This window comes from Pseudonaja textilis, chromosome 1 (genome assembly GCF_049901715.1).
Source record: "Pseudonaja textilis isolate UNSWEBS1 chromosome 1, rPseTex1.2, whole genome shotgun sequence".
Classification (NCBI taxonomy): domain Eukaryota; kingdom Metazoa; phylum Chordata; class Lepidosauria; order Squamata; family Elapidae; genus Pseudonaja; species Pseudonaja textilis.
Window position 1 is genome coordinate 295,632,391 of NC_141990.1, and position 72,089 is coordinate 295,704,479.

The following is a 72,089-nucleotide window of genomic DNA, read 5'->3' on the forward strand; positions in this document are numbered from 1 at the left end:
AGATTCGTCTGACCATGAAGATTGCTGCAGAAATTTGCACAACATTTGGAGAAAAATCAGTTATTTTTATTTTAGGTTAAATGCCACATAATCAGTTAATTTTGTGAACACTTCCTAATAAAGTTTGTGGGATCAAATTAAGTTCTTGCAGGATGAGAAAATGGACATCAGACTGGTGGGGATAATAAAGATTTCTTGTCAGATTGAACTGAAAATACAACCTAAATGATTTTACTCTAAATTACATTTTTATTCTTACTAGGCTTTCAGACTCCAATTTTAGATTACCTAAGATGTCATATCATGCTATGGGTTATATATTAGATATATTGTATTAGATCATATCGATTGACAAGGATTTTGGGTTTGTTGATTATATACTGTACATACATAGCAATAGCACTTAGACTTATGTACCACTTTATAGTATTTTTACAGCCCTCTCTAAGCGGTTTACAGAGTCAGCCTATTGCCCCCAACAATTTGGGTCCTCATTTTACCCACCTCAGAAGGATGGAAGGCTGAGTCAACCTTGAGCCTGGTGGGATTTGATCTGCCAAATTGCAGTAGGAGTAGCTTGTAGTACTGCATTCTAACCACTGCGCCACTGAAGCATACATACAGTCATAAATAAATCTTCATTAATTAAAGAATATATTTTACATATAGCATTGTATTAAAAATGGAAAAGAGTAAATCTCAAAAATCCTTTTTTTCCCTTAATCAATGGTTTTTTCCCATGGTTGACTTCAAAATACTATCCAATGAAAATCAGAAGTTGGACTTTCCTAGTCACCATTATAAGAAATTGAAGATATCCTTAACTAGCTTTCTCAGCCTGGTGCCACAAAGGAATAACCATATAAAATGTAAAAGAAGAGAAGAGACGAGTGTTGCTTCCATTTTTGTCTTTGATAATTGGTACCTGTGACAAAAAAACAAAAGCAAAGGCTGAAACCCCTAATTAAAGACGACTTTGTGATCTCTGCAAGTATCTTCTCTAACAGAATAACAAAATAATAGAATTGGAAAGGACCTTGAAGGTCTTCTAGTTCAATGTCTTGTTCAAGCAGGAAACCCTACACCATTTCAGAAAAATCGTTGTCCAATCTCTGCTTAAAAACCTTGAGTGTTGGAGCACCCACAATTTCGGGAGGTGAGTCATTCCAATTAATTATTCTCACTGTCAGGAAATTTCTCCTTAGTTCTAGGTTGGTTTTCTCCTTGATTAGTTTCCATCCATTGCTTCTTGTCCTGCCCTCAGGTGCTCTGGAGAATAGGCTGACTTCTTTGTAGCAGCCACTTAGATTTTGTAACACTGCCATTATGTCACCCCTAGACATGAGAGATACATTTTGTATAGTTGATTTTTATTTGTGTTTTTAACTTGGTAGATGCCCAAAATTGAGGGGGCATTTGTATAAATTGAATAAAATAAAATAATTAGTTCATATTCCCAATGAAGAAAATATATTGACTTCCCTTCACTACTCATTTTCATGTTTAACAAATCAACTCCTTATTGCCTCTGTGCAATTTCTATTAGTATAACAAATAATGTACAAAACTACAAGTTATGCATGTCTGTAGTGTGGAGAGAGCCATTTGAAACAAATGTGGCTGGCATGGCATGATTTCAAACAACAACAACCTTGTAAGAGACTGTGTGATACTGGATGAGAATATTGTTTCTAACAAAATGCTAATACTAGCATCTCATAATAATAATAAAAAAACCTAATTGTGTGTGTGATATGGAGGCATGTTCTCTATCTACCATCTCTTTGCCTCTAAGCTACTTCAGTGTTCCCTCACAGGAACAATATAGAAGTCACTATATCAGATGATCCCCTACTACATGTTACTGATACTCATAAATCTTAATCTAGCAAATACAATCTTTCTTGGCACAAGAAAGAATTTTAAATCTTGGTGCTTCAATCTTGGTCCTAAGTTAAAAAAAAAAAAGAAGAATAAAAGTAGTAATGATAGACCTATCAATTCAAATACATTTTAGATGATTTTGCTGGAATGGATTAAAATGTATATCCTTGTAATCAAAAGGAAAGGAATGAAAGCAATACATTTCTCTGAGTCCTCTTATTGCAGTGATTCAGCACACTTGCTCCCCCACCCCATTTACTCATCCCTGTGTGGAAGAATCTTAGCAGTCTATTTGAGGCTGCAGGTAATATTTTCTAAAGTACATGTATTATGTAAATGATCTCATAAAACAACTGGAACATCTGATTGTTTTCAACATGAAAATGAAACAATCAAAACTATAGGCAGCAAGAAGCAAAGCAGTTTCCTGTGATTATGTTTTGAAGCAATGCATTGATTTTACATTCTTAAGGAGCCCCAGATGTCTGATTTTATAATGCAATTTATAGAAGTTAATAAAGAGGCAAATTAATCAGTTGCCCATATATATCACATTTACATGTGTGCACAAAACTTTAAAAAATCATCTAATCATACCAACTAATGATGATTATGATAATGATGAGTTTTTAAAAAGAGATAAATGTGCTTTCCCCTTCCCCTTCCTTAAATTGTATATGTATTTATTTTTATTTATTAAACTTATATGCTGCCCATCTTTCTAAAAGCAAAGAGCCAAGATGAAGTTTGCTGTTTCAAACATGGACCTGCTCCTTATCTCTGGGTTGTTTTTTTTTTAAATGTTTCTCTGTATCCTTCAAGCTTAATTTTGGCCAGTGGCAGCCATGCTTACTTATCCCCTAATAATACAGTAATAAAACAAAACTTTGGAAATTAGTTTACAGCAGTCCATGGTATCATTTCTCCTTATTAGCAAAGTTCTGCTTACAGTATTGCATTGTGTCCTAAATCTACGTTATGTGAAGAACTTAGTCAACTTTTTAAAATAAACTGGGAATCTCACTGTATTTTTTATTTATTTTTTATTTATTTGATTTGTCAATCGCTTACAAGATAATAGGTATAAGTATAAACATAGTTATGAATACATGAAATGGATACATATAAGAAAAATAAAAAGAAACAATTGGATAGGGACGGTAGGCATGTTGGTTCTCTAGGGGAACCATCAAGTCATTGTTAATACTGTCTGGGTGAAAAACGACTGTGTGAATTTAGGTTTTAGATTATTAATACAGAAATGACTTCTAAGTCACAGATTTGAAACCAGATTTTAAAAAAAGGAAAACAAAGATAAGAGAGAATGAAACAGGCAGAGAAAGCCATAAACATGGTTATTGGTCTGCAATAATCTGACCCATTAATTTTTGTTACTTATTCTGCTTGTGAAATTTTGACAAGCAGCTCTGAGTTTCCATGTTTGAATGTTCTTGATATTTCAGAATTAGTCATATCTACATTACAGAGACCTGGATCAATGGCATCCTTTTCTAATTATTTGGCATTCCCCTGAAGGTATTTAGCATAAATAAAGGCTTTTTCTTGCTACATTTTAAATCATATGACATTTGTTCATTGCTTCCCACAATGATGTGAGTGAATAGTTCATCTCTAAATATGGCTTGTAGTAAATATTTTACTATTTGTTCGTATGCAAGACTCATTTTGGAGTTGGATTTTTGTAATAAAACCATATCATTATACAGTAGTATCGATTATTTTCTCTGTTTCAAGATATTTGTGTCTTAATGACACATTTGTTACAAGATAAAAATTATCTGAATGTTCATAAGCAAGCAAAGTCAAAATTTGATACATATATGATGAAATGTTTCGTGATTTTTCCTGAATCATGAATTTTCCTGATTTTGAATACAAATTTGCTTCATAAATAGCTAGACTTTGTAAGATTTGAACATAAGGTGAAAAAAAATCTTTAATACACAAACTTGATTTTTCTGCTCATTCAGAACTATGCTCTCTACTGATCATTCAGATAACTTCTGATGAAATACACCAGAATCATGTTTCAATCTCTTCTATAAGCTTAGCTAATAAGATCATGGATTTGAGTTTTGCTGTTTTCTACTATATGAGCTGTGGTAGCGCAGTGGTTAGAATGCAGTACTGCAGGCTACTTCTGCTGATCGCCGGCTGCCAGCAGTGTGGCAATTCAGGTCTCAACAGCTCAAGGTTGACTCAGCCTTCCACCCTTCCAAGGTCAGTAAAATGAGGACCCAGATTATTGGGGACAATATGCTGACTCTGTAAACCATTTAAAGAGGGCTGAAAGCACTCTGAAATGGTATATAAGTGCTATTGCTATATATTACACCATTTTCCTGCTTGCATTGCTCTGATTTTTTGCATCTATTATCTTCTCATATCTCTAATGTGTCTCTTTACTAAAAGATATTCAGAAGCCTCTTTCACATTCTTTACCCACCAACTATTGCCTTAAAGCCATTATGGGCACATTAAAAGATTGTATGGTTAAAGAATGGTTGAGTTTACCTCAGAGGAATCAATGGGTAGAACCATTGGCATATGCAGCAGTACTTTCCTTCTCATTTTTAAATGATTTTCCAGTGCTTCTTGATAGCTGACATAAATTTCATCAAACTGCCACTGAAGATAAGCAATAACCTATCAGTCAGGGGGTTCCTTATAGAACACCTAAGGGTAACACATACTCCGTATTCTGCCTACAGGATTTGTCCAACATTCATGTTCAGCATGGACACATTTCCCAATTGGAGGAAAAGAAACATATAGTGGAGAAGTAGGAACAGGGGAGACATATGTTTGGTTGCATTATTTTGTATAATGGGGGCCTTGGTGCTGCCTGAGCATGATTTTTTTTTCTTTGCAGTTGTTTCATTACCCAACTAAGAACACCATCAGTGCTAGGAGGTATTCTAGCAGTGATGATGTTACCTGATTAGGTAATGAAATGTCTGCAAGAAAACAATCAAGCACAGAGAGCACCAAGAACCCCACAGCTCAACCCTAAGCTACAAATATTATTTTCTATCAGTACCATTTTTTGTGCATTTGTGTGTGTGTGTGTGTGTGAGAGAGAGAGAGAGAGAGAGAGAGAGAGAGAAGGAAAGAGAATTCAAATTCTACCACTGGCATGCATATCCAATCCATTATCCTGTGCTACCTATGGCCCTCAGGACCAAAAATGGTACCCATCCTTATTCTGAAATGCAGTAGAGGACTATTGTACACTTAAGTTTTATGCAATCATGACTTTCAGAAAAATACAATTTTTCCCTTGTATATTAAAATGCTATTTACACAGTGTTTCATATTGCTAGAGATATAATTTTTAAAAGGCTGTTTTGATACACAGCAGAATAATCCCCATAGATGCTGCCCCAATAATGGCCAAATAGATTTTTCCTGCCCAAGGAGAAAGACAATATGAAGTTTCCCCTCAATATCCATTATATCTTGGAACACCAATAAAAGTATGCATACCTCTATACCCTCATTTCACCACTGTTCCTTTTGCCCTTCAGTAAGGGCCAGCTGAGGTGAATGCTTCACTGTGCTTAATAGGACTGCTGGCCCTTAGTCAAATGACTCCAAATTCATTATATCATCATCAGTCTGAATCTTGGGACAATGGATTTACACCCTTATGAACTGAATATGTAGTATCTAGCAGCATGATGAAACTACATTTTTTGCTATTGGCAGAAAAGTAAAAAGCTTTGTAGGTGCTTTAAGAACTGCCCTTCCAACAGATAAGCTGGCTCCCACGTATGTCGGCATTTGGCAGTCTGCACTGCTGTCCTAGTTAAATACATTTACCTTCCTCTTATTGAAGTGGCTGCCCAAACTGTTGTGAAATCAGTCAGGGAGTAAGCGACGGGTGTGGTTTTTGGAGAAAGAAAAGGACATCTTAATTTCTGAGGTAATCTTCCTCAGGGTTAATTTGTCAATGCAACTTGATTGAAGTTGGTGATGACAATGAGCAGCAGGTACTAAAATGTGCCACCCACACATGGGAAATTGGCAGTGGACACATCTTCAAAATGAATTATTTTTTTTAAATAAAAAAACAAACTCAGCAGAAAGTTCTCTCTAATACTCTCCCCTCCTACAGCAAACTCTTCCTTTATTGCTTTCTATCATTGAGACAACTGGGGGCAGGATAGAAATTGTGGGTTGGGAGATTAGTATTAAATATCAGTCTTAATTCTCAGAAAACAAAACACGGCAAGCATCTTACTCCCTCAAGTAATGTGTGTTGCCTTAGTAGAATTCCTTGATTTCTTTAGATGTGTGTAAGAAAAGTCATGTGGCATTTGATCATTTAGCCTCTTTTCTCCTAGCATCTTGCAGAGGAGCAGAATAAATACTTGCATATTATTTCAGCGGCATAATTGCACATTTTCTGAAAAGTGAAGCAAAGCTATCTTTCATACTACCCCCACAACTAAAGTGACTAAGAAAGGATCCCCTCCCCACCATTTTGAACAAATGCAGCCCTAGCAAGTCAGGCCACCTTGGACAGCAGTGACTTTCAGTCAGAGGACTGCCTGGAAAGCCAGAAAAGCCGCAAACTTAATAAGAACCAGGAGAGAAAGTGAAGGCTAAACCAAGAATCCAAGGGCAGAATTTTCTAGAATGGCTTGGCTGTGGGAGGTCTGACTGAGTCATGCACAGCCAGAGGTTGTCCTGGCACCTTGAAAGCAAAGGATCAGATTGAGGGCTTGGCATAGGAATTGCAGCCTGAGTTTTTAAACTCCTCACACATTTTTTTCATTATGCCAGCAAAAACTGGGATTAATATCAATATATGTCAATTTGTCTGGTTGTCTGGCTATCTATCTGAGTGCTACTCAAAGTTAGCAACTTTAAGACGGGTGGACTTCCATTCCCCAAATTCCCCAGCCAGCCATGGCTGGCTGGGGAATGCTGGGAATGGAAGTCCACCCGTCTTAAAGTTGCCACGGTTGAGAAACACTGATCTATCTATTCTGTGTGTAAGTGAAGTCTCCCATAAATATCATGGGAATTAATTTGTACACATCCCTATTCTGTGCCAAAGCAGTGTTATGCATGATGCATCTCTATGCTTCCCAAGTCTATATAGTGTGTAAATCAGTCACTGTGGACAGATACAGACAATCCTTTGGGGAGTGCTATGAGAAAGAATAGTGGAGGAAAACATGCTTTCAAATGAAGGGAAAGACCCACATATGCCTGCATTAACTTGGGCCTCTGAATAACAGAAGCAACAGAAACAGGTATGGACAGAAGTTTTCCATGTTTGCTGTTTGAGTGAGCTGTTGACAAATATTCAGAATTAAATCCTCTGCCTATTACAGAGAGTCAGGAAAGAAAAACATGCCTAGAAAAGTTGCTGTAATTTATTAGTGCACCAAACAAGAAGCCTTTCACATTTAATCAGCTGCAGCTGTATCACATTTGATCTATTTTTAGCCATGCAATTCATTAGGGATTATATTTTCCCTTTCAGACAATGCTAAACTATGGTGCAGAATACTTGGACCCCCCCAACACCCAATATTTTTGGGATCATTCCTGTTACAGACAATACTCCAAACCATCTGTCTACTAAGGCTAAAATGGAACTGGATATCTATTCTGTAGATAGACATCTTTCAGACATCTAACAATAGGAGCACAGTGCCTGGCAACAGAGTCACAATGTTAAGATACCACACACACCCCAACACATAGATATTGCTTTATTTTGAGAAGCATAGACTGTGTCATAGACAGTAGATTGCAAAACTAATGTTTGCAAAAATCTGGATGATCATATATGGCAACTAATGATATCTTTAGTTCTGAAGTTCAGGTTGATAGCCTTATCTAAAGTTCCATCTCTCATAGCCATGTTCATGATTGTTCATCCCACTAGGTTAGAGGTCTTCAAACTTGGCAACTTTAAGACTTGTGGACTTCAACTCCCAGAATTCTCCAGCCACCTGGAGTTGCCAGGTTTGGAGACCCCTGCACTAGATAGATCACAAAATCAACATCTCAGTAAGGTTGAAAGTACTTTTATTGAGATTAGCTATAACAGAATCCCATGAGTCCAATTATGCTATACTCGTTCTTAAACTTCACTGAGTTAGGGAGGCATCTATCTTCCTGCTTCTGTATTACATTCACTTGTAATACAGTGAATCTCATTGTTCTATATTACATTCACTTTCAGTTCTGGATTGAAAAATATTTCAACCCCTTTTGCCTAGGTAATGGCTTCAAGATCAGATGTCAATAAACCCAATGCAGTCATAAGCTGCATCAACAGAGGGATAGTATCAAGGTAATATGAAATGTTAGTACTACTTTATAATATTTTGGTAAAACCACATTTAGAATACTGCATCCAGTTCTGGTTACCACAATATAAAAAGATGGAAAGGGTTCAGAGAAAAGCAACAAAGATTATTAGAGAGCTGGAGGGTAAAACATGATGAATGGTTGCAGGAATTGGGTATGTATAGTCTAATAAGATAAGGACTAGACGCAGAGATGGTATTCAGCAAGTTCTAACCAGTTCTGGAGAACTGGTAGTAGAAATTCTGAGTAATTCGGAGAACTGGCAAAACCACCTCTGACTGGCCCTACCCCCATCTATTCTCCAACTCCCGAGTCCCAGCCAATTTGCTGGGTCTTCTTTTGTTGCCCTGCACAGGAGAACAGATCTGGAAAGCAGGTTAGTGGGGTGGGGAGGGAATAGGGATTTTGCAGTATCCTTCCCCCTAAAGTGGGGTGGGAATGGAGATTTTACTGTATCCTTCCCCTGCCACCCCACCAAGCCACTCCCACAGAACCGGTAGTAAAAAAAATTGAATCCCACCACTGACAAGAGGTGAGATGATAGCAGTCACAGAGAAGAGGGGTCAACCTAGTCTCCAAAACAACTTAGGGCAACTCATCAAGAACAGATACAACTTGGAACTAACCAAGATTTCCCAACAGTGAGAACAATTAATCAGTGGAATGGTTTGCCTTTAGAAGTTGTGGGTGCTCCATCATTGGAGGTTTTTAAGAAGAAATTGGACAGCCATTTGTCCATAATGGTATAGGATCTTCTGCTCAGGAATAGGATTCTGTCTATTCTGTCTATAAAATCTCTGAGACGATACCATAACTATTATGAGGCAAGCCAAATTTTGTGAGATTAGTGTAAGACAAGGCTGGCCTAAATCAGCTTAATGTGTAATAAAGAAATTGTGTTTAAAAAATAAATTTACACAACCAGCCTTGGCTATACCTTTCATTGTAGTGACTGAATAAGGAGACAATCTTTTTCACACTGGCATATCCTCTACTGAAATACTTTATGAAAGAAAATGGCCAAGTTTTGGTATTATTTGCTCACTTGTATTCTTTTAATAAATGAATATGATCCACATTGAAACTCAAGTAGCATTTCTTAACAAAGATGTGCTGAAAGGTGAGAAATAAGTTTTTTTATTATATAAAATTGTATTCCTTGAAAAAGAACTGAAATGGCCTTGTATTTCTATGCTGAGCCCTACCTGGTCACAAATTCCTAAGAATTCCTTTGTTTTCATCTCTTTCCTTAGCAGCAACTGGATTAAATATGCAATGATATGGAGAATGAGGTGTGCGTGTGTGTGCATGTGTGTGTGTGTGTGTGAAGTCAGTAACCATTTAATCATGCTTGCCATATGGAATGGAGAGTTTATGCTTTCATGGGGTAGGAATAAAACAAACAAAGGGTACTACAGATGTTTTCAATCAACCCATGATAGATAAGATTAAGCACATGGGAATTTCTTGATTTCTTTTCTTCTTTTTTGAGAAAATTAAAACAGGAAACCAATACTATGCCCATCTTTATATTCATTTTCTAAAATGCATTAAAAAGCTAAAAATATCACTTGAATTTATCTTTCATTTTTCATCAAAATTATAACAGGTTAAAATGTGGAAGTAAATTGGGAAATCTGGATTCCTAACATTTTTTGCTCCACTTGCAAAACTATTAAATCATTAAATAGTTAGTTTTACCCAAGAATGTGGTGGTGAAATTAAAGAGTCTTTCTTAAAGGGTTAAATGATTTAGTCAATACAATCATCAGGACTGGAAATCTTAATCCTTTCTCAGTTACCATTTTCTTAAACCTGAGAGAGAGAACTATTAAAAACAAACCTAAAGTCAGTTAAACGATTACATAACAATTGCCAGTTTTAACAATTGCATTTCATTTTTTATTTTTCTCATCACTTCCTTGGACAAATTCCTCTTCACCATCTGAAGCTGCTCAAGGTTGGCAAAAAAATAGAAATCTAAGTTCTTTTCTTAATTACCTGTGACTTAATCACCTTTTCCTAATCATCTGTGATTTTGGGGGTGGGCTTTCTGAATTATGATGCTGTTCTGTACACATAGTTTGGCCTTTTTATATTCTCAGTTTTGCGCTTGGGTACAGGTCAAATCTCCTGCTGACTCACTTGGGACTCTTTTCTGTATAACCAATGATTAAAATGAGTTGTAAGACTTCTTCAGAGACCCAGAAAAATTCAAGAAATGTTAGAGGCAGTGTCATGGTTTTATATTAGTATAAAGAAGTGTCTACTGTGAGAACTGGCAGTGTCTATTTTATGACAGCTAAGACTAGTCTAGAGAAGAGAGCCTGAATACTAATCAAAATTGTATTTGAACTGCTGCAGATACTAGCACAGGTGTGTTAGAACAACTTTAAAAAAATGGAACCAAAGCTTAAATATTACATCTGTCTCCAGAGAGACTTTTTATTTTGTGAAAATGCTGTGAGTGGAATGCCCTTCCATTTTCATAGCATTATCCCCTGACCAAAAACATAGTAAACATTACAGTTTTTAGAGGAATTGAGACTAGATAATAAAAATAATGTCACAGAAGCTGCTTTTATTTTTTTCTTCATTATTTCAGCAGGGTGAAGAAGGAAGTTTCAGGAAGCCATAATGCTGTTCTCTGGTGGAATAAGTGTATTTAAGCAGAGTTCCTCGTTCAATGCTATATAATTTCTTGCTGTTGGTTTAGGAATGAGAGGATTACTATTTTTTTTATTATTCATTTTTTTTATATAAACTAAGCTTTTTGAAACCTTTCCCACTTAACATGAACAAGCCTTTTTTTTTTTCATTTGCAATGAAGTTTTCTACTCTAGAGGAAATTCCATAGTTTTATCAACCATGCCTCTTTGCTTATCTTCCTTAATGCTGTTGTTACTTTTCCATGCATTTCAACCTAATTTTTCTCAGTTGGTCCAAGGTCTCAAATAAAATTACCGTGCAAGTTCTTCACTGAAACTAGAGAGGCTTTTGAACTAAAAAGCCTATTGATCTCTGCCAGATTTCCTTTATTCTCAGATTTTTTCCCCTGTTGCATAATTTTTCTTCTTTATTTCCATGTAATACATTGTAGTCCTCCTCCTCCGAGCTGAGTCCTCCCGAGTCAGATGAACACATTACAGAAGCCTGATGATGGCAGATGAGATTCTGCTGAAAAGTTGCTACAACTTTAAAAGCACAACTATAATGACATGAGAAAATACCCAAATATATATATATTAATTACTTAATATATATATATTAAGGCTATCCACATTTTTATATATATATAAATGTGGATAGCCTTAATATGCAATGTTAGATTCAACTTGCTGCAAAGTGTACTGATTTTATCAGCATGTTTTGTATTTGTTTTCAAACTTTCCTAGCACAATATGACAAATGTCAGCAGATTTTTTGCTATAGCCAACCTCACCACAAGATAGCCACTTTGGTCAATGTGAGTATTTTATCATTGCAAGGATGAGCATTTGGGTATTGGAAATTTGCAGACCTCACCCCCCCAGTCCTCCCTCCCCCACAGTCAGTGCTGCTGTGATTTGGGGGCAGATAAATATAATAATGGGGTGTTCACCTTCTATTAGCTTTACTGCTTTGTTTTACTTTTTAAGATAAATCCAACTTTCCCCAATCCCACAAAAAAGTAGGACAGCAAATTTCAAAAGTTCAGTGTGCCCATACTATCAATATATCTCTTGCACTTCTGAAAGACTGAATGTTCAAATATGAAAGTGTGACCCCTTCCCTCCCTCCCCCCCAGCTATAAAAGCTTGCCTGTCCCTACTTTATTCAATGCCACCTCCCTTCAGGCTAGTGTGAAACAAAGACTGGCATATTATTTCCCTAATTTCCCAACTGGGATACAATTTTGCCAACTGTCACTTTCCTGCTTTGAATTTGGGGGCTTCTTATCCCAATTTTCAATAAGTAAAAAAAAAAGTTATATCACAAATAGTGAATATTAACCTCAAAGTGTCTAACAATAATAGGTAGAAAGGAGATTTCTGAAATATGGTAACAAAATGACAAAATGATTTGAAAACCCAGATGAAAAACAACATGAACTGACTAATGCAGCAAAGGCTGAAAATAGAGCCAAATCTTCATTTACTTATACACAACAGTTTCTGAGAAAGCTCAATGTGGTATAAATCCTATTCTAGCTTCATAAGAAGGCGAACTTGAATGAAAGCATTCCTACAATCTAAGTGAATCTATTCAGAAACGGGCAAATGTTCAGGTAATGTAGTTTTAAGTTAACCAAATGTTTTGAATTTAATTCTTCCTCCCTCCCTTCCATTGCTTGACACACAGTGCTTTGAGACTTTATGGTACCCAACAGCCAAGTGGCACCAATGCAACTATAGCAGTTTTGATGTCTTAACACTTCTCAGAATGTCAGCTGTCATATTTTTGAGGAACTAAAGATTTCATCAAGCCTTCAAGTGTATTACTTTGGGGAGGGGTTATAATGTTACAATGTTCTCAGTGAGATGACAAAGGCAAGCTCACTTTGACCCAACAAGTTTTTATATAATATCTGCCACGCCAAAGCCGGTGGCATCTTCTCTTGACATAGTATCAAGGTATCAAGTGATTGGTCAAATTGCAAAGCTGGGTATTCTGAGTGACAAACTTACTGCTCCTTCAGAGAAAGCAGTCTTGTAAATGTTGGCAGAAGACAGACTGCAGCATAGCTGAGCAATTGTGAAGGGTGGGGGGCTGAGCAGAACATGTTTGTCTCAGCCTGATTCATTGTAGGCTGTTGTCTACTTTGGTCCAGCATTATCTTAATTTACTTTGGGGACATAAAGCAAGGATAAGTTTAGTTGATTTGCAGCATTTTGATCTGGCAACTTAATCCCAGCTAACTGAGAAGAAAAAAGAGGAGCAAGATTGATTATAATTATAGTCTGGCAACTAATGTTTACAGTTAAAGATAGAAGAGCATGTTGGAACATATGAAACAATTGTTCATCCTTTATTTACAAGTTGGTGGATAGGGATGCCTCAGTGTCACGGTCCAAAGAAACATTATTGCCTTTCCTTGCCTATGCTGAGGTTCAATATAAGCACAAGTTGCTCCCTATGTTTGTTGAATCTGCCTGGCCCCGTTGCAAATGTTAGCTGTTTGATTATAGGGAATGCACTGATGAGTTATGGGAAATGTATTTTTGAAGTCACTTTTGAATTGTTCAATGGTATACAGATAATGTTGCGCCAGCTTTAACTAAGATTTTTTTTCCCCTAGCCCCGGATTTAGCTTGTTCAGCAGACATTGATTTTTCATGGTAGAAGAACTCATTAGATTTCTGGCAAAGGCCCAGAAACAAAGCAGCCGATTAGACTGTGGACACACCTGAGTGTGCAACTGAAGACAGCCCCCTGGATACTTTTGAATGTTTTCACAGGTGGATTTTAGCTAAATTAGTAATGGGAGCTCACCTCAGATTCTTTTTCCCTTCTGGCTCAGCCAGAGTGTGCCCACATGCAAGATTTGGAATTTTAAAAGGCTAGTGAAAAAGAACCAGCATAATTGTTTAGTTAAGCTTAAAGGAAAATAAAGCAGCAGCTTTTAAACTGTTGCAGTAAAATCACTAGTTCTATCTAAAAATTATTGGATTAAATCATCACTTCCTAATCTTGAACAAAAGAGAAGGCAGAATCCATATAAATGCAGGTGTTCATCTTGGGCCTCTATTTATTTTTGGCTTTTATATTGCCACTTTCTTTGTGTTATCCCATATCCTTGCTTCTTCCTCTCTTTGCTCTGTATCTAACTGTACAGTTCACATTCTGGACAAATTCTGGACAATTTAAAGCATTGTCTTTTTTTTCTGTACATCTAGATTTGGACCTTTCTGTTGAGCTGGTGAGTGGGACAGATTCTTCCCCCTAGGCATCTTGTTTAGAAAAGTTCAGCTACAGGTTTTTTTTTTTAAAAAAAAGAAAGGACACAATCTTTGCTAATACAATGAAAATGATGCCTACTTACCCATGTGTGAGGTTTTCCTAAACAAGGAAGCTAAGGATGAAGGATTATAGTACAGTATAGCTGCACATACTATAGTAAGAACCTGGAGAGCTTCAAGATACATGTATCTTGCAATTAACAATATACCTTGCAATTCCTGCTGGCATCAAGGAATTATTTTCTTTTTTTCACTTATTTCTTTTAGTTTTCTAATATACACTGATAATACCGTACCCACAACTTCACATGGTGCATTAAGTAAATCTATATAGTGAACTACAGTAAGTGCTACTTTATATTCTTAATCATATGAGTTCTTCCTCAAATGGTACCAATTTATCAAGGGGTGAATATATTTTATTTTTATTTATTCATCACATTTCCATACAGCTCATTTCACTTATGTGCCCTTATATAAATTTTACTGTACAACCACTGTTCAATACTCAAAAATCTACTTTGTTTATTTTGGTACTGATGTTCAATAAATTTATTGAATTCATAATCCAAGGGAAAATCACTATGAATTTTGAATAATTTCTATATTAATTGTAGAAAATGATACATAATTATTTGTAATCTGTACTGCAATATTTTATTAGGTAGTTTAATGTCTGTCAATATTTCTTTATAAGTAACCTATATATGCTCCAAGTAACTGAAAATAATAATTATTATTAGATTGAAAATGGGGCTGTTGACTAACTATCACTATGCTGTGTGCCAGCTAAGACGCCTTATTAATCAATTATCATCAACATATGTTTGAAGTTAGGCTGGTTTTTCTCCAAAGTGACATTGACATTGAATTGCATTGCAGTTATGTTGCCAGTTCAAGTGAGTGGGAAATATACAGATTCCTTCATAATAAATTAGAGAATTGGCCAGGCTAAAACACCAAAGGAACTTTTGTGGAAGGAAGCTAAAAATATAAAAAAGGGTTTTTTAGTTCTGTCAGTAATAAAAATAAGAAAACAAAAGGGACAGCAGAACAATTGACAAAAGGAGGGATTTGTGATTGAAAATAAATAAGGAGATGGAAATAAAGTTCCTGCCAACCCTTCTTTTCTATGTAACAATACCCCTCATTTCCAAGACCTTAGAAAGTTTTTCTTATGTCACAGTGAAGTAACATGAAACATCACCAAAAGATGTGGTTCAAAGGAAGACATCATGCAATGAAGTACATTATCGGAATGTAGCAAGTTCAAAATTCAATCTTAGGAAAAAAAAAAACATTATAGGTAGCAGAACTGGAATATGGACCAAGGATAAGAAAACCTTCAAGAGAAGGTAATATTGGGTTAGGTAACAATTACATTTTTTCGTGAGAACTACTATCTCCCAGTGGGCTTTATTTTACTATAATATATCCATTGTTGTTTGAAGAGTGACTCCATTGTTCAATGGTCAAGCACCTGTTTGCAGACAGAAGGTTTCAGATATTGTCTCCAGATAATATCCCAAGCAGTACTAAATCTTTCATTAAGAAGGCAGCACTAAATCAGAGACAATGAATGTGTCACCGAGCTTAAGGCAAAGTATTGCAATAACAAGCATAGTAATCCAGTGTCTTTCAACTATTAAAGTAACCTTTTTTGCCAAGGCACCACCCTTTGGAATAGTACCCCACCTCTTGAGAATATCCAGATATCCCCCAGATGGGTCCCACACTTAGGATATTTAAGCAGATATTAAAAAATTGACTTTTCTCCCAGGCTTTGGAAGAGGATAAAAGTTGAAGCCCTGTTGGATTGGGAATTGAGATGGTGTTTGTTATCTGTTTTTGTGCTGCTCATGGTCTCTTTTTTCTCTTTTAAAGAATCATTTTAATTGTATAATTGTTGGGGATTGGGTGACTAATACCTTCATGATACCTATGAATTAATTAATTAATCATCTTTTCAATGTTCTACATCCTAGCAATCTATGCTATTTTAATTTAGATATTTTAGATAAAGCACATGTTTCAGAGTTGTTGGGGTGGTTACTAAGGCTGGGAAGACCCAGGTGCAAATCTAATCTGAGCTATGCAAGTCCACTGGTGATTTTGAGGCAGTCGGTGTTTTTCATTCCATTGTATCTCACAGGTTGTGGAGAGGATAACATTGAAGGGAATAAATACTATGTATGTGTTTTATCAAGTCAATCTATATTATAGTCATAGACAAGCTCAGTACACTATCTTAAATACTTAGAAGAACAGTAGAGGTAAATCTTACTGATCGTCTATGTTTAGATGAGGCCTTAATACTGTATATTTCAGTCAGAGAGATATGTTGCAATGTGGAATGTTCTTGTTTATGTCCTTTTCCAGGTTACACGTTGCCATTTAGCAACTACCATCTTTGCCACAGGAATTCAAAATTTTGTACTCAGTCTGCATGCTGAATCCTCATTGCACCTAACCCTCACTGGAACTCAGTGAATTATGGTCTCTAAAAATATGATACTCTCTTGAGTCCAGATGGCTGTTACTTCCTTTTTTGTATACAGACTATGTATATTTTGGCAATACAAGAATTTACACTTGGAAAATGAATCCAGTTTAGTCTTAGGATGTATGTTGTACACTTAACTTCTTTTCAAAGCCTGGTTCCCTCGTCTTTGCTAACCATTCTGAACTACAGCTTCAGACATCTTTCCCTGCTTCTTTTCTCTGCTTGCACCTCTAAACAGGCTGGAGAAATGCCTGATTATATATTTAGTTTCTCTTTATCCCAAAGCAAACACATCTGATTCTATTCCTGTGGCAATATCTTGAGCAATTATTTTGCTTTGTTTTGTTTTAGCATAGAGATGAAATTGCTTCCTATTTGGACCAGTTTCTGCCTTTCCATACTTCATATTGGGAATGGTTAATTTACACTCCTGGCATTGACTAAAGCAGCATGGAATGTTTTTATGAGATTGTTTTAACCACTATTTGTGCTTGATGCAAATAATGTAGCCACTCCAAGCCGTACAGCTGTCTGACCATTTAAGTAAATTTTTTTTAAAAAAAATGCTCTTTTAGAATACTAGAACTTAAGTTTACTCAATAGAATGGATTTGCCTAAAGCCCAGGGGACAAAAGAAATATTTCTTTGGTTTTGAACCACAAGAATCAGAAACACAAGAAGCTGTAATTGTTTAGAAAAAAAGAGCAAAGAAAGAAACAACATTAGCTTTCAATAATATTCAGTATTATAAAGTATAGGAGCTGAAAGGACCTTGAATATTAGCTATCCTAGCCTCATGCTAAATAAAGGATTTTAATATGTCATTGAAGCAACCACAAAATCAGTGTGGTTGTGTTTTCTTAAATTCCTAGCATTGTTTTACTTTTTAAACTGGATGATTGCTTCTTGAGGAAACATCTGCATTGGAAGGCTACTATCAGACTCTTGAAAGAAGGAATAAGGAATGTCTAGTTCTCCTTCCCTCCCTTATTAAGTTCCTATGGCAAAAGAGGGTAATAGCTGAAATAAACTCTGTAACCTGGAAATGGACATGGCATTGGAAAAGGACCTTGGAACAAGACAGAAGCCATTAACATTGGTTTGGACCCATGACTGAGGATAATTTGTCCCATTATATCAGCCCATCCCACTCAATCATGTAGGGGTGATGTTGCAAACCCAATCAATTAAAGAACTCTGACTGGCGGGTTCTAAGAAAAGAGCTGCTGCTGCTCCCATCCTCTAGTATATGTTCCCCCTAGAGGTGAGATAGGTCCCCACTCTCCTGGCCTTCCCCAAAGCATTTAAAATGCTGTTCTTTGGCATTATATGAGGAGCTCAGAGGACACACAGCCCTGAGAGTCTCTTCCTTCACCTTTTTAACTGCTCAACCCCTCCCTGAGAGAGATAGGCAGTTCAAAAATGTGATAAATGATAGACAGACAGACAGACAGACAGACAAACAGAATAATTATTGCCTTCATCATCTAGCTGTAAATTTTTAGATGTATCAGTGTAGAGCAGGGGTGTCAAACTCAAGGCTGGGGGGCTGGATTTGGCCCATGGGGTGCTTAGATCTGGGCCTACCCTGGAAACTGGCTCCACCCCTGGGCCCACCTTGGAAACAGTGAAGGACAGCCCTGCAATGCCTCTGCCAGCAAAAACAGAGCTCACGAGGACCACGCGTGGCCCTCCCAAGCTCCATTTTCACTGGCAGAGGGTTGGAGGAGGCCATCCTAGCCAAAAATGGAGCTTGCGAGGGCCGCATGCATCACCCCAAGCTCTATTTTGTTGGCAGAGGGTTACAGGAGGCCATCCCAGCTCAGGAGCCTATTTTTGCTGGCAGAGTGCTCAGGTCCCCACAGGCACCCACCAACACGAGGGATGTCATGCTGGCCATGCCCACCCTGGCCCTGCCCACTCTGGCCATGAGATGAAACATAACTCTGTTGTGGCCCTCAATTAAATCGAATTTGACACCTCTGGTGTAGAGTTGTATAAAACTATCAGTTCCAGCATGGAAGTTCTGTTGTTCCTAAATCCGGTTCATTGTGGCTTAATGAAACTAGTAACTGATTTTCCAATGGTTGATAATTAAACCAGTTGTTATATTTTGGTTCCAAACTGCAAGAAATAGATTTAGCAATTCTAAAATTGCTTTGATGGTTATACTTTGCAATTATTGAAGTTTATGCCAGTTAGTATAGCTTTGCCAGCTTCATACTGGAATAAATGTCATTTAACAGCTAAATAACCCCAAATTTCAGGATAGTATTCTTAATTTTCACCAGGGATTTTGGTAATAAACTGATCACCTCCCCATTCCCCTGCCCCCAGGTTTCCTTTTAAACCAGTGAACTGTGTCAGAATTATTTTGCAACTTAGTAACTCTTCAAATTATTCTTATTTCCGTTCTTGTGTCTTCCTCCCCCCCACCATTTAACTGGTGTTCAGTATAAGATACTTTTGTAAAGTAAGCTGTGTGTAGTCACACACACAAAAAAAATAGATTAATGCACATGGGTAATTTCTAGCATTAGTTAAATGCCTGTAGTGCTGAAATTCATGAAAGTAGGATTGATGAGTTCAGCCATTAGGTGCTGAAGTATAGAACTGTGAGAGATGACTTGTTTCTTGTTTAAATTGAAATCATTTCAATTCATTTCCTTCTTCGTTGGACAGAAGCGTGTTTTTCAATAGAGAAGAAATCTTGAGGGAATCCATTGACCTAGCCAGTCATATAATGCAAAAAGTTAATGGGCAAAAATGATATTCATCTGCAGTTTATAATAGCATTTTTCTTTTCCCCCCACCTCACCAACTCTCTGAACCTTACAAAAGCAAGCGTATTATAAGAGCAGCCATGGGGCTGTTAGACACCCAACCTTTTAATGATTATCAGCTCTGTGGCAAAATAAAATTAAATTTAAAAAAAGGACAGAAATTTTGATGCTGAGATAATAAATTATAAATTATGGAAGTCAGAGGCACCAAGCAACTTGTAAGCAAGTGTCCTGTCTCTTAGCAACAGCCAGGGAAAAGCTGCTTGTTGATATGACGAGAGCAGACAGGATTGTTTTGCAGTGATTACCACCAAGGAACCAGGAACAATATTTTAACACCTGCCGCAGGGCACTTCTGCACCAAGCCATGCATCTCTCCAGTGGCCCATAAAGTTTGGGCTAGATGCCAGAAGGCTTGTGAGGCCTACCTTTCCACCACAGCAGGCCAAAGGAAACAAAAAGGACTCCAGAGGAAAGATTAAAGAGACAAAGTTCAGCTGTGATATCCACTTTTGCTGAGGTTCTGTACCTTCCATAAACTGAAGGGGTCTCTGATTGCATGGTCCCTATTTTCTTTAAGACAGCTATGATATTTTGGCAACAGAAAGATCTCTGTCCTGATGTAGCGGATTCAAATATCTGCAGTACTTGTCTTTTAATATAATGAATGGCAAAATATAATGAAGGTCCAAACGGAAACTATGCTAACTTGGCTGCCTTGGTACTATTTCTCCGTGTTATGCAATGTGATACTGACACTGGGACCCTTAAAATTAATCATAGATCCATAATAGTAGACCTTCTGTTGACCAGGCTTTCTACACCATTACAATTCTTAAATTTGACCTGCTAACATGTAGGTTGTGATGAACTTATTTCTGCTAAGAATTAAAAAGCAAGTTAATATAAGAAAGAATGAAATGAAAGAAATGAAAGAAATGTTCCTGTGGAATTAACAAAGTTTTGAGTTGGATTATTGTCTTGAGAGGGATAGTGAAATGGAATTTAAAATCCTTCTGCACTATTATCAGAATATTATTGCCATATCTTTGTTTTGGTGTTAAATGGAAGTACAGTTTATATGACTAGTAGAATGATGTTTTTGTCATCAAAAATATTTTTCCTATCTATAGGTAAGTGGATATGTAGGTAGATAAATAGCAAAAAATATTTGGAATGGATAAAATAAACAATTTTTTGTTTCATATTCTTATTTTCATTCAGAAACACAAGATGACATACACAGATCTCCCTTCTCCAACTCCTCAAAGTGAGCGCTTGTTGAAAGTAATTGGCCCAAAGTCAGCCAACAAGTTTCTGTAGCTGAATATGGATTTGAAGCTGGTCACAAGAGGAAGCTGGTCAACCTATGCTCCAAAGCATGTGAAGGCAGAACAAGAAGTAATGGATGGAAACTAATCAGAGAGAGAACCAACCTAAAAATAGGGAGAAATTTCCTTACAATGGAATGGCTTATCTTCAGAAGCTGTGGGTGGTTCATCACTGGTGGTTTTTAAGAAGAGTTTGGATAGCCATTTGTCTGAAGTGGTATAGGGTCTCCTGCTTAAGCAGGGGGTTGAATTAGAAGACCTCCAAGGTCCAAGGTAATTCAATAAGTTAGGATGTGGAATAGGCCATTTTTTGTGGCATTTCCGTCATAAGCAAATTCCTTCCCTCCAAATTTTGTGAAAGCAGAGAGAGAGAGAGAGAGGAGGGAGGGAGGGGGAGGGAGAGAGAGAGAGAAAGAGAGAGAGAGAGAGAGAGAGAGAGAGAAAATGAATATCTCCAGGAACAGGTTTAGCCCCATATTTCATGATGCACGTCTCTGTTTTCTTCTTACTTAGTGTTATAGGGAAAGAAAAATAGTATTGTTATGGGCAGTTGTTATGGGTGGAAAATGCTTTTTTTTTTTCTACCACAGACTAGGGATACAAGTAAAAGCACAGCATCCACACATTTTCTTCTAGCCTTACAACATTACAACCGACTGGAAATATTCCACTTTATGTTCTGAGAGATCGAACCCAATCCAACCGAAAGGTTCAATGTGGATTCATAACAAGCCTCTTCTTCCCTGTTTTTTATCCCAGGTAATCAATAACATTTACTGAATGCCATCAACCAGCCAAACTACAGAAATATCATCCAAGTGTATGGTTTTTTTTAAAAAAAGTTAGAATACCAGGTTCCAATGCTCAAGACAGCAACATGGTATAGAGATAATCATAGTGGTTGGCAGATCAGGTTGATTCATTAGGATTCCAGCTTGAGGAAAGAAAAGTGGTTTGAAACAAATGCTTCTAACCAAATACCTTGAATTCAACTGCTGTTATTTCAAGACCCATGCACGTGTCCTTTCCTTATTGCAGCTGGTGGTTGCTAAGGTACAGGCAGCTATCTTACCTAAATGCTCTTTGTTCAGCATTGTTCTTTTATTCTGTAATAGTACTGTGTGAGATTCACAGGTCAGAGTTCAGCTTTGGGAAACCGAGCTCTGCATCCTCCACCTTGAACTTGAGGGCTTCATAGTATTTATGTTTTCACTCTGAAATTTCTCCTGCAAAGTGGAGGAGTATCTATATGATCCTGACCATGAAGCTTTCCTGCATAGATGCAAAACTCGGCCTAGCAGAAAAGCAACAGCAATGTGTTTACCATAGCCCATAATCAACAATAAAAACTATCAACAATTTACTTCTCTGACTCGATATTTTTTTTCTTAATGCATACTTTTTGCATTTGAAAATCTGCCTGCTAAGCTCAACAATCAAATCAAGATCTAAGTATAGTACATAAAATTATATATTGCAATGTCCTACCTGTTGGTGAATATTTCAGCTTCAACCATCACAATACAAGAGCACACAATAGATACAAACTCAAGGTAAACCTCACCAAACTTGATTGCAGGAAATACGACGTCAGCAACAGAGTGGTCAATGTCTGGAATACTCTACCTGATTCTGTGGTTTCTTGCCCAAACCCCAAAAACTTTAACCTTAGACTGTCTACTATTGACCTCACCCCTTTCCTAAGACGTCTGTAGGGGGCGTGCATAAGCGCACCAACATGCCTACCATCCCTGTCCTATTGTTTCTTTTTTTCTTATTTCATGTATTCATAACTATGTTTATACTTATACCTGTTATCTTATAATTGCTTGACAAATAAATAAATAAATAAAAAATAAAAGATAGTTTTCATATTTTATAAACTGTAAAGTCAATAAAGTAAATCATACGTTGCATATACTTTTAAATATTCTTAGATCAAAGAGTTTAAGGACAACAGTAAATTTCCCTGTTAGACAGGGAGCAAGTATATATTAAACTGCCTCTTTCATACTACCATTCCTATTCCTCCTCCCCTTAATTAGCCACAGCCAATGGCAGTTGGAATCTAATACTGTCTTCATGTTTCCCTGACTTGGAAGAATTCAAAACAAATAAACAACTTTTTCTTGCAAGTTGGACACTGAACATTCTGAAACTCAATACCATTCATCCAGCATGGTTTAGTTCAGTGCTCAGTGGTTGTTTAGTTCAGTGCTCAGAATATTTTACACTCTTGTACTGCAAATATATATAAACTTTTCTGCAAACTGCGCTTTCCTTCCTTTAAAAACTGGAACATACTGAGAAATCTAGAACCTATTGAGGCAGACTTGCCATTCAACAAGAGAGATATTTGTTTTACGTGGTGCACAAAATATTAGAGTGCATTAAATGAAAAACTTTTAAGGTCATGGAAATCTTTTGAAATGTATTTCTTTCTCAGAAGGAGCAGTAAAGATTGACTCAGCCTTCCATCCAGATTGTTGGGACAATATGCTGTAAACTGCTTAAAGACAGCTGTAAAGCACTGTGAAGTACAATATAAGTCTATTGCTACTGCTAGTCTTATATATTACTCCATAGTGCTTTAGAACACTCTCTGGATGGTTTACAATGTCAGCATATTGCCCCCAACAATCTGGCTCCTCATTTTACCAACCTCAGAAAGATGGAAGGCTGAGTCAACTTCAAGTCCATCAGGTTCAAATTCAGAGTGGGCAGGGTCAGCCTGCAAAGCTGCATTCTAATTACTGTGCCACCAGGAGGGGACCATTTGGATACCAGACTGGGTTATAAATTATCAGGACTAGTACTACCCTCATATATTGCATTCATGAAATGAGCATTGCGTTCTCTAATTTCCTCTGGATGTTATTGGTTCCATTGGCCATGTTGCTTGGGAATTCTGAAAGCTCTAATCCTTATTTATCTGGAAATTTGTACATCTCCATTTTTTTTCTTTCAAAACAATTTAGTCCACAATTATATCCTTTGAAACCAATGAACAATTATCTTGTTTGAAATTTTACAGAGAAGATCTGTTCCCAAATGATAGAAATGATATCCCCCAATCAGAATAATAGCTTAGTGCACTGAGTGCAGTCACTGGACGGCAGCTTGTGAAAATTCAGCAAATAATTCTGGGGTTTTTTTTTCTCTTTGGAAAGTTCCTATGGTACAACAAGGCAAAAGTGGATTTTACTTGTGGTGGAGTAAAGACCTGCATGCTTTACATTCTCCTTCTGAGAGAGTTTTAATATAGTACCTCCAGGCTTTGTTGTCCCAGAATGCAGAGCAACACCCTGGCAGTAGTTCAGCTGAAGACTAAACATTTGGCTCACTGACAGCAGAGCTGCCAAGAGTTGGCAACAGGAGACTCACAGGGAAGCAGCAGGCTGCTAAACCCTTTCACATTTTTAATTAGATCCACACACCCATGTCTTTGAGCTATCATAAATATACAGATGACATGGAAAGCATTATTTAGGGGGTAAAAAACACAAGTGTGTGTATGTGCACATGCACACACACATACACACAAAAGAATGAATGAAAACACCATGTGGTATCTCTTACCTCTATAAAATAATTTACCTACAGTGAGGTGGAGAAAAAGGCATTGCCAATGACATTTTGTACTGATCAGCCTCTGTGACTGTAGTACATTTATCCTACATGCTCTGTATGTAGGTCTTGGAAATATTTGACACTTAGACTTAGTTGCAACAGCATCACCAGGAGAGGGCATTATCAGCACCAAGACTTATATGCAATTTCTAGCAGAATGATAGATCCTAGGTTTAAGTATTCTTGATTGTTTGTCTTTCAATATGATATTGGGGGAAATGTTATTTCACAAATATTTAACAGATAACAGATAATCAGAGTTGGGAGGAACCTTGTAGTCATCTAGCCCAACCTCCCACCCAAGCGGGAGACCCTACACCATTTCTGACAAATGGCAGTCCAATCTCTTCTTGAAAGTCTCAAGTGATGGCGCTCCCACAATTTCCAAGGGTAAGCTGTTCCATTGGTTGATTGTTCTCACTGTCAGAAAGTTTCTCCTTATTTCCAGGTTAAATCTCTCCTTGTTCAGTTTCTATCCATTACTCCTTGTCTGGCCTATAGGAGCTTTAGAAAATAGCTTGACCCCCTCCTCCCTGTGGCAGCCCCTCAAATATTGGCAGACTGCTATCCTATCTCCCCTGGTCCTTCTCTTTACTACACTAGCCAAGCCCAGTTCCTGTAACTGTTCTTCATATGTTTTAGTCTCCACTCCCTTAATCATCCTGGTTGCTCTTCTCTGTACTTTTTCTAGAGTCTTAACATCTTTTTTATAATGTGGTGAACAAAACAGGATGCAGTACTCTAGGTATGGTCTCGCTGTTAATCCTTCTTATTTCCTTTCCAGTTTTCTCCCATATGGCCCAATATACTGATAGGAATGCAAGAAATAATATTTTTTCTTTGCATTTAGAATTGGTACTTATACTCTTCCTCCTTCTCTCCCTCCCTTCCTCCCTCTCTTCCTCCCTCCCTCCCTCTCTTCTTTCCTTCCTTCCTCCCTTCCTTCCTGGACTAGATATTAGTTGTAAATTATAAAACTAAAATTTCTAAACAAGTAAGATTTGAATTTGTGTTTTTTCTCTATGTGATAATTCACTGTAAGTGCAATGAGCTTTGTGCAAACTGAACTATGAAAACAAGAATACCTGCTCTCCCTTTGAAAGAGATGGATGGTCTAGAAATGCAAAATATAAACAAATAAAATAAATAAAAGCATCTCTGTTATATCTCAAAGAAAGTTTAAAATGTGTCAAAAAGATCTACAAAACTTCTTCAAACTCCCATATTTTGAAGCAAATTTGAGAATGAATATCTCAAAAAAAAATTCAAAGATTGCCAAATATATTTGATTAGTCTCAATAAGAAGAACAACAATGATGACAATAACCTTGCAAATTTATACCTTTCCTAGTGCTCACTAAGGCTTACCTTCTAAATAAACATTCATGGAATTAACTGAAGGTGGGTTTTATTGGGATAGGAGGAAAATTAACACACATTGAGGTAAGCGATCATTTAAAAACCCCTAGGTATAAGAAATAATATTAAAGCATCTTGTATATATCAATATATTGCATATACCTCCTGGGTGAAGGTGAAAAGTGGGCCACATTATAATGGTTTGCAAAGTAGCTTCTAGAATAGAGATCCAAGTTTACACAGAATATATGAATATGCTTGAGGTGAAATTTCTGTATGTGTGGCAACTGGGTCAAAGATGCCAAAACTGACCAGTGTTATTCTTATTGCTTATTTTTAATGGGGATTGCTGCACGTGCCACAGGTAGATTAAGACATCTAACTAGTAGATTAATCTAACTAAAAAGTATTATTTGGAAGCTTTGATTATTTAAAAACACAATGGGCGGCAAATGTTAATGTCTGTGGGCTTTCCTGATGATAACTGTACCATATAGATGATTATGGTTTGGCCGTAATATGACATTAATTGGTTGGGAAGAACAATATAGAAAGTGTGGGAAAAGTGATTCAGCTATTTGGAGATCTAGAAATAAAAGAAAACGCTGACCTTGGTAAATAAAATCAACTTTATTTTAAATATAATGTTTAAGCATAAGTCTATTGTATATACACATGGGAAAGAAATTAATATCAATATAAAAGCATCAATAACTTAATTCTTTACTATAAATGACCCAAACAAGGGAATTAAAGGGATCTCATCAAATCTGCTGATGATACCAAGCTTAGGGAGAGGGAGACTTGCTACCACTTTAGAAGATAAAGTCAAGATTCAGAAGGATCTTGACAGACTTCAGCATTGGGCCCTAGTGAACAAGATGCAGTTCAGTGGTAAGAAAAATAAGGCTTTACACAAAAAAAAACAATGCACGGGTACAAACTAGATGGTACATGGCTCAACAGTAATAACTGTGAGAGAGATCTAATGGACCATACTTAAGTATGAGCCAGCAATGTGCTGCAGCTGCCAAAAAAAAAAAAAAAGCCAATGCAGTCCTGGGCTGTATCAACAGAGGAAAAAATCAAGATCACAAGAAGTGATAATGCCACTTTATACCGAACTAGCGAGGCAACATTAGTGACTTCTGGTCACCACAATACAAAAACAAAAACAAAACACTGAGACCTCAGAAAGAGTACAATAAAGAGCAACAAAGAGAGAAATCATACGAAGAACAGTTGGGGGAGTTGGCCAGGGGTGTGATTGAACAAACAAGAAAGTAAAATGACAATAAAAGGAAAAGTAACACTCCTATATTAAAATGTATTAGGACACAGTTTAGTTTCCTATTTCAGAATAAATAGAAAACAAACATAAGGAAAGAAATTGCATAAGTTGCTAAAAACAGAATGATAAAATTATGTTACATAATGAGCGTTGCAAAAATGAGATAAGTAAATTGTGTAATGTATATAGAGATGTAACTAGAATTGACAATGAAGATAACAAATTGGACAGGATCAACCCTCAACAGAAAAAGAACAAGCAGTCAAGATAAATGCTGCAGACAAAAATTTGGTAGAACATATAGGTAGGTCTTGGAAAAGATATTCAAATGCCAAGATGTGTCTATACCTACAAAGATCAAAACAGTACAAGTATTGCTTGTGATACTCAATGGATTTGAAAGTTTGAAGAAACAACATGGGAAGATTATTGACAAATTTGAACTTTGGTGTTGGAGAAGATTCCTGAGAATTATAGTAGCTATGCAAAAATACAAGCAAATGAATCATTAAGAAAATAAGTCTAGAGACACAAATGACCACAAATTATCCTACTTGGATGTATTATGAGAAGGATGTAATGCTGTGAAAGGTGGAATGAAAAAAGAGAGAGGACAACCAGCAGCAAGGTGGATAGGCTCAATTACAGAGGTGATGAATGAACCCTTGTAAGCCCTGAAAGATCTAATAGATCACATTAGAGAAACTCTATGTGATCATTAGGAATTGAAAATTATTTGATGGCAGATTAGAGATAAAAGTCATTTGCAGAGGATGGAGACAGCAAAGAACAAATAAGATTAAAAGAAAAAAATGAAAAATGTTTTGGAAGTAGGTGAACCAATGCCTCCAGCATAATGAATGAAATACTGGGGATGAACTGATAAAATTATTGAACATAAGTGAGAAAAGCTAGAAAGATTATTTCAAAGATTTTTATGAGAATGGTAATGGTTTTAAACAGAATTAAAAGTAAAAGTAAAATTAGAATCAAATATTTCATTTTGTGAAGAACATTTGCAGGAATTGGGTATGGTCTAGTTTAATGAAAAGAAGGATTTGGAGTGATAGGATAGCAGGGCTTCAATATATCAGGGGATGACACAAAGAAGAGAGGGGTAACCTATTTTCCAAACCACTTGAAGGCAGGACAAGAAGCAATGGATTGAAAGTAATTAAGGAAAGAACCAACAGAGAACAAAGGAGAAATTTCCTGAAAAAACAATTAATCAGTGGAATGACTTGCCTCCAGAAGCTGTGGGTGCTGTGGAAGGTTTTAAGAAGAGAATGGACAACCATTTGTCTGAAATGGTGTAAGGTCTCCTGCTTGATCAGTGGGTTGGACTAGAAGACCTCCAAGGTCCCTTCCAATCTGTTATTTTGATATAATTGTTAGAAAAGATTGGTGGAAGGCCATACATACTGTTACAAAATAAAACAGATTGAATAGATGATATGTATAACTGAAGGAATGTTGAAATATTGATCAAATGTGTTTATAGAATAGATTTATCTTCCATATGTGCATAACAATTTGAACAATACTGTTATTTTTCTCCTATACAAAGCAAAATGCAAATAGCAATTATGAATGCAAAAACTACTGGAAGATCATTTTCTTAATTCTACCTAGGGAGATATTTGACAGAATATCAATTTTCAATTTGATTGAAAGGATATAAGGAATAACAATGTACAACATTTGGGAGTATGGTATGGTTTTATTCAGACCAGATTTTTTGCTATTCATCAAGGTCTTGAGAAATATATGGAAGCAAGGAAAACAAGTTATTATTTATTTAACCAAAAAAATAACCAAAATGATTATTGATTTAAATAAAGTATATCTTTTTATTGTTTTTTCCAACCTATGAAATTCCTACCTATGTCTGTCTGTCTGTCTGTCTATATATATGTATGTATTATGTTTGTCTGTCTCATTTACCAGATTTTGTCATCTCGGAAGGAATTCAGGTGATTGGCAATGATTGGAAACAGAGGCAGCCAAGGCCCTGTAAAGATTAGCTATAGAAAATGTGAATTTCACATTAGTTTAGTTTCCTTCTGATTCAAGGATGAGAGAATAACACTTGAATTGAGTGTCTATGGATATTTTCAGTCATTCAGGTCATGGTTATCTCAAAGGTGCTTCTTCCAAAGGCAACTGCACTTTCTTGGCTTTTCCCTGAAGACATTTTGCTTCTCATCCAAGAGGGTTCTTCAGTTATTAACTGAGTAGCCCATAGGAGAAGCCAAAGCCAAAGCAAGCAAAGAGAAAAAAATAATGTAGTGAAAAGAAACAATAATTATTTAGTTAATTGTTTAGCCATCAGCTAAATATGAAAAGGTACAACAGAGGCATGAAGAGGAAGAAAACGACAGAGAAATTCCATTACCTGAACAAAAGGATACTCATGTAACAATGTTGTTTTTGTTATTGATGCTGTTGTCATGAAGTTGTGGCTCTGCTATGGTACTGGGAGTCCAGCAATGATGGGTAGCTCTTAAAATGGCTGTACTGAGCTGATGTAGAATGAATTCTGTTGCTGACTGTGATTTTTTATATCACAAGGTTTTATCTTTTCTATTGTAATAGTTTTATATGTCTAAATATTGGTTTTAACTTGTTTCACTGAATTATCTTATCTTTTGTGAGCCACCCAGAGTCACTTAGATGAGATTGACAATCATATAAATCAATTAATTAACAATAATTCTTCTTCATCATCATCATTTGTTAGCTGAAGGAATGCTTGAGCAAATTCCTGAAGTAACACTTTAGTTTGAATTTACTCACAAACCATTTAACAAGGCCATACCAACATCAGTTCAGTCCCCAGAAACCCAAACATCAACTGAATTTGAGATCATAAAATGCCAGATACTACTTTGCAAAGTCTTCCATAACATCCATATCAAAGAACAAATTTCAGAAATCATAAGTTATTAGACAAGACCATTAGGTAGCATAGGTGTAGACTGTCAGATCTGTGTATCTGCCATTCTTCAATGGAAGAAGAAGTGGGGGGGGGAGTTGGTACAAGTAATCCTTTTTTATGTAACTTGAATATATTAAATCTTATATTGAATCTGTATAACTGCACATGATATACAACCTGAGGACTGGAGCCAAATGGCTAGAAACTTGTCACCTCTTGGAGTGATAGCAAGAGGAAAAGGGACCATAAAAATTCCAGCTCTGGAAGATACTCCCTGGGAAAATCCTCTACGAGACATTCCCAGGAAAGGGGAGGCAGAAATTAACATTTTGATTCTTTTGTTAGTGATTGGGGACAAACCCCCAAACAGAATGTGCAGCAGCAGTCAAGCCAGGCAGCCAAATGAGAGAGGAAGGGCCCTAGAGTTTACACACACTGATGACAAACACTGTTTTTGTAGTTTAAATAGTTGTTTAATCCAATTAGAGTTTAAACATTGTCAATTAGTCCATATGTCATTCACAAATATATCCATTCAGTAACTTAGTCCATTCACTAGTCAGTTCTATATCCTTATCTGCTTGTAAAGATATCTTCTCCTCTGATACCTTTCCTTTTGAAGACAGCGCTGAGTATTCACAGGATATCAGCACATCAATGAAATAGTCCTTTCGTTGAGGTATTCAAACAGTTATAGCAAACAGTAGCAAACTAAACAGTAGCAAGCAGACAAAACAAGCAGTTTGGTGCTTAAAGCTACAAGTTACAAACACCCAAACCTTGGTTTTATATATTTATTCACCCAAACTTAGTTGGTGTATCAATGTTATACCCAACATCTTTGTTTGACTAAATCCACATCTAAATAAGGGGAGGGATTCTAACTCCCTTTATCTATTACTGTATGCCTGGAAGCACCTTAGATTCTGCTTTCACTAGTACTGGATTCACTTCCTTTCAATAAAGGATTCCTTTTGAAATACCTAGTTTTCAGAAGTTCATTCTTTTTGGTTGAAGGGGGAAAGTCCATTGCTTACATAAGACTGTAATTTGCAAGCATCCCCATGGTCATGTGATTAAAATTCAGATGCTTGGCAACTGGTATGTTTATGTTTTGAAACTTTCTGAAAACAACATAACTGCAGTGATTCATTTAACAACTCTGACAAGAAAGGTCATAGAATGGGGCAAAATGTGTGTGTCTTGCTTAGCAATGGAAATGTTGGGCTCAATTGTAGTTGTAAGTCAAGGACTACATATACTACTAATAATATCAGTAATATCACCACATCTATCTATGGGATTTTATGTACAACATAAAAACATGCCTTTTGCAGGCATTCCTGCATTTAGAAACATGTGCTACCATTTGGTTTTGGCACTAAAGTGCCATCCAGAAGACTTTCAAAGTATATAAAAAATAAAATCCATCAGTTGCAGATATCATAAAGAAGGTGAAGACATCCCTATCTTTTAAAGAAATAAACTCTTGCACTGTATTTTCTAACTTTTCAGTTCTGCTTGTTGCAATTCTGATCTGACACTGTCAACAATAATATGTAGAAAATATTTCCTATGAGATCAACTTGCTTGCAATCCCTTGTGTGTCAACAACCAAATCATGACCCACAGGACAGCTCATGATATAGGGTCAGATATAGAATGTAAATGTTATTTGATATTGTTTGTTTGGAAATTAATATACAGAATAAATTGTATCACCCTTATAATTAGATTCTTTTTTTTTTATATATAAATTTTTATTATTTTTTTAACATAAAAAACACAACAACAAAACATAAAAGTATCAGCTCCCCCATATTTTTGTACACACCGTAAGTCGGTTGGTCCATCGGTTTTGTGCATTCACCTCATAGTCACAATTACAATTACTTTATATAATACTCTTATCAATACAAATTTATAAATCCTAGTATCTCTATTAAAGAAAAAAAAAAAAAATTTGACTAAACTTTTATTCGGTCATGCCTTTATGAGATAACTATATTTTAAATATTTTATTCTAAAACAAATCTTATAATCATACCAATTCTATCCCAAATATGAAAAAGAAAGAAACAAAGAAAACTATTATATAAATATAGTATCAAAAACCAATAAAAGGAAAGGGAAAATAAAGTCATTATTATTCCTTATTATCTAACTTTTATATTTTAATATTTCATCATTCAACCATTGATAGAAAAGATCCCAAACTAAATAAAATTGTTTATCTTCTTGCTCTCTAATTTCAAAAGTCAATCTACTCATCTCAGCACATTCCAAAATTTTCTTTACAACTTCTTCTTGCAATGGAATTTTCTCATTTTTCCAATTTTTGCAAATACAATCCTAGCAGCAGTCAATACATTTACAATCAAATATTTCAACTCTTTACTATAAGTATCTGGTAGTATTCCCAATAGAAAAAACTCCGGTTTCAAGTCTATATGCTTCTTTGTCATTTTTTCCAGCCACATGTGGATTTTAGTCCAATATTTTCTAGCATCCTCACAAGTCCACCACATGTGATAGTATGAACCAGGTTTCTGATGACATTTCCAGCATTTTTCGGATTTGTTCTTAAACATTCTTGCTATCCTTGTCGGGGAAAATGCCACCTGTAAAACATCTTATACAAGTTTTCTTTATAGGCTGTAGACATTGTCATTTTATAATTTTGCGACCATAATTTCTGCCATTTCTCTAAATCAATCCCATATCCAAAATTCCTCCCCCACGCAATCATAGTTTCTTTAACTTGTTCTTCCTCAAGCTTAATTTGCAATAAATAACCATACAATTTTTTTAATCACCTTTTCATCAGTACCCATCAAAATCTTATCCAAGTCAGTTTGCTTATCATAAAATCCCTCTGCTTTGGAATCCTCATAGTACTTTGAATATATTTGCAAATATGAAAACCAATTCATCCGTATACCTTGTTCTTCCAATTTTTGCATCGATTTAAGTTCACCCTTTTCATCTAATAATTCCCCATAGTTAACTGTTTGTTCCTTTTTATAGATTATAGGGTAAGAAAACGCTTCTATCGTCGATAACCAAACTGGAATTTTCAAATAACACTGTTTTTTTATCTTCTCCCAATTCAACCACAGAGACTCCCGTATATAATGCCTTCTAAAATACCCTGTGTTTTAGTTCCCTTGTACCATAAAAAAGCATGCCAGCCCAACAACAAATCATGACCTTCTAATGTCAACAATCTGGTTTTCCTTAATGTTATCCATTCTTTAACCCACGTCAAGTTTGCAGCTTGGTAGTACAACTCCCAATTAGGCAGTCCAAACCCTCCTCTAAATCTAGCATCCTGTAAAAGCTTTAACTTTATTCTTGCTTTCTTACCTTGCCATATATACTTCAAAACAATTTTATTTAAATCCTCAAAATATTCTTTTCCAAGCCTAATTGGTATTGTTTGAAACAAAAATAAGACTCTGGGTAAAATATTCATCTTAATTGTTGAAATCCTTCCTATTAATGACAATTGTAAGTTCTCCCATTTTTTCAAGTCTTGAGCTATCTGTTGTTTAAGTTTAATATAATTATTCTCCTTCAATGTACTACATCTTGATGTCAAATATATCCCCAGATACTTAACCTTGTTTGTAACTTGAATTTTTAACAGTTCTGCCAACTCTTCCCTTTGTTTCAGCAACATATTCTTTGACAAAATCTTTGTTTTATCTCTATTTATTTTCAAACCAGCCACCTCCCCATAGACCTCTATCTTTTCCAACAGTTTCGAGGCTGTTTCTATAGGGTCTTCCAAGATAAAGACTAGGTCATCTGCAAAGGCTTGTAGTTTAAATTCTTCCTTTTTAATTTTCATTCCTTTTATAGTTTTATCTTCTCTGATATTTCTATTCAACACTTCCAAAGTCAATACAAATATCAAGGGAGAAAGAGGACAACCTTGTCTTGTGCCTTTTCTTATATTAATAGGATCTGTAAATTCTCCTCCATCATTACCTTAGCTGTTTGTTCATTATAAATTGCTTCTATTGCCTGAATAAATCTTCTAGCAAAGCCCATCTGTTCCATTAAAAGTAACATAAATCTCCAATTCACGTTATCAAATGCCTTTTGAGCATCTAAAAATATCAAAGCCATTTGCTTTTCAGGATGTGCCTCATAGTATTCCAGGGTGTCCAGAATTACTCTCATATTGTCTCTGATTTGTCGCTTTGGCAAAAACCCATTTTGGTCTGGGTGGATAAAGTTATTCAAGTACTTTTTAAGTCTTTCTGCTAATATTGAAGCAAAAATTTTATAATCTGCATTTAGTAAAGAAATCGGTCTATAATTCTTGATTTGCAGTAGGTCCGCCTCCTCTTTTGGAATAAGTGTAATGTAAGCCTCTGACCATGTTTTAGGTATCATCTTTTTTAACATAACTTCATTCATAACTTCTAACAGTGGAATACACAGTGATTCTTGAAAGATTTTATAAAATTCTACAGGAAACCCGTCTGGACCTGGTGCCTTTCCATTATTTTGTTTCTTAAGTGCTTGACTTAACTCCATCATTGTTATATTACTTTCTAGCATTTCTTCAATCTCTTTAGGTATCTTAGGTAGATTTGCATTCTGTAGGTATTGTTTAACTTTCTCCTCGTCAATGTCTTCTTTCTTATACAAATGCTTATAAAAATCATAAATAATCTCTTTTTTTCTTTGCTGCCATAACAAATTTTACCTTGGTCGTCTATTAACTGCGGTATTTTCCTCGACTCTTTCTCCTTTCTCAATTTGTATGCTAGCCATCTACCTGGCTTATTTGCATCCTCAAAATAATTCTGTTTAGCATTCCTAATTTTCTGTGCCAGTTCTTCTTTCTCTATTAAATCCATTTTATGTTTAGTTATATCCAGTTTCATTTTAACATCTTTTCTGTGTGGCATTTTCTGTAATTCTTTTTCAAGTCCCTTATATTCATCATCCAAGGCTTTAAGAGTTCGCCTTTTCCTGTTGTTCTTTTTCTTGTATAGTCTATTATCAAGCCTCTAACATAGGCCTTCATTGTGTCCCAAACATTCTGTATTGAGGTGTCTTCTTTTCTGTTCTCTTTAAAGAAGAAGGCCAATTCTTTCTCCATCCATTGTATAAATTCCTTATCCTTTAAAATAGAATTATTTAATGTCCATCTCGATCTTTTCCTTTGTCCCTTCCATTCAATTGTCAATGGGTTATGGTCAGCCCAAGTACTTGTTTCAATATTTACTTCTTGAATACTAGACATTAAATCTGTTGAGATCCAAATCATATCCAGTCTGGACCATGATAGATGCCTATTTGAATAGAACGTAAATTGCTTAGATTTATCATTTCTTTCCCTCCATATGTCTTTTAAAGTTAATTCATCTATCATTTTAAAAAGGATTTAGGAAGAGTTTTCCTGTTATGCTTTACTGTTGTTGCAATATAGTCAAGTCTATTATCCACAATTCCATTAAAGTCTCCCATCATAATTACATTAGCATAGTCAAGTTCGGCAGTCTTAGTATGTAATTTTCTATAGAATTCTTCCTGTTTATCATTCGGTGCATAAATTGCAATCAAAAGTATCTTTCTATTATTGTCCATTATTTCTACCATTAATATTCTCCCATCATCATCTGTATAAATCATTTTTGCTGGAATGGCCTCTTTAATATATAAAACCACCCCTCTTTTCTTGGATTGTGTCAAAGAGGTAAACAATTTCCTAATTTTGGTTGTAATAACAATTGTTCATGTTGCTTTTTAATATGAACTTCTTGTAAACAAATTATGTCGAACCTTAATTTCATTAATTTATGGAAAATCTTCCTTCTCTTAGCAGCTGAATTCAGTCCATTTATATTCATTGTAATCAATTTTTTTTCTTCCATAATTATGTTTTATATTTAGATTTAACCACTCGTGGGTCTTGCCTCACGTTGATCTTTAATATCCACTTGTCCACCTACTGCACCTTCTTCTTTTCCAACCTCCATTTGTTCCTCTTGAGATTCAATTGATGGGACCTCCTTTCCTGCTCCTCCTTCTCTGCCTCCAAAAACCTCTGCGCAAAACAGTTCTGCTTTCTCAATTGAATCAATTCTATGTCTCTGTTCCTGCCACGTAAACATCAATCCTTCTGGAATCAACCACCTGTAAGACACCTCTTTTCCAATAACCTTTTAGTCAGGAATCGGTATTCTCTTCTCATCTCTCTCACTCTTCTAGGTATTTGTTTTAAAACCAAAATTTCTTTACTTTTGTATTTCAGTGGCTTCTCTCTTGCTACTTGCAATATTTGTGTCTTCAAGGATTTTTTAATAAATCTAATATGAACTTCTCTGGGTAGGTTATTTCTCATCGCATATCTTGTAAAAACTCGATATATCTCATCAATTCCATCCATCATCTTCTCTTCTGTTATCTCGAGCGCCTCCGCCAAGATTCCTACCATTATCGCAACCAAATCTTGTCCTTTTTCTTCTTCTATATTTTGGAATCTAAGAAAAATTCTAATCTATCCAACTCCCACTTCAACATCTCACTTTTTTCTTGTTCAATCGCTGTTAATCTATTGTCGATATTTCCAATTTTCTCCTCTCTTTGTTTGCCTCCCTCTTCAACATTTTGGAGTCTCTCTTCATATTTTTCCATCATCTGTTCCATCCTACCTGTTCTTTGTTCAATAGTATCCATTTTTACCTTAAGATCTTGAATTCCTTGCATAATCATCTGAAGGATACTCTTTCTTGTTCTTTTTCTTTCTCTTTATCTTGCTTTAACAATGTCTGAATTGAACGCTGTCCAGATGGTGGGAGGCAGAAGCAGACATAGAGGCACCCGAAGATATAAATTTCTTACTCATTTTAAGTGGTTCCAACTCTTCAAGTTTTTTCAAATTTTAATCCACAAAAAAGAAAAAAATATGAAATTTTAATCCAAGGTAAAAAGGCCAACAATAAAAAAGCCAAAAGTGAGAGAAAAAGAAAAAAAGAAAAAAAAAATTCTTCAAATTCTTCCTGACCTTAGTCCAATAAAAAAAAAAAACCATAAAAAAAAGTAACAGTAAAAATAAAAACCCAATAATAATAATAAACAAGACAAAGCCAAAAAGGAAGAAGGGAAGAAGAAAAAGAGAAAAAACAAAAAACAAAACAAAAACCAAGAAAAATAAGTTTCTTCAGATTCCACACCTTAGTCCAGTCAGAAAAAAAAAAAAAAAAAGAAAAAGAAAAACCTCAATTAAAAAAAGGAAAAAGAAATAGTCCGCTAATGTACATTAAAAAAAAAAAAAGGAAAAAGAGAAAACAGGATCCAAATAGGCAAAAGAAAAAATAAAATCAGTTAAATCAAAATAAAATATAAGTAGAAAAAAGAAATTCAGAGGCTTCCCTTTGCAAATAAATCAAGCTTAAAAGTCAGGACCTTGATGTTAGTGAAGGGGTTGGCAGAACTCAAAAAAACAACAACACTGCACTCTATTTAATTATCCAAGGCTCTAATTATAACTCCCTTCTCTTTCCCACAAGCTTCAAAGCTGAGCCATGTATATCCAGAAAGACACCTGTAATAATATTCCACAAAGTGCTTTCCTCTATCTTATCAGGGGATGTCCTTGAGAAGAAGAGTCTATTTTTCTTTTTTTAAATATTTCCGAGCCTCTAGGTGGCAGTGTTACAAAGTATCATAGTTCTCACTTTCCCCCTCCTCTCTTAAGGGAAAGCCGGCTTGCAATACACAAAACAAAAACCGAAAAATCAAACAAAATCAAGAGAAGCCTCTAGCCCAGAAAAATAAAAATAAAAAGTCCAGAAGAAGAATAAAACATATGAATATATAGAAAAAGAAAACAGTCCAGTTATCCAATAAGTAACAATAGAGTCCGGAAGCAAAGAAAAGAAAAAATGGATTCTCTCTTTGACGTTTCCCTAAAAAACGCTAAATCAATTTTGTCAAAAACAAAACAAAAATCACACAGGTTTCTTCAGATAATTAGAGTAAACTTTCCAAATTCAAAAATTAAATAAAAAAAAGAAGTTCTCACCCAACCGACAAACTCTTTCTCAAACTCTTTCCGTCTGGAGTCGCCCGGCCTCAGCAGCATGGGGCTGCCTCTCCGCCGCTGGCAAGAAGAGCTTCACCCGGGCTCTCCAGGGATTTTTGCGGTATCCCCGGAATCCTCAGGATATGCTCTTCACGATGGCTGTCCCTACGGGACAGCGTAGGTCCGTTGGACCGGCCAGTGGCGGGATATCGGCTGCAATCGAAGAGCTCGATTGCAAACCGTATCGCCACGGCGCAAGCTCCTCCCATCTCCTTATAATTAGATTCTTGTGGTTCTTCCATCCACAAAAAAATCAGCAGATTTATCATCAACCTTCAACAAAAAGAGAAGAGTTTTGTACTAGGTTCCTTGGCTGAAGTTTTCTTCTTGCATTTTTTTTCTAATTTTAAAGAAAACCAATTTTAAAGAAAATTCAAAGGAAATGCAATACTTGAAAAGCTGGGGGAAAATAAAGGATCACATGCAATCCTGCCTGTGAACACAAATTTTATAAATAGGCACTCTGGCAAACATCAAAGAAATTGCTGCCGAGAGAAACTAACTGATCATGTATATTTTACATTGCCCATTTATTCGGAACAGAGCTAGCCACATATTGCCAGTTAACTCTGAAAGAGCAAGTAAATGCTGCCCATTGGGGAGGTTAGATGATTCTTTTCTTTTATCCATATGTTTTTCTATCTCAGTGCATTAACTAAACATGGACACATTTTCTATTATGAGTTTAGATAATCTGGAAAGAAAAACACCCCTGGTCACCTAATCCAATGGAACTGGTGAAATGGTGTTAAAACAACATCTGGAGGCCCAGAAATCATTAATGTTAGTGAAGAAATATAAGACAATAGCTGTTATTGATCTCTGTTCTGTTTCCTAGGGATATACTAAGTTTCAAACTTTATGGATACCTTTTCTTTCTAAAAAAAAAAAAAAAGCTCTGAGAAGTTGACAGTTGATACCCTTTTGCCAAGAGAAGCATGTCTAATAAAATTCCCTTTATCTATGTAGGGTTCTGTTTCTTTTCATAATCTCTAGAACTATTACAGCTCTTCTAAATTATAGAGGGTGTTTTTATTTGGGGGGGGGGAGTCATTCTTTCCTCAAACAATGCCCTAGGAGTCAGAAGGCATTGTAGCCATGTAATCTTACATAATCTGCTTTTATAATAAAGGTGGTGTCATCAAACAATGAAACATTATGCTTTCGGAGCAATGCAGTCAATGGCATTACTGTGAGCAGACTCACTGTTAAATGTTTTCAAGTTCGAGAATTATAAAGCTTTAAAGCTAATTATAAGATTAAAGAGATTGGGTTCTTAAAAGTTTATAGATTTTTGTAAGAAGTTTTAATTATGAATTATTTGGTAGTCTTTTCTGGGCTGAAAGAGGACATTGAGTTAATTAAGAAATAAATAAATATATCTTAAGGAGAGTTGGAACAAGACAAACTTTGCATTTTAAATAAGAGGAGTCATTGATTTACATCTAGTCTCTGCCCAGTTCACTGGATGGCTTTGGGACAGCCACAATTCTCTCAGATAACCACTCATTGTTCTACTGCCCATCTTAAAACTCCTCAAGGCAAAAACTGTACCAATGTGGCATAGGTCTGTGGGTTCTGTCAAAGACCTCCTTACTTGAACAGAATAAAGTGTACTTTTTAAAAATGGTCTTAGGAGCATATCTGCAAGAGCAGTGAGAGCTGTAACAGGCATCCACTCCATAGTCTAACAATGATCAAAGTATTTACTTATTAGTGGAAGACAATCTCAATGGAACCTGACAGTTTACCCTCACTGTGCCTGATGGGCTCATTTTAACCCACCACATGGATCAATCAACTTTTCCAGATCATCTGAGATCATGTCCTCTCAATAAAATACCTATCCTCAGTTGGCCATCAGGCCAAGGCAATATTCAAACTAAGAGTTTTCAATGTTATTGCTCAAATTGTTAAAATGACTGGCCAAAAATAAAACGACCTTCTAAACAGAAAAACATTTGACAATAGGCTTGACTCATTACCACAGTGATAGATTTGAGCAGCTATATTCTACAAATTTGGATGATTCCATCAAGTGCCATATCTTGAGAGAATATGTATGTTTGTGGAGCAACAGAAATAGAAAACAATGCACATGTCCTATTCAATTTCCAACTATGTGCCTTACTTCTTGACAGATTCATATATTGGGACTCTAACAAAAAATATCTTATATTTTCAGGGCACCAATATATATGTCGTCACTAGAACTGTTAAGTTTATGGTCAGGACTGTCCAATATGGAACATGTTTAATTGAACACATTGAGTCTGTATGGAAAGATGATAAATTCACTAAAACACATACTATTTTTGAATTGTAATCTTTGTTCAATTACATCTTTTTGCACATACATGCTAGTCGTTTCCAGCTCTAGGAGGTGGTGCTCATCTCCATTACAAAGCCGAAGAGCCAATGCTGTCTGAAGACATCTCCGTTGTCCGAAGACATATGGCCAGCATGAATAAACACCAAAGGCACATGGAACATTGTTACCTTCCCGCCAAAGTGGTCCCTATTTTTCTACTCGTATTTTTACATGCCTTCAAACTACTAGGTTGGCAGAAGTTTGGACAAGTAACAGGAGCTCACTCCATTATGTGGTGGTAGGGATTCAAACTGCCAAACTGCTGACCTTTCTGATCAACAAGCTCAGTGTCTTAGCCAATGAGCCACCACATCCTTTTTTTACATTACATTTTACCTTATACTCTTTTATGTTTATCTACTATATTTTAGTTTATTTTATCTTGCAACAATCTATTTTATCACATATTAATACATTATGCCCTATCTTGTTTTATTGTAACTTACTGTGGATGGTATCCACAGTATTGTATCTTACTTTGATATGGTCATTGGTCAACTGACTAATCAATAAAGTATATTATTGTATACTATAGTAGTATAAATCAATCTTCAATTATTTTATGATCTAAAAAGAGGCAGAAATCTATGGACAGTAGGACCACAATCTATGGACAGTAGGACCACAAATAAAACAGGTCTGAAAAAGATTATCTTAAATTCATCCTTTATATCTTATGAGACTACAATTCCAATACAGAAATACTGTGGCAAATATTTCAGGCATTTAAGACCATAGAAACAATAAAACAACCCAAAGCCAGAAAAAAAATGCTGATAGATTCTCTTAAAAATGCTCACAGCAGTTCTGAAAGCTAGTTTCCTCTTGTGAAATTCTTGCCCAGGCAGTCATTGTTTCAAGCAGAAATGTCTTCAATGAAACAGGTAGCTATAAAAATCTGCTTCTAATTAGTAATGGCTGTTTCTCATTATTAAGTACACAGAACGAAGGAGCTAATTTCACTGAGAAGAAAACAATATATTAATGTGGTTAATTTCTTCCTGGAAGGAAACACTCTCAAGTATAAATAAGTGAGTAACATTGCATATCTTGACCATCGTTTGACACAATAAGTATCTAATTATTGCTAGGGAAATATATTTCACATATATGTAAGGCCCACATTCTTGGGAAAAAAAATCATACCATTTATAAAATTTTAAAATAAAATATAAAACTGCCCAGTCTAGGGCACAGAATAAAAGGGTCAGAGCTTTACAAAATCTAGAAACCTGATAATCTAGGGAAATTGGACCTGAATTTTCTTTCCTTTTTCTTTTTAAATCAGCTTGACCCCAATATTTTGTTACATTTAAACAGCATACAAGTGGTAATGGAAAAGTGAGTCTGATTTTTTTTCTTTTTTCCCTTTTTTTAAAAATAAATTACACCACATTATATTACATTTATTTTTTTAAAAAAAATCATTTAGATAGTATGAATGTGGTAACTGGCAGTTTGAAAATGCAATTTCAAACAATTGAAGTGAATTTTCAAATATTAGGTATTTCTGTAGCAAATATAAATGAATTCATAACATATAGGCCTCAGAGAGCAACTTCCTACTCACAGAAACAACCAGATTATAGCATCTCCAACAGCTTTAATTCATCCCATGGAGAGGATCCTATCACCTCTTTTGGTAAGTGGTTCCATTGCCAGAGAACTCTTATCCTCCTCCTCCTCCATTGAAATCTGCTTTCCTGGAATTTAAATCCATTGATTTGTATCACCTATTCAGGAGCAATGACGAATAATCTGATCTTCTTGGTGACAACCTTTGCAGAATGCAGGCCATGGGACTCCTCCTGCCACAAGGCTATAATGTGCAGTTTCTTCAATCTTTCTTTCTGCGATTTAGTTTCTGGTATCCTAAATATCCTACTTGCTCTTCTTTGAATCTATCCTACTTAGCCTGAATCAAAAATTTCATTTGTCTTTTTGACTACCATGTCCCACAGTTAATTCATATTCAGTTTATAATTAGCTAATATTCCAAGACATTTTTTCCAAAATATTATTACCAACTCATGTAATAATTACTCCCAGATAACTTGTGCACTTGACTTTTGCTTTCTATGTGAAGAAATCTGGATTTGTTTAATTGTATCTGCCTTTCTTAAATTCCATTCTCTTGTTTTCATACCAAAGCAAAACTGTTTGCAGTTTCATTTTTTTTCATTTATTTAATTAAATGTAATTGATTTCTTAATTTTAACAACCCATTTTTGTGTTATCTTCAAATTTAACAGAGTTTCTTCCACCTCATCATCAAGTCATAAATAAATATGTTAAAGAGTACAAGTTCCTAGGATGAATTATATGATATTCCAATTGATACCTCTGTCCAATGTGATGAGAAACAATTGATTAACACTGTTAACGAAATACCAAGTATCAGTTAAGAGCAGAAGTTGATGAATTCTTCAGACTGAGATCATTTTGGGGGATTCATCATAAATTTATTTCATATTGTGAAAGTGATTTTTTTTAACATTTAAAAAAACTTAAAACAGCCCTTTCATTGTTCCCAGATATAATAACTAACATTTTCTTCTACGAAACTGAGAAGAAACTCATGACATTTCCTCTGGGAGAGGAAGTCTTTATCCATAAACATTACCCTGTCCCCCTTTCCTTGTTATTCATTCCAAATAAATTAAAGGAATCTGCAATATATATTGCAACATAGAAGACAGGGCTGGCAACTTCACCAAAGCAATTTGCGCAGATGCCCCAGGGCCCTGGCACTACTATGGGGCCCAAAGGCATCCATATGCTTGAGTTCTGCTACAGATTCTTTTGTCAGGATGATGTGGACTTCAATATAACTCACAAAGCCTGATGCTATAGCAAAATAAATTACCAGCATACTATTAGTCTCTGATGCCATTCCAGATTTTGAACCCCATTGGCAACAAAGATTGGCATTGTTAAAGGCTTATTACTCAAAGCCCATAAAATGCTGGAAGTTGGCCTTAAAAGGAGGGGAGTGGATACATGGCAACACACATAGTAATGAAACAATAACAATAGATGCTGGTTTTTTTCCAACTAGCACTTTCATCCAACATTTTAACTTATTTCTCAGACTCAGAGCTGCAACCCCAGGCCAACTTACCATGAGCCAGTCATTCTGGATGTAGCTCATGGACCTTATATTGTCTAAACTTCCTTGAAGAAATCTAGATGCTGAAGAGAAAAATACACACTGTAATAGTATAATAAACTAATGAAACGTGTTCTCCATGTGTAAAGTAGTAGGACTTCACCAAATACAATAAGATTTTACAACCAAATTTGAAATACACTTTTGAAAGACAGATTTAGGCTATTTGAATGGGAGAAAGTAAGTTCTTCAATCTTAGTATGGGACACACAGAACTTCAAAAATTCATTTCATTCTAACTTTGCTTGTATAGCAATGTTTTCCCCTAAGTGTCTATTAAAAAGTAAATAAGTAGAAAAATTAACAGATTGGTGGTAATGAATTGGCTAAGGAAAAAACTGAATTGCTTACATTAGTGTATTATTAGTGTATTACATTAGTCTCTTCCTGGAAAGATAGATCTTGGGAATAGAGAGTGACAAAATGTAATTCCAAGAGAAGAAAACAAATTTCATTCCTGATGTACAACTGTAGCACAAATCTGAATGAGCATGTCTTATAGCTTCATCATACCTTTAAAAATTGTTTTACTTTAGTGTCATTGTGGTTAGCCACAGTTGTCTGTTCCTGGAAGAAATGAGCTATGAGTAGAGTAGAGAAGGGTAAAGTAGAGTAGAGTTAATGGTTTTCTGCAATGGGTTCTATACTGAAGTAGCCCTTTGAGGTCTCAGTTACTGTTGTTTTATCTATATTTTCCCCTGTAAAGCAGCCAATAAACCGTTGGGCTTAATCTGTAAGAAAGTAAAGTGCTGTAACTGAAACAGATAAGGGTACTTGAGGCAACATGAGTGGAAAACACATTTTTCAAGCCACACCAGGAAAAAGCATCTGCAGGTTGAATTTGCCATGGAAGGGACAGGAACAAAACCTGAAGTTGTGCTTCTGCTTTTAAAAAAATGTTGCTATCCTGTTCTAAATAGTGCATGCATGTCCTAAATCACCTTTCTGTGTCCACTTGATTTTGCTTTCCAAGATACAAGGAGCATTTTCATAGAACATCATAATACCCATGGTGTTGGGAAGTACTCAATGCATATATCTTCATCTTTCTTCTTTAACTCAGCCAGTGGTTCTGACAGCTGGACAGTGGACAGCTAACTGCTACTCTGTTCTTTTCTGGATCTAACAGCAGATCCTTGATGGTTTTCAGGTGGGACAGCACTAGCCTTTCAAAGGTTTTCATTACTACGGATGTTAGAGCAACTGGTCTGTAATTCAGTTCCCTGATGGAGGGCTTCTTTGGCACTGGGATGATAGTAGAGCGTTTGAAGCAAGAAGGAACATAGCATATCTCTAGTGATTTATTGAGGATCTGAGTGAAGATACAGTACAGACTTTTAAGCAAGGAGTTATCTTGTCTGGCCCTGGTGCTTTTCCTGGCTTTTGTCTGTAAAATAGATCTTGCACTTCTTTTTCTATGATCACCAGAGGTTGTGAAACCAGTGGGTTGTGGTCAGTTGTAGGAGGCTTGGCTGTTAGTGTGTTTGAGATGGGGGTAGTGGAGATATGTGGCTGTAATTTCCTTTCAAACCTGCAGTAAAACACATTTAGGTCATTTGCTAGTTGTTATTTCCTTCTGCCTGGGAAGGAGGTTTGCTCTAGCCAGTGATGTTTTTAAGAGTTTTCCACATGTTTGCTGGTTCATTTGTTGAGAATTGATTCCTTAACTTTTCAGGGTAGCTTCTTTTTGCTGCTCTGATCTCTCTTGATAATGCATTTCTGGCCTGATTATATAGCATTCTGTTACCTTTCCTGTAGGCTTCCTCTTTGGAATAATGTAGCTGCTTAAGTTTAGCTATGAACCAAGGTTTATTGTTACTATATATTCGCAGGTTTCTTGTTGGTACACATAAGTCTTCTCAGAAGCTGACATATGATGTTACAGTATCTGTTATCTGAGCTTATCTAGATCTGCAGAGATATCTTCAAAAACATTCCAATCAGTGCAATCCAGGCAAACCTGAATCTTCAGGTTTGCCTCATCAGTCCAAATCCTCACTGATTTAATTGTTCGTTTCATGGTTTTAAGTCTTTGTCTGTAGGCAGGTACAAGGTGAATCATGCAGTGATCAGAGTGTCCCACAGCTGCTCATAATAAAGACCTATAAGCATCTTTTACTGTTGTGTAGCAGTGGTCTAAAATATTTTTGCCTCTAGGGGGAGAATTTACATGCTGGAAATATTTTGGGAGCTCTTTCCTTAAATTTGCTTGGTTGAAATCTCCTAAAATGATGGGAAAGGAATCCGGGTTTTTGGCTTCAGCCTCCATAATTTGATCAGCTAGAGTTTGTAATGCCTTGTTTACACAAGCTTGTGGAGGAACATACACAGCTATTAGGAGAAATGAGGAAAACTCACGTGGAGATTAAAATGGCTTGCATTTGATATGTAAAGACTCTAAATTTTCATCACAGTATTTATATATTATAGTAATATCCTGAGATCAGCTGTTGTTAATATATATACCAGGTGTGGGATTCAACTGGTGTTACTACTGGTTTGGTTACTACACTGCATGTGTGTAAAAAAAAAACATCAGCTGTGCCACCCGGACAGCTGAAAAGCGCTGCGCGTGGGTGCACAGCATTTGAAAAGCCTCTTTTTTCCTGCTTTTTCAACCTCAGCTGTGCTGTGCAAAGCAGCTGAGGTTGAAAAAGAAGTCAGTAAAGGACAGGTAAGAGCCCAGGAGGTGGGTGGGCCGAACAGCAGCAAACACAGAACCGGTTCAGTGTCTGCTGCTCTTCAGAGCTACCGGTTCTTTAGAACCAGGCAGAACCAGTAGCATCCCACCCCTGATATATAAACATAACCCTCCACCCTTTGTTTTACCTGATGTCTCTTCAATTCTGTCTGATCTAACATCTGAAATCCTGGGATATATATGCTGTTATCATGAATTTTTGCATTAAGCCAGGTTTCAGTAAAACAGAGAACTGCTGATTTGTAGAAATTAGAATTCCATCTATTTAAGAGATGAATTTCATCCATCTTGTTAGCAAGTAAGCATTAATTAGTCAGATTGAAAGGAGAGGGTCCCCCCCCCCCCATTCCTTAGTCTATTAAAATTCCTGATCTTTTACCTCATCTCCTTTTTCAGCGCTGCCACTCCTTTCCTTTGTTGTAATCCATAGCACCGGAGAATTAATTAGAATCTCCTCCTCGTCCTCCTTTGCAAAGACAGGAGGGGATAAGGAATCAGAAAGCTGCTCCTTAAAGAAACATTGCCCAATTCTTAGCAGATGGTCACGTAAGTATGAAATCCATAGTGAATTGCAGAGAATAATAAAGAAACCATTAGAGAACATTTCATTGAGGCAGCCATTGTCAGCACCAACTTGAACCAGAAGCATGTGCAAATATTAGGAGATAGTAGAAGTCAAAGAATTGGAGAAGATCACAAGTTATCAAGATCTGATAATCAAAGTTGAAAGATTATGGAATAAACAGGGTGTGGTGATCCCAGTGGTTCTTGACCCCCTGGATGCTGTACCAAAAAATCTTGAATGGTACTTAGAAAATGTGCTAATTGATAAAAATTCAATCTGTCAATTACAAAAAGTCACAATGCTTGGATTCACACACATGCTAAACTAATACATTACAACTTCCTAGGTTCTTGGGAAGAACTCAATGCACCTGAAGAACTTGCAGCTGTGATTTCACAGTTCTGTGTATATAATAGTAATAATAACCCAAGTATGGAACAATAACCCAAGGTGGAATAAGTGATAATCATTTTTAGTCCACTGAGAATGCTTTTCTGGTTTTTTTGGAAACTCAATAGTTTATTTAGTAATATTTAACAGCTATCTAAAATGGCATATATATATATATATATATATATATATATATATATATACTTAAGTTTTTATACTTACATGTATGGCATGCTTACATGCAGCTTTGCTCGGGTATTTTCCCACGTCATAGTAGTTGTGCTTTTAAAGTTGTAGCGACGTTTCAGCAGAATCTCATCTGCCATCATCAGGCTTCTGTATATATATATTCTTAAGTTTTCATGGGTATTTATATATCAGATGAACACATTACAGAAGCCTGATGATGGCAGATGAGATTCTGCCGAAACGTTGCTACAACTTTAAAAGCACAACTATAATGACGTGGGAAAATACCCGAACAAAGCTGAATACCATATATACATATACATATACATGTATGTATGTATGTATGTATTGGGACTGTTGATTGATCCATATGTTAATGTTGTTCTATGCTTAAATAAAAAATCACTAGGCCTAGGAGTCTTAGTTTATCATTTTCTTAATATATACATTGATGTGATTTTTTTCCAGTATAACATCGAGTTGTCCTCATCTCCTATAATGTATAATTTTTATATGTTGTAACAGAAAATTTAGTTCAATAAATATGTATTAAGTTCTCATTAAAATACAACCCTGATAACATTTTCTGCAGCTCTAGTAAGTTTCACTTTTCCTATTTTAATGCAATGTTCTTTTAATTGTTTTGTGTTGCCATATGAGTTTGTCCTTTTCCATTCATGTTTTACAAGAGAAGCAGGCATTTTAAATACATAAATAGGAGAGAAAGAAATGAGGCTAGGGAGAAGCCAAACACTTCACCAAACAATCAGGTTCAATTTACAATGGTAGAGATATCTTGACATATTTTCCGCAATTCTGGGCACAATAAGATACCTTCAAGATCATCAGGACTTTTATTCTTCTTGCAAAGCACAGAAAAGTTCACATGTGAACAGACATTTCCTGTTTTCCAGGTGTTTTCTTTTATTCTGAAGCCACAATGAAAGTGACAAAGAAGAGAGAGCAAGAGAAGGCAAATAAATACCATCAGAACCTGCAGATTACATCCGTTTAAATAAAATAGATTATATGTGTGCCCTGAGAACTGACCTTTACCATACAAAAGAAGGTTATGTTTTAGACCTTATTTCCTTGCTGTGCTTATTTGTATTGAGAGTAATGTAGTTAATGTGCAATGGAGAAAAAAAAAACCTTGAGCAGTTTTGGTATTTATTCTATTTCTCTTCCTAGAAAATGTTCTGAAATGCCACAGTGATAGTGAAGGTGGCTGAGGTTACTGTTCCCCCTGGAAAGCGCGAGAGTTCTCTAAGTCAAAGCAAGCATTTTATCCCTTAAAAAGTTATTGGCTTTTCATACTGCCTTTTATTTCACATTGCAGAGTGATTTGCAAAGCCTTTGCAACATAAATATGTGCCATGAAGTGACAGGCAAGAATTATTTCAACTTTTTTTTTTAAAAAAAAAACTAGTTTTATTCTTATTTCATTTGCCCTGATTCAAATTTATATCGCTTAACATTTACATTGTGCTTTCTAGAATAGTAATAGACTACCCTTCTTTGTCTCAGTACAACATCCTTGTTGAGTAGAGCTAATTTTTATTCCCATATTACAGATGGGAAAGTTGAGGCTGAAGCTAATTTCCTCCCTTCCTACCTCTTAATGGTTTGACATTTATGCCCTTAGCTGTTGTTTTACACACAGTTCACTTTAGTTTTCAAGGTATATTTGACAAGGAGCTCTAGGAGATTCCTGTTCATGGATTTATCTGACATCAGCAGACAGTTACTAGCTGCCATTTTAAATATGTTAAATATTGCTGCAGGCAGTCCAGGAAAATTAAAGTGACAGGCTGTGGACCCTACCACTTAGTGCGGGAGCTCCCGCCAAGTACTACCATATGCAGGACCTGGCAAGTTACTAAGGCCCTAGTACCTGCCTGGGGGATATGCCAGAACGATCATGTTGAAAGCAGTTAGCCATGTTTCTTCTCTATTTATAAGTTACTTTCAGTACTTAAGGAAAAGTTTAATAATTCCATTACAGCCCAATGCACAATAGGGAAGCTATTCGGTATACAAAGTAGCAAATACAAAAAAAATGATAAAAATCCAAATTCAAGTCACATATGAGAATTCATGTGCCTCACTAAAAGTCAACACATGAAACCCACCAAGCCAAAAGCAAACAAATGAAATGTGATTGAACTAGACATCCTGTGATAAAAATGAATAGCATTTTGGGAGACAGTTTTGGTGCTCGGCAAAAGAAGGTTTTCTCAAACCAGAAAACTTCCTATTTGAATCTTCAGTTGCCAAAGCTGAACTATGAGATTTGCCAAGTTGGTTAAGATTGGAGTAAATAAATTGCTCCCATGACACTCTCTTGCCTCTTGCCCTTGGATTCAGAGTCACATACTATAGGTTGCAAACACCATATGCCCTCTAATAGTCCTCCTGAGCAGAGAAAACCCTGTGGAGATAAAATCCAGGTTGCTCACTTAAGTCATTAGGTCCATTTCAGGCTCATTAACTGGCTAAAGCTTGAAATGAGCATCTCTTTTGCCTAGCCCTTCATTGCAACACCCTCTGGACATTGTCTATTCCCAAGCCTCTGGACATTGCATATTCCCTCATCTCCTTTGGTGGTTTCAAGCCTTATTTGAGGGCAGGCTAATCCCATCACAATCTTTCTCAGGCCAGGTAGACCACAGAATGAGTAACTGTAATGCCCTTTGAAGTCATTACTGACCCTCAGGGGGCTGAAGAGGCCTTGCTAAGTGGTTTGTGCTTTTTCAATCTCTATTATGTGTTCCTGAGACTCACTTGCATGGACAAGGGCATAATGAACTTAAATGGCCTATTGAGTATTCATTAAAGAAAGTAATTCCATAGGAAGAAGACCAAAAGAAATAATCAAAAATGATTACAGCACAGGACTACAGTCTTTAAAAAAAAATCATGCTTAAAACATGATTTGTGAAATTTGGTGGGTAACTTGCAGTTAACTCCCTTAAGTGACCTTTTGAAATAAATTATTCATCTGACAAATGACCACATTTTGAATGCCATGTAAAGTTGTATTTACTGCAATGCAGAAAGGATATTGCAAAACCCTCAAAACATGTAGAAAACAGCCTCAAGGTCTAGAACTTGCCTCCAGAAGTTGTGAATGCTCCAACACTGGATTTTTTTTAAAAAAATGTTGGATAACCATTTGTTTGAAGTGGTGTAGGGTTTCCTGCCTAGGCAGGGGGTTGGACTAGAAGACCTCCAAGATCCTTTCCAACTCTATTATTCTATTCTAAACTTTTGGAGAAATTGGCTTGTTGCATTGAAATGGACTGTCAGAATTTAGAATTCATCAGAAATGATAAGGAAGATTATTTTTTACCGAAAAGGGCAGGAAGTAAGTAGGCTGGTCCCTTTTACTATACATCTAGCTTTTTAAGGTGTGTGGGCCTGCATTTGTTATTATATGGAGACAAAAAAAGTATTCTGTGTTACAACCCTCATCCATACACTGAAGTGGTATAATTATGGTAGCTATTTGACTAGTTCAATTCCCAAGTTTTCCTAGGGTTGATAAGATAACAGATGGAGCAGGATTGAAAAATGGAGGCACCTGGACTCATTATTAATGTCTTCCTCCTTGATAAGCTATAAAATCATCCAAGCCAGCTATAGAGGCTGTCAGATTGTTTTAAAGATAAGGAGTGCCATCTGAAATTGTTCCACAATGCAGATAACACATATGACAAAACTATGCTGGTATATATGACCCTGAATAAGGTCTAGAGTTGGGGAAAGACAAAACCTAAGCTGTCTTTATAGATTGAAAGTATTTTTCTAGTCCCACTTCCAGATTCCTTGTCACTCATAATATCGAATGAAATGCTTCATGAACCAATCATGCAGCTGCCCTGAAAATCTTCCAGAGGAGCCGTCAAACACCCTATTAACACGCTTACTGACACTGGTCACAGATGACTATCTTTCTAACATGCCAGACTCTGAAAATATAAAGAGTTTGTTGGAGGTTTCCTTGAATATGAACACACTAAACAAATAATGCTGTGTATTAATGTAAAACTCCCTTTTTTAAATTAAACTAAATGTAGTGTGGAGTTAGGTTGAGCAATATACATGCATGATTCATTTATTAAGCCAAAAGATTTAGCAATATTTGGAAATATAAAAATAGTTATGATTATTAGAGTGATATCTGCATGTGGATAGAGATGGATGTGTGTGTGTGTGTTTGTGTGTTTGTGTGTGTATGTGTATGTATATGCCAAGATACTCTCAAGCTTACACGGGAAAAGACCTGAACACACCAAGACCTGCATACACACACACACACACACACACACACACACACACACACACATATACATGTATACATACACTTATACATATATATGTCTCTGTGTGTGATTTTCCATACATGAAATATTGTCCTCAAGCTATTAATATTCCTATTCTTTGTAGACATCATACTCTTCTGTAATATTCCAAAGCTGCTCCTTTCCTCTCTGCATCAGGGATTATTATGAACACTTTATGAATCACTGCATCCTTTATGAGTATGCTTGAATCAAAAATACACACAGGTACTGCTTTATGATTGTCACAGCTTTGATTGGCTTTTCTTATTTACCAAGTTATAACACATTTCAGAAATCTACTCAGAAGACAATACTCTGAATTCTCAGCAGAAATAAAAGTTTGGGACTGATTTTATTTAAGTGAAGGTTCTGTAGAGATATAAGCACAAAAGTGGTATTTTATAATCTTGGTAGATAGTGGATTGAAACTGGTATCTTAGGAAATATATCAAATAACTGTACTCTGGCATGCTAATGGGGAAGAGAATGACTATGATTATACACAACTAGAGCCCTCCTCCTCCTCCCCCCTGGAGAAAATACAGTAACTATTATTTCTCTGTCTATCTCTCATCTGTCTGTCTGTCTGTCTGTCTGTCTGTCTGTCTGTCTCTCTCTCTCTCTCTCTCTCTCTCTCTTTCTCTCTCTCTCTCTCTCTCTCTCTCTCTATCATCTATCTGGCCATGGTGGCACAATGGTAACTCGGCCCTACAGCCTGAAGTTAGATCCTGCCTGGCTCAAGGTTGACTCAGCCTTCTATCCTTCTGAGGTCTGTGAAATGAAGACTCAGATTGTTGGGAGCCAATATGCTGGCATTGTAAATTGCTTAGAGAGTACTGTAAAGCACTATAAAGCAGTATATAAGTCTAACTGCTATTGCTATCGAGCTATGAAATTTATATACCCCCTATTTCATCAAAAGCAACTCTAGGCAGCACATAACAATCAGATTAAAAATGAAAAAAAAAAACCAAAACAAATATAAAATATACACATCCATTTTAATAAATATAAAAATGAAAAATGCAGACCATAGAAAAGGGAGGATAAAATGGCCATCTCAACAACAGAGCCATACAGACAGGAGGTTTTACAACTTGCTTCATGGTGTAGCCAGAACAATCTGGAACTGAACACACTCAAAACCGTAGAAATTCTGGTAGACTTTAGAAGAAACCCTCCTATACTACCATCTCTTACAATACTAGACAGCACAGTATCAACAGTAGAGACCTTCAAATTTCTAGGTCCTATCATATCACAAGACCCAAAATGGACACCTAACATCAAAAACGTCATAAAAAAGAATATTCTTTCTGTGCCAACTCAGAAAGCTCAAACTGCCGAAGGAGCTGCTGATACAGTTCTATAGAGGAATTATTGAGTCTGTCATCTGCACTTCTATAACTGTCTGGTTTGGTTCTGCAACCCAACAGGACAGACATAGACTTCGGAGGATAATTAGGACTGCAGAAAAAACAATTATTACCAACCTGCCTTTAATCAAGGACCTGTATACTGCATGAGTCAAAAAGAGGGCTGTGGAAATATTTACAGATCTCTCACATCCTGTACATAAATTGTTTCAACTCCTACCCTCAAAACAACACTATAGAACACTGCACCCCAGAACAACTAGACACAAGGACAATTTTTTTCCCAAATGCCATTACTCTGCTAAACAAATAATTCCCTCAACACTGTTCAACTATTTACAAAGTCTGCACTACTATTACTATTAATCTTCTCATCACTCCTTATCATCCATCCCCTCCCACTTGTGGCTGTATGACTGTAACTTTGTCACTTGTATCCTTACGATTTATATTGACTGTTTCCTAGTATGATTTGATTGCTTATTGTATCCTATGACTATTATTAAGTGTTGTACCTGATGATTCTTGACTCTTGATGAATGTACACTGAAAGCATTTGCACCAAGACAAATTCCTTGTATGTCCAATCACACTTGGCCAATAAATAATTCTAATTTAATCTGAGCAAGTCTCCAGTTGCCAGGGAACCCCAGGCCTGACAACATAGCCAGGTCTTCAGACAAAAACTCCCAATCCCCAATTCACTATCAAAGAGATGTCACACAAAGGGCATTTTTTCATCCAAACCAGAGGTGGGATTCTACCAGTTTGCACCTATTCACTAGAACTGGTTGTTGACATTCTAAGCAGTTCAGATAACCAGTTGTTAGAAGAAATTACTGGCCTAATCCTGTAAGGAAGGAAAGAAAGAAATATTCTGGTGTTCCTTACATAAACTGCTTCTCCATTAATCCTTATTACATTCTTGGCAGGACAAGACTTCCTGTCTCAGGAACTTCTCTTGAATTTTTTTCCCCTCCTTTGCTGGTACTTTGCTTGTGTGAAGTGACCATTCAAAATTACAATGGCACTTTAAAAAGTGACTTATGTCCATTTTTTACACTTATGACTGTTGCAGCATCCCCACAGTCATGAGACGCTAGGCGAGGAGATGCGTGCCTCAATGTGAGTGATATTGAGTTGGCCACACCCAGCCAATAACATGACCACCAAGCCATGTCCACACAGCCAAATTATCACCAAGCCATGCCCACCAACTAAGCCACGCCCACAGAACCAGTTGTTAAAAATTTTTGAATCCCATCCCTGATCCAAACCCTAAATAAAGCAATATATTTCTCAACACCATGGTCCTTTAATGTTTTATAAAGGGGATGAAACTAGTCTATCATAAGAAGAATGATTCCAGGTAGCTGCTTGCAGAAAGAGTTAGGATCTCCAGCCAATGCCTCCACAATTATATTTCTTGTTCTAAACTCTCCTTTTATTTATTTTACTGGGGGGCAAATGAAGTACACAAATGCTTAAACCCTAAGAAGGCATTAATTTTCCCCCTTCCTCCAGATCCAATTTATTCTATTACTAAATAGTGCCAAAGGTAATGTATTTAAAAGAAGTTGAAGTGATCAGGTTGAAATTTATGTTCACTAAAGGAAAGAGGTGGCTTAATTGAATTGGTGCACTTAACTCATTAACCCTTTGCCTCTAGGACTAATAAGGATGAATCCTGTGTTGTTAATAATTGCAATGGCACAAAGTTGTGCTTTTCATTGCTGTTTAGAAAAAAGAAAGAAGACAAGAAGAATTAAAGAAAGAATGGAAGGATAAATTGCTTAGCCTGGTGAAATTGGTTCACAACCAAATGAATATCAGATTATTTTCTTCCTTCTTAACGTGAAAATGAGGACAGGTGAGAAATTCCTTTTTTCATAATTTTATTAATTTATTCCAATTCAGTTCTTCTCCAAGCACATGCGGCAATTGGAACAAACTGACATGACTAAATCCAGTTTTCCATATTTTAGAATGTTTTTGCTACTTAAGAAAATCTCCTCAGTGGTTCTGTTTGGGCTCCATTAATGTCCAAATGCAGTCGTTTTCTGCATTTGTTATAAAACTGAGTGATATGCAGTCTTTTCAAAATATGATTCCAGAAATTAAATGGAATTTTTATGATAGTCCCATATAATGAAGGGTTAAATGAACATATACTAATATAATGGGGCCACCTCCACACATACTCAGGATATGTGTATGTGTATGTGTATATCTCACTGTTTGGGTGTTTGTATGTGTGTGTATATGTTTGCTTGAAAGAATTAACAAAACAACAAAAAGTAATACAGTAGTGATAATGCTAACTACATACCTACTAGTGATTAAAGTAGATTACAAATTAAGGATGTGTGTGATCTTTTTCTTTTTCCCCCTTTTAGTTTTTTTTAAAATATCTCTATCAGACAATGTAATAAATTTTCAAAAATGCTGAACAATGCCATTTCCTTTTTTATTGCCTTGTCAAAAGCTATGTTTATGCAATAGTGAAATAGAACATGGGAAAGATTGTCTCAAAAATCAGGCTATCGAAACATGATTGCCCAGATAGGTAAAAGTTGTCCATGTTACATTCAAGACCATCTGCTTCAGATGGAATCGGCCCAACCATCACATTCAGTTACGAAAAAGTGTTGTCAGTACTTACCTTCTGAAAAGCTTAGGTTATAGGCTGGTCTTCTCAGTAGCACCCCCTTATTTGGAATTCTGTTGTCCTGAAGTCAGAATCCCCCCAACCCTTTTGTTACTCTGAAATGCTGTAGAAATACTGTAGTTCTCTGCTCTTTTGCAAAGCCTTCAGAATGGGGAATCTTTAGCAATAAGTAGTAGAGAACGTAGTTTGCTAAACCTTGAGATCATTAGATATACATTTTCATAAGGGGCATGATGTCTCAGCAGTTAGAGATACTGAGTTGTCAACTGGAAAGCTAACAGCCCAAGTTCAAGACTCAAGAGCCATGCAATAAGGTGGGCTCCCATTACTTGCCCTAACTCCTGCTCAACTAGCAGTTCAATAGCATGCAATAGCTATATAGGTATCACTTCAGTGGTGAGGAAACAGTGACATATAATCCTGCTGGCCACATAACACAGAAAATGTCTTTGGACAATGCTGGCTCCATCAGATAAAAAATGGAGATAAGCACCGCACTCCTAGAATTGGACATGACTGGACAGGGGAAGCCTTTATCTTTACATTTGCTTTTTCATATTTTTATTATTGAAAACTGCCTAGAATCTAGTGATTTTTGTGGTTAAAGAAACAAACTTGGCCTTCTCCTTGCAGCCTGCAGTGCTTTTTAGAAGTAATGCCAAAAGCAACTGGATACATATCATCCTCCTCTTCTAGTAACTTAGAATTCAGCTGTGAAAAGAAAACTCATGCAAATTAAGAAAGGGCAAAATACTTTTACAGAAATCTTGTTCTTATACAATCTCACAAACTGAAGTTCAGGTGATGTTTTATACCCCATAACCAATTTCTTCACATCTTTCTTTTTTCCTTTTAGAAGATGTTCTAATCATATTTTCATAAATCAATATTTAGCCTATCTAACACTAAAATGGCTAAGCTGCCTCAATTAATGCTTCTTTCAAAGGCCATGAAATTAAAAAACAATGTTCATTCCTATTTTTTTAAAAAATCTATAAGATGAAACTAAGATGTATTCTATTAGAGAGTTACAGAGCTAATGAACTCCAATTAAATTGGATCTAGTAATCAAATGCATGTTTGGTAGGTCAAGCTTCAAATCAGGTTACTTTCTTGTCATTCAGAACAAATTTATGAAAACTATGAGATTTAGATATCGGTGAAATATTGGTCTTTTTTATGATATAGCAACATATCATACAGGATGCTAAATGTGTGTTTGAATATTCCTTTCCTTTCTTTTCTTTTTTCTTTTCTTTTCTTTATGCAAACCTCTGACCCCATTCTTCCCATTCACATTGATCATATTCAAAATCATGCTTCTTGCAATAAAAAGCATTTTTGAAAAGTCATTTTTCTGGCAATATAGGGTAACCATATGACCTTTATTACAGGCAATGAAGGTCTTTTTACTAAAACACTCACTGTTTGAGGAGCTGTATAGTCTAAATCCTATTTATTTGCATATGGATTTAGAATATTTGCATTTCATGTACTAGGATTAGATTGCTCTGCATGGAGCATGTGCAGGGTTAGATGAAAGAGCAGTAGCAAGTATAGGGATCAAATAGTTTATACCTTCCCTCATTAAGCACAATACTCAAGATGTCTAACTTTTCCTGTCCATCTGTCTATTATCTATCTATCTATCTATCTATCTATCTATCTATCTATCTATCTATCTATCATCTATCTATCCATTCCTCCATCCCTCCATCTATCTATTATCTATCTAACATGAGCAATAGGACAGCAAAAGCATCACAATTAGATAAAAGTAAAAAAAAAAGCCAGATGTGAGCCATCCAATAACATTTGTCAAGATTAATATTACAAATTAAAACAAAGATAATTTAATTCAAGAGGCCCGATATATGTTTAAGAGGAAAAAAAAGTGTTTTGCAAAAGTTACCATTCCAGGGGACTTCCGGTTTGAGCTTCTTCGGCGACAGACCAAAACCTCGTCTCTGCGAGGCTTCGATCTGTGCTTGCCGCTGGAGCGCCCCGAGCCGGCTCATTTCGGGGTAAGCCACCCCGTAGAGGTGGTGAAGAAGGGGGAGACTGCCTGCAGGGTTGAGGAGAGCCGCATCTCTCCTCCCCAGCTGGCCATTACTCCTTTTCCCAAAGGCGCTTGTAGTGGTGGTCAGAAATGGCCACCACAAAGAAGAACTCGACCGGAAAAGAATGTGCAGGAGGAAGATAAGAAGAGAAAGTTTTGGTTGACCAGGTCAAACAACAAAAGCAACAAATAAGGTACCGTGGAATTTAAATTTAATAACATTGTTCCCAAAGAAGATTTTGAAGCTGTGAAGGAGAGAGAGAAGGGAAAGGATTAGGGTTTTTTTTCTTCCCTTCCTTATACTGACAGCTAAGAGACTTAAGCAAGAAATTGAAAAAAATCCACTTTGATATTAATATCTAAGCTGAAAATAAAGGTCAAAGGGATAATAAAGATTTCTGGAGATTTAAAAGTTTTTAAAAGCAGGAAAGGAGAAAAAAAAAGAATAAAAGGGCAGGATCTGGCAAAATGGAGGAGACTGCCTGGAACTAAGGAATGGAACTGTAACTAAAAGGAACTTACAGTGAAATTTCAACAAGATTCCTCAAAGATACATCTTAATTGAAACTTGGTAACAAAATAATAGAACCCCAGGAAGAGAAAGTGGAAAAAAGAAGCAGAAAGAAAGAACCAGCCTTGGATTATTTGGATTACTTTGTGATTTTTGGTTTTTGATCTGGATGACTAAAATTAACCGGGTGGTTGTTTAAAAGTCTTTAAAATGGTATCACTCTTAGAAGAACTGAAAATGGAACTTAAAAAATGGAAAGAAGATGCACAAGGAGGGAGAGGTTCTTTTGGCTTCGTATTTCAATTCTTAGAAATGGCCATACCACATTCAGACACGTCTTTTCCAAATAAATAAATAAATAAAAAATTCTTGTTGAGAAAGTATGTCAAGCCACAGCTTCTCCTTCAGATCTGATGTCTAATGCTGTTTGTAATAAGTACAGAAAACATTTTGGTATTAGATGTCATCATCATACCAAATGTTATTGTCACTTTCCTCATTTTTTGAAGAACTTTATGATATATTACCTCACTTCATTGCAGTTTATATTATTACATAAATACTACAAACAATACATTTAGGCATACTAAGGTGTCCCCATGAAGCAACATATAAAGTATAATCATGTTAAGATAATTTGGATTCTTGAAGAGATTTAGAGATTTGGAAAGGGTCAAAAATATAATATTCCATTTAGATAGTTACAGGCCTTCATTCGGAAGTGTAGAACATGAGCAATAATAAATGTCTTAAAACCTATCCAAGAGTGTCAATGATATATTTTCTGACTTTTTAGTTTCATTTTTATCATTTGTAGGATACTGGAATCTCAGTGAATTAATTTAAATCAATTCTGCATTGTCACCTCCAGGTTGCCAGTGTTGGGAAGGGTGTGTGTGTGTGTGTGTGTGTGCTTTTTAAATAGCATAAATGAAAAGCAAGAGAGGACTTGGTGGTAAGAGCTGTTTCAGTAGTAAGTATAATCAAAATTCTTAAACATAAAAATAAATACCTTACAAGACAGGTGAATAGTAGCAATGTTTTTGCAAAATTTTTGCCTGTACTGACAGACAGGTAACTTTGTTAGTTGCTGTGATCCAGTGCAATATGAGGAAACAATAAAATGAGCAGATTTTATATGTGTCTACTTTGGAATGAAAACTTCATGAATTTCTTGCCTTCAATCTAAGGTAGCCATTAAACATTTATCCATTTGATATATTTATAGTCCATTGCAAATGTTCTCAAGTCGTAAGCAAAAATAAAATAGAAAATAAAATACTAGATTTATAATCCAAATGCATCAGTAATATTAAAAATAGATAGCAAGTAGAGATGGATGGCTCCTATACTTTCTTACCTATCTTGTTTCCTGTGATTATGAGATAGAGATAAGGTCTTCTTTAATTTTCTGAAAGATGTGTGACTAGAAGTTTCATTTGAATAACACAAACACTATCAGCACCACTATTTTCTTCAGTCTGCCTTCTCTTTCTGTATTCTGTTTTCTTTCTCTATTGGTTTTGAAAATGATTTGAAAGAAGCACCTCAGAACCTGTAGGAACTCAAGCAGCTGCATGTTATTTTTGGCTTTCATATGAGTTTGAAAAAGTGACTGGTTTAATGAGCTGTATATCAATCATAATTTTTAATGAGTTGACTCTTTAAGCAGCAATATCCAGTTTTGGATTTTGATTTTTTTTAAAAAAGCAATAGCTCCAAAGAATTTCTTTGCATTCTGAAATCTGTTCCATTTCATGCAAAGCCTGCATAGTTGTATAAATTATATCTTGTGGAAAATTCTATATCCCCAAATACCAAACCATCATGTAGTAAAAAAAAATAATCTAAGAAATGGAGCAAACAACTCTATATAAGTAACTTGTTGCTATCAACCAGTACTGACTTTCCAACCAATGAAGAATAATTGGTTGAGGAATGAAGATAGAAGAAAGAAGTGGACTATATTACTGTGTTCTTGATATTAAGAGTAGGACAGAAGAAAAGACACTTGTAAACTGGAGTTTTGTGAATTCATATGGAAAGAAAATCAGATCCAATTAACTGAAAATGGTGTAGGAGAAAAGTATCTGAGAAGGATAACAAATTCTGCTAAACAAAAGATTGAACACCTGAATACAAGCAAATCCTACCAGATTGGAAAATAGGAGATATATAAGGATATTAGTGTAGACATATGCAGAGCAGTCTAAAATACTCAAATCAATACTAATAAAAAATCAAATGTAGACAAAATAGAAGGATGGGTCTATTACCAAAGAAAAATATAATTGAGAAATTATAAAGATTATGCCAACTTTGGATGAACTCAGACTAAACTCCACTGAAGATGTTACCTAGCCTGGTAACTAAACATTCTGAAACCAACCCACAAGCTCAGAGAATGAACCTTCACTCTCATCCTACACCCAAGCTACAGATATTCACCACTATTGCGAGCTAAGGCTTGTAATAAATGCTCAGAACAAAAATGTTTGAGTGGGTTAGAAACAAAAAGGAAGAAAAATAGGTTGTAAATATGTTGTGAAGAAAAAAGTGGTAAAGTGGTAGTTGGTGATAGTAAGAAGACAGAATATTTTAATTTATATTTTCAACTGTCTTTTCCCACAACTGAAACAATCCCTACTGGGGTATTCTTTTGCTATCAGTGGAATTAGGATAGATCTGAAAAAGGTCAAAGAACCCTTAGATATTTTGAAAGAATGTAGTGTCTAGGGCCAGATAAATTAATCACTAGTATAGGTCAGTGGTGCTATTCTGTTGGTTTGTCCCAGTTCTGGCGTATCGGTAGCACTGAAGATTAATGGAGACCGAACTGGTTCTCTCTGAGAAACTGCTATTTGGCCCATCTGCCTGCCCAGGCTTCCATACTGACTTTTACTCCCTGCTTTTGAAGTGCAACTGCTTTGGGCGGCACAGCAGATTTTTGTGCATCAGCTACTGAAGCTACAAGGAGAGTGCAGGATTGCAGAGGTGAGTAGGAAAACCTCTTTGTGTGCACAAAGTGTGTATGTAAGCTCAAAGTGCGCCCTCCAAGCCACGCCCATCAAACCGATGGTAAACTACTCTGAAACCCACCTCTGTTGCAGGCACTAGTAGAGGTGACTGTAGATTGTAGAACTGCTAATTCTTTGAAAAATGCTAGAGAATTGAGAGTTGTAGAAGACTGGAGGAGACCAAATGCTTGTATCTTCAGTAAAGGGAAGGAGGAAGATCCAGGAAAGGACAGACCTGTCAGCTTGATTAATATATTTGGCAAGGTCCTAGAGCAAATGTTAAACAGCATATTTGTGAGCACTTGGATAAGATTGCAGCAATTAACAAGAGGCAGCATGCATGGGTTTGTCACAAAAAAATGGTGTATAAGACCTATCAACCAGTTGCATCATAAAGAAATGATCCCTTTCATTGAAGGTCTTCAAATGACTGGTCCAAAATGCTTCAGTAGGTCCTTAAGGGAATAAAAGTTTGCACTAGATATTTCTAAAGTTATTTCCAATTCTATGATTATATTGCAAAAATGTGAAGCATCCAAATATGTTTCTCTTTCAGAAAGAAAAATGAGAAGAAAATAAGGCATAGAAGTATTGAAAATATAATCTGCAGGAGAATACCATCCAGTTTATAAACAGTGTAACCATGGCTGAGGTTCCATTCCACTTCCAGATCTCCAAACATAATAGCAAAGGTCTTTGGACCTTCCAGAAAGCTAAGAGGGTCAGGACTATTCTAATTTCTCTGGGAAAGATAATCCAAAGGACAGGTGCTATGGCAGAAAATGTTCTCCTTTTAGATCTCCTTGGATGACATTTCTTAGTAGAGCAGACTTTTAACATCCCCCTTTTGCAGACCTGATGGTACAGAAAGATGTGATTGGGGGAAGGCAGTCCTTCCAATAGCCCTCAAATAATTTAGAATTCTAATCAGATTAGTTTTTATGGCATTCTCTTACTTTTTGCTCTCATTTTTTTATATTACAGCCTGGTAAGGGCAGCTTAGTCGGCAGCATTTTGCACTGATTCAGGAGAAAGACTATTTTCCATTGAAATGCTAATGGGAACGTAAACTGTATCATCTGCATCTCCTTTGGGCCCACGTATAATTTACACATAAAATGAAACTGCACATGGCCTTGTTTCTTCACATATTTGTTTAATTATCTTTCTTTAAAAGCTTTTTTTTTCAATTAATTTTCAATTAAAAAAAGAAATTTAAAAAGTCAGTTTATCCACATACCTGATAATTAAATAATGTTTGGGGAATAATTAGATGATCTAATAAAGGAAATCTGTCCAGCTGTAACATAACTAACACTCTGCAAAGATTTTTCTAATAACTCCTCACTGTGTAGTGTGTTAAGTAAGATGACCAAATGCAAACAGAGCATGGTTCCTGCACTTTTAGTACTTATGCCAAAGACATTTCAGCAGCTGCAGTTTTTCAAGCAATAACTAGAGTACTGGAAAAAATTTTAATGTTATGATTGACAAACAGTAAAAATGACAGATTTCCTAACCCTAACCCTCTAATCCCATTTGTTGTTTGTCTAATGATCTGATTTCCTCCTCCTCCAAGTTCTCCAGAAATCAGTGAAAATTTCACCAAAGAAAATATTAATAGAATATAACAGAATTAGTAATATACATATTTTTGCAAACATACAGTACTTTAGCAAAGCACTGACCTTAAATGAGTAAAAAAAAGTTTTCCCTTGACATCTATACATTTCTAACATTGTTCTTAAAAGAGTAGGTTAGTATACAAAATGGAAATGTCCTAAGTGTATTTAAAAGTTCTGGTAAAATATTTGTGTTGGCTGGTTTTTTTTTTACACAATGAATGATAAACAAGCAGGAGAATCTTAGAGCTGGAAGAGATAATTTATGCCATGTCAAATCCATTATTTACTTCAGGTATCCATCTTGAAGAATTCCAGAGACCTCAGCCTCTTCTTGACCACATCCAATAACTACATCCTCTTTGTGCTGTTGTTTCTACTATAAAACTGGTCTTATTCTTATCTGGCTTCCTATAATTTAAATTCATCATTCTGTGTTCTACACTGTGGAATAAGAGAAAGCAACATTTGCTTCAGAATGTATGTGACATTCTTTTTTGATTATTTGGATAATGTTCTTGGGTCCACCAATCTTCAAATCATTTTGGAAAACAAACATATCCAGTTCCTCCAATCTCTCCTAACAGTACTTAGTTACTGGACCTTGGATCATCTTAATTTTCTTTTTCTGTATCAGTTTTAGTTTGTCTGAACCTTCTCAAAGTATAGTGTCAAGGGCAAGGGTCTTCAAACTTGGCAAGTTTAAGACTTGTGGACTTCAACTCCCAGAATTCCTGAGCTAACATGACCGGAGGAGGAATTCTGGGATTTGAAGTCCACAAGTCTTAAAGCTGTCAAATTTGAAGACCTCCCTGGTCTAGGGTATCATTTGACCAATTTAAAACAAAGCAAAATGTTTACATTCTATGATTTGGAAACTATATTTCTGTTGATATAGCTCAGAAGGCAAACTGAACATGAGCTATGCCACCACACTGCTGGCTTATACTCAACTTGTAATCAATTACTATTCCAAGATCTTTTTGACAAACAGTATTATCAGCTCCTGTCTTCCCCGTACTATATCTGTGGATTTGTCCTGTGTTTTTGAAGTGAAGAACTTTGCATTCTGTGCTGAATTTCATTTTTACTTACAGCATGTTTCCCCAACTTATCAAGATGGCATTGAATTTTATTTTTATCATACTACCAGATGTACAGTACCACCCAATTTTGAATTAGCTGCAAGTCTGAAAACATTGCCGTTCATCTCATCTTCTAAGTCACTAATAAAAACATTGAAGAGTGGTGAACCTGGAACTGATGCTTTTGGGATCCCACTTGAGCCACCTTTTTCCAAGCTGATAGGGGATCAGTGATGAACACACTTTCTTTTTCCAATCAACTATGCATTTGTCATGCCAATTAATTGTCATGCCATCAAACCCACACTAAACTAACTTGCTAATCATCATGTCAGTGGATACTTTGTCAAATGTTTAGCTAAAACTTGGGTAGATTATCTTTACTGTATTTCCACAGCTCATAGAGACAGTTATCCAAGTTTTTTTAAAAAGGAGATAAAATTAGTCTGGCAAGATTTGTCCTTGTCAAGCACATGCTGACTTCTAGTAATTAGTACATTATTTTCAGAGTGCTTACATATATAAAAATTACTCTTTATAATCTGCTTCAGAATCTTCCCAGTTATGAATGTTTCCCTCTCTTTTTTTGTAAGATAGAGGTAGCATTTGTTATCTTCTAGTCACTACCACTGCTGCAGGATTTCTCAAAACCAGTACATATATTCAGCAAGCCCACCAGTGCTGTTGGATATACTTCATCTAATTCTAGATATTTAAGTTCATTCACAGTAATGAAATATTTCCTGATCACGCTTCTATCCTGGTGGAAATGGTGAAACATTAGTTGGAATATTTTTTGAAGAAGACTGAAACAAACAAGAAGTTATGTTGCACTGTCTTTTCTTTTTCATCTTTTAATATTTTCCTTCCTTCAGTGAGTAGCTGAAATACTCATTTTTTTATTCTGAGTATGATTATTTTTTAGAATCCTGAAGTTACTCATGATACTAGTTCTACAGCTATGGGTTAAATATTTGCAACCATGTTTTTATTATTTCATTTTTTAAAGAAAACCCATCCAACATGAGCTGCTTTCCCTATTAGTTTTTCCTAGTGTGGCATCCTAATGATCGCTGCTCTGTGTTTATTAAAATCCACTTTTTTGACATTCACTGGGAAACCAGCGTGTATCCCTCTGATTTTCATATTTCACAGTAGGTGAAATTTCACTTCATAGTGGCTGCTAATTGCAATCTAATTTTTGCAAAATTGTCCAAGAGAATTATTTTAAGGCTTTTGTATTATAATTATGAACATCCATTGCTGTTTATTAATATTCTCTTTCAACATGTGTTCCTTTCTTTGATTATTCTGTAGATTGGGTAGCAATCAGTATGGGTACAATTTTAGTTACCAAGCCAGTTAATGCAACAGGTTTTAGAGAAAATGATGTAAAACTCAGCATCAGAGGGTGGAAGAACTACTTTTACTTGCAGTGTTTATATCTGAAATTTACAACCTCAACAACCTTAATAATTGATTAGCCAAATAAAACAATCCTGCCCCTTTTCATCCACCACCAAAGATTTTCACATGACTGACTCTTCATCTTTGAGTTCATTTGTTCAATTAAGTCGACCTTTGCCCAAGCACCCTACCCTCCGCATTTCAATATTTAGTCTCATCCAACCCCCCAAAAAAAAAATACCTGCAAGTGTATTGGATAGGATGGCAAAAATTCAACTTGGAATATCCTGGAACACTCAAAATCTTAAGACAGCCAAGATTTGTTCAAAGTACAGAACAGATTGTTATTCCAAACACCAAGCAAAACTCTTCAAACATGACCATTTTGGGATTAGAACATTTTTCATGCACCTACTTTTCAAAATCAGTCTGTTTACTTCATGCTAAATTATTTGTAAAAGCAGCCAGATTTATTGTGTTATGGAAGGCTTTAGGCTTCCATGAATTGCAGGCTGGAGTTCGTTTAGGATTGATGCAGGAATCAGCAATATAAGACCCATAGGGAGTAGAACACAACCAATAAGTACCCTCAAACTTCCTCCTTCCCCAATAAACATACATCTTCAACATGTTTGAGCTTGGGTTTGTAGTTAGGCTGTTGGCTTGGCAATTTGGTTGCAAACATTTTGTCACCATTCGAGGAATAAATCATGGTCTGGTTTCAGCATATTTGAAAGTCTGAGTGGCTGGCTGTTGTTACTGAGATGTGGTCTGATTTCTTGTGAGCTCATGGGTTATAATTTTGTTGCTGTGTAGTAGGGTGCTTGTTTGTTGTTTTAAATGCTACCTTTGGGATCATGATTGATGTAGTCCTTTCATTCTTAGTGATGGTAGACTGGATCAATGGAAATGTTTATTTACTTATTGGTACTTATTGAAAACCAGAGTTCAAGGAATTTTCTTTCTCTCCTTGATTTTGCTGCGTTACAACTGTGGTCACGGTTAGGTCATATTTGTGACCTTCTGAATCTTTGTGGACTGACATGAGGGATAGTGGGTCATGTCTTTTGATAGTCAGGAAGTTTTTGTGCAGTCTGGTTGATAGCTTTCTTCTTGTTTGTCCAACATAGTTCTTTTCACAATTGCTGGACTGGATTTGATATATGACACCTGAACTTTGGTTTCTTTCTTTCTGCCCTTTTGGTTTTGAAAGAATCCGTCTGAGAGTTGAGGTTGCTTTGTGGGCTACTATGAAGTCATGTTGGCACAGAAGTCTTGCTGAGATTTTCGAGACATTCTGTACATGTGATTTGTCTGATCATTGTTCTTCCTGTTCTAGTTGTTGTATTGCTTTGAGTGTTTGCATTGTTTGTATGTAGGCATCTCCAGATAAAGTTTTGTAGGTATCTGTTTCTCTGGAAGACTTTGTGTAAATGTTTTTGTTATGCTGATCTGGCCTCCGTGGTGTTACAATGGGATTCCACTCTCCCAAACAGTGTTCTAACACAGCTTTGCTTGGTTGCTGTGGAACTTGAGGATTTAATCTGTAAGCCATGACTCAGAAGCACCCAGATAAACAACTCTAGTCCTAATCTGCATCACACAAACAGTACTTAAAACCAAAGACTATAGCCCAGCAGCAACAGACAGCCAATCAAACAGTCTGAAATCAGACCATGACTCAGAAATATCCGAACAAACAATATTCAGACTAATTTGCATCTCATAAAAAGGTATTCAGAAACTTGTATACTGACCTACGAGCACAATTCAAAATGCACTGATGATGCCTCCTTGAATGGTGATGAAACATTTGCATCCAAATTGCCAAGCTCAGAGCTCAAACAAACAGTCTATACATTCTCAACATTTTTATATAACACTTCATGTTATTTCAATTATGTCACGTGGTATCACCTGCGCAAATGGTAGTTGGTTGTGGTGTTTAGATCATTGTGGCAAATTGCATGGTGGTGAGCAGGACCTGAAAAAGTTCTTGATCCTTGGCACATTAATTGATAGTTTTAATGGTTTTAAGCAAAGCCAGACAATATAAGGGGTGGGTGGGAGTAAGTCTATAGTGTTACTTATTTAGCATACGTGGGAAGACCACTCGTAGATGAATGCAGAAAAACAATATGTGGACCATCCTAAATTCTGAAAAAAGATAACCCTCAGTATCCCTGAAATAAAAGTAGCTGACAGGCCTATAAAGGAAATTACATTTAATTGTTAAGAAATCAGATTTTTATGGTGGTATATGAAATAAAATTGAATAATTAATGGACAATTTTAAAATGTGTAATGTGGGCCTAGATTTCAGGTCCTATAAGTAGGCAATGGCAAACCCCTTCTGGATTGTGGCTAAGAAAGTTAGATGGATTTGCCTGAGATGAGCTCAGCTTGAGGGAATCTTTGCTCTCTGATGCCTAATACATTCACATAAAGCTTAGGTACAAAACATAACATGTTATGCCCAAACAATTAAAAGTCTATTATGGCTTATTATTATGGCCTGCTTATTATGATATTAACTGGATTTCCCACAACACACTGAAGCAGAAACTTTTCATCCCCATTTTAGTCTAGTCTAGTATATTCTGGGAATCCAGCCAGTAAGGGTGCCTCTGCTAAGTATAGCAATTATATGTCTTGCTTTTTTACTAGGTTGTAAAGGAATGTAAAGGAAGCAAAAGTGTCTATGATTTAATGGACTTAATTCAGCTCTGAACCACTTGGCAACCCATTAAGTTATAACGTATGTTCCATCACTGCTTAACAATCCTAATCTTTGAGTAGTTGCTCTTAGATTCTGTTTCTATTTCAGTTAATCTGGGCAGGCAGCTAGACCACAGCAGGTTTGGTAGAGAACATATTTGCCATATCACAACAGAAGTAGAGCTGGCTCACAATGAAGAAGGAAACATGCAAGCAAGATATGTAAAGGTTATCATTTCAGTGGTTTGATCCTAATATTAGATATATTAATGTATGCTGCCCCCATACTAAAATCTTTAGAACTAATATGACTATTTTCAGCTTGTCAAGTCAAAAATCATATAGCTATGAGTTTGACATTGTTGTCCACTCTCTTTTACCCAATAATGATTGCATTTGGTACTTCTTGTGGCCTCCTGTGGTCCCATATTATTCAGAATCAGCAGGCAAAATCTTGAAATAATATCAGGTTCTTGGATATTAGGCTGTAATCCTAATTATTAAGTAATATAGCTGTAATCCCAAATCCATAAGTATAATATTCCAAGATTCAAATATTAATCATATATATGATTCCTTCCTTTTTGTATCTAGTCCTCTAGCTGAAGTGAGATCATAGGGGCATTGATGAGAAATCTTTAAAACAAAAATGCCAAAATAATAATAATAATGTCCTTTCAAGGGTTGGTGCATTATGGACCTCTGGAGAAATGCTATTCCAGAGGGCAGGTACCACAGTACAGAAGGTTTGATTCCTGGGGTTCTGGGATCTGCCATCCCAAATACCTTCAAGGATGGGACCTGAAGCATGTCTACTCTGTTATATCTTGCATGGTGACCAAAACAAGGAGAGAAATTAAGTCCATCATCTCACCAGGAACCAGATAGGAAGGGTTTCATAGGCTACAAGCAGCAACTCAGATTTCACTCAGAAGCCCACTTAAAACCAATGTCATATAAGCATACCAAGAGAAAATCAGAATTTTCTACATAGCTGATTAACAGACCATTTCTGCGGCTTCTAAGAGCTTTTCAAAGATAGCCCCATTTACAGTGCATTGTAATAGTTTAAACATGATCTGATTAAGCCATAAGGACTGCGAAGAGAGAGTTTTAGTACAGGAAAGGGTTTAACTGACATACCAAATTAATGTAGCAAAGGCTCTAATGGCCACATTATTACTTACCTGTTACTGTTGTTGTTATGCATTCTTTGGCTAGTTTCATTTTCTATCTATATGCAGTTCTTAGGAATTCTTTATTTCTTAATTGGAGAAGTGTATCACAAGATCAAAGTAGTGACAATTTGAGAGGATAACCAAATTTCAACTTGGGCGGGGTGACAGAAGTGCAAACAAATGTGTCATAGCCCTAATCTGACTTCTGTTTGCCACAAATTCCTCAATACCAGAGTGGAAAGTTGATTTAAACATTATAGAGAGAAAAGAAGGAGGTGGGCAAGGAGATGGAGAAGAGGAGGGATTTATATTGAACATTCTGCTTCATCTAGCTGTTTTACTTTTTATATCTGAATATTTGAGGCTTAAGAAATGGAAAGACCAACTATGTGTAAAATTCACTTTTAAGAGCTCTCTTATTTTGAGTTCTATAGCATAGAACCTTCACCTAGAGGTTCTCAAATGGATTAGAGGTAGAAGGACAAGGAGAAAAAAGTTAAGAAGTGATTGATGATGATGACGATGATGATGACAAATAATCATCCAAATTGTTATTTTGTTTATACATCTGAGGGCAGTTACTAGTTGAAATATTTCGATGTAAATGTCAGCAAAGCACAGACTAGAAACACAAGGGATACCAATGTAATTGCTTTCTACTGTGATCCCTTAGTTTTTCCTGTTGAAGAGATCATGTTGAGGGTTCCATGCTACTTTTTCTTTTCTCATAAGCTTTCAGCACTCAGAAGTATTTTCTACCATTCTTAATTTGCCTGGAGCAAGACTTTCATCTAGACTTTTAGCCAACAGGCACCTGCTGAAATATTCATTGGCAGAAATTGTGCCATGGGTGTTTTTCCCCATTTGTCCAGTTGTGTGTCATTATAATGAGCCAGCTCAGGAAGAAAATAGAATTTGACACAAAAGAATTGGTTCCTCACAAGGTTTATTAAACAGAAAATACTTTTTTTTTCTTAGGGAATTAGAGAAATCAATAGAGTTAACAGTATTTTTCCAAAAATGCTCACATATGTTAAAACAAAACAAAGAAATAAACAAAAACCCAAGACAAAACATTGGATATTTTATATATTATTTCTAACTTGCAATGGCATTTTCTACATTGCTTTAATGCAACTTCTTTTTATATTGTCTACCAGACAAATTGTAATCTTCTGTGCAATGCTTTCCTCGTCTTTGTTCCACTGGCTTTATTTGAGGTCTCTGACTTGCATGTTAATAAAGAAAGTGCACTGACTTCTGCTTGTAGAATGGTTTGACCTTGCTACCTTGTGGGGTGTCAGGACAATTGACTTAGTTGGCAAGTTCTGGAAAAGGTTATCTCAATACTAGAAGTTTAATAGGTGCTAGGCTTGACCAGGTACTTTGGCAAAATTGGCAAAATTTGGTCTACCCTAGGCTGAATCAATTGGCCCAGAGTTATAATTTTCCAGCATTGTGTGCAGAGGAACAAAAGTTTTGGATATCTGTGTGCTTAAATAAAAACATTTTATGCATTTCCATTTTACATATGGGACTATTTCATGACTTTTTCATTTAGTGATTTAAAGACATCACTTCTAGACTGATAGTTTTGCAAACACATACATAAATGTATTTTCATCTTTCTATCTGACATTGTTGGCCAAAGAAATGCTAGTGGGTGTCAAAGCAAAATATTAAAATGTCAAAGCAGAAAATTGCACACATAACATATCCATGATTGTGATTCCTTTTAATGGGCATGTGCATGTTGGTGTGTGTGTTGGTGTGTGTGTGTTCATGTGTAATGTCAGTAATATTTCACAACAGCTCTAATTGTTGATTGCACTCATTATTATAATCAATATATAAATAGATGAGTTAAAATTGCATGTCTTCTCTGAGCCTATAAATATTGCTAATTTAGAAAAAACCCTTCAAGATAATAAGTTTTTGAATACAACTGAAATGACAATAATAAAACTTGATTCCCTCAGATTTATTGTAAAATTTTAATATTCACCCAAAACTGATAACAGTGACCAGCAAGGAAGAAGAAATCTCAAAATCTGATATGATATGAACAATCAAGCTAAGGAAAAAAATTGTAAATGTAAAAGTATTATTGCATTATTTCACTTTTTGGGGGTGAAAATCTGTTTCAACTTCATTTTTTCCATAAGTATGACTGCTTATCCAAATCGTATGCACTTAGTAGTATGAAAACTACTCATCATTCCATACAGCCAGAATTGTTTTCAATTCTGTGCCAAAAATATCAACGATTACAGAATCCTTGCCTCTTAGGAATTTTTGTCAAAATCCATCAACACTAGTTAATTTTTCATCTTTGAATAAGAGCCATAATTATGTTTAATTATCATGATTTCATTCATTATTTACTAAGTCCAGCCCACCTTGAATTCCATTGACTCTTATCTACTGCCAAGTTGCTGTGACTGTTTGTAATTCAAATGCTTGTAAAGAGCTTAAGTTTAAACTAATATATTCATTTGAACGGCCTGGACTCATGACTTCCCACACATGAGGGGAAGGGAAGGGGAAGGGGAAGAGGAAGGAGGAGGAGGAGGAGGAGGAGGAGGAGGAGGAGGAGGA